This window comes from Rhinichthys klamathensis, unplaced genomic scaffold (genome assembly GCF_029890125.1).
Source record: "Rhinichthys klamathensis goyatoka isolate OS25496 unplaced genomic scaffold, OSU_Roscu_1.1 h1tg000682l_1, whole genome shotgun sequence".
Classification (NCBI taxonomy): domain Eukaryota; kingdom Metazoa; phylum Chordata; class Actinopteri; order Cypriniformes; family Leuciscidae; genus Rhinichthys; species Rhinichthys klamathensis.
In genome coordinates, this window is record NW_026607113.1 from 425,400 (window position 1) to 497,488 (window position 72,089).

Here is a 72,089-nt window from a genome sequence, read left to right on the forward strand (position 1 = left end):
GCTACAGAGGTTATTCTAATGCTGAAATTTGTAATTTATTTATAAACATACTATATAATGCTTAGACACCCTCGGTCTGTCTCGCACATTGTCGAGCGCACTCGCAGTGTTCGCTTAACTTTTGTCCAGTCCGGCGCCTCAAACACACACACACACACACACCAGAGAAAAAACTTTGCAGGTCCTATGGCTCAGAGAGAGCCTACTCGGATGAAAAACGCTTCAGTGAGCTCAATTATAGTAACGCCGCATTAAATTGTCAGTAAAGGTAACGCCGTTGTAACGGGGGAAACAGTAATTCGTTTGATTACTTACTGAAAAAGATAATGCCGTTATTAACACAGATTATTTATAACGCTGTTATTCCCATCACTGCTTATTACTAACCAGGGGTTTGTTTCCCAAAAGCATCGTTAGCAAACTATGGTCGCAAGTTCCAATGAACTCCATTGGTAACAACATCAAATCGGTTTAAAAATGTATGTATCCAATTCATTTAAAGGTTTTAAACTCGAGGTAAATTCTTTTTTAGGATTTTTTTTTTGTATGTGTGTGTGACTTGTATGCTGCAACCAAATTGTCTTCGGGAAATGAATAAAGATGAACTGAACTGAACAGAAACGACAGCCCCAGTTTGACTTTATTTCTGACATGAATCTACAGAAGCTCTTAGTAAGAAATAATAAAGAATTAGATGTTGATGTTTTTTTGAAAATGTCTGGTTACCATTATGGTAATCAGTGTTTGCTTTAGTTGCATGGGCAACTAATCTTTGATTTCTGTGTATAAGTTATTTTGCTCTAACGTGTTTATAAGACAATAGCAAGGAAGAGTCTCTGGAAGGGTGGTCTCGGCGAGAAGAGTCTCTGGAAGGGTGGTCTCGGTGGAACGAGACCCTGGAAGGGTGGTCTCGACGTCAAGAGACTCTGGAAGGGTGGTCTCGACGTCAAGAGACTCTGGAAGGGTGGTCTCGACGTGAAGAGACTGGAAGGGTGGTCTCGACAGGACGAGACTCTGGAAGGGTGGTCTCGGAGGGGCGAGTCCCTGGAAGGGTGGTCTCGACTGGAAGAGACTCTGGAAGGGTGGTCTCGACGGGAAGAGACTCTGGAAGGGTGGTCTCGGCGGTACGAGACTCTGGAAGGGTGGTCATGGAGGGGCGAGTCCCTGGAAGGGTGGTCTCGACTGGAAGAGACTCTGGAAGGGTGGTCTCGACGGGAAGAGACTCTGGAAGGGTGGTCTCGGCGGTACGAGACTCTGGAAGGGTGGTCTCGGCAGGAAGAGACTCTGGAAGGGTGGTCTCGATGGGAAGAGACTCTGGAAGGGTGGTCTCAGCAGGACGAGACTCTGGAAGGGTGGTCTCAGCAGGACGAGACTCTGGAAGGGTGGTCTCGGCGGGAAGAGACTCTGGAAGGGTGGTCTCGACGGGAAGAGACTCAAGGCTCTGGAAGGGTGGTCTCAGCAGGACGAGATTCTGGAAGGGTGGTCTCGGCGGGAGGAGACTCTGTAAGGGCGGTCTCGGCGGGACGAGACTCTGGAAGGGTGGTCTCGGCGGGAGGTGACTCTGGAAGGGTGGTCTCGACGGGAAGAGACCCTAGAAGGGTGGTCTCGACTGGACGAGACTCTGGATGGGTGGTCTCGGCGGGATGAGACTCTGGAAGAGACTCTGGAAGGGTGGTCTCGACGTCAAGAGACTCTGGAAGGGTGGTCTCGACGTCAAGAGACTCTGGAAGGGTGGTCTCGACGTCAAGAGACTGGAAGGGTGGTCTCGACAGGACGAGACTCTGGAAGGGTGGTCTCGGAGGGGCGAGTCCCTGGAAGGGTGGTCTCGACTGGAAGAGACTCTGGAAGGGTGGTTTTGGCTGGACGAGATTTTGGAAGGGTGGTCTCAGCAGGACGAGACTCTGGAAGGGTGGTCTCAGCAGGACGAGACTCTGGAAGGGTGGTCTCGACGGGAAGAGACTCAAGGCTCTGGAAGGGTGGTCTCAGCAGGACGAAATTCTGGAAGGGTGGTCTCGGCGGGAGGAGACTCTGGAAGGGCGGTCTCGGCGGGACGAGACTCTGGAAGGGTGGTCTCGGCGGGAAGTGACTCTGGAAGGGTGGTCTCGACGGGAAGAGACCCTAGAAGGGTGGTCTCGACTGGACGAGACTCTGGATGGGTGGTCTCGGCGGGATGAGACTCTGGAAGAGACTCTGGAAGGGTGGTCTCGACGTCAAGAGACTCTGGAAGGGTGGTCTCGACGTCAAGAGACTCTGGAAGGGTGGTCTCGACGTCAAGAGACTCTGGAAGGGTGGTCTCGACGTCAAGAGACTCTGGAAGGGTGGTCTCGACGTCAAGAGACTGGAAGGGTGGTCTCGACAGGACGAGACTCTGGAAGGGTGGTCTCGGAGGGGCGAGTCCCTGGAAGGGTGGTCTCGACTGGAAGAGACTCTGGAAGGGTGGTCTCGACGGGAAGAGACTCTGGAAGGGTGGTCTCGGCGGGACGAGACTCTGGAAGGGTGGTCTCGGCAGGAAGAGACTCTGGAAGGGTGGTCTCGATGGGAAGAGACTCTGGAAGGGTGGTCTCGGCGGGAAGAGACTCTGGAAGGGTGGTCTCGACGGGAAGAGACTCAAGGCTCTGGAAGGGTGGTCTCAGCAGGACGAGATTCTGGAAGGGTGGTCTCGGCGGGAGGAGACTCTGGAAGGGCGGTCTCGGCGGGACGAGACTCTGGAAGGGTGGTCTCGGCGGGAAGAGACTCTGGAAGAGACTCTGGAAGGGTGGTCTCGACGTCAAGAGACTCTGGAAGGGTGGTATCGACGGGAAGAGACTCTGGAAGGGTGGTCTCGATGGGAAGAGACTCTGGAGGGTGGTCTCGGCGGAACGAGACTCTGGAATGGTGGTCTCAGCGGGACGAGGCCCTGTAAGGGTTGTCTCGACGTCAAGAGACTCTGGAAGGGTGGTCTCGGCGGGACGAAACCCTGGAAGGGTGGTCTCGGCGGGACGAAACCCTGGAAGGGTGGTCTCGACGGGAAGAGTCTCTGGAAGGGTGGTCTCGGTGGAACGAGACCCTGGAAGGGTGGTCTCGACGTCAAGAGACTCTGGAAGGGTGGTCTCGACGTCAAGAGACTCTGGAAGGGTGGTCTCGACGTGAAGAGACTGGAAGGGTGGTCTCGACAGGATGAGACTCTGGAAGGGTGGTCTCGGAGGGGCGAGTCCCTGGAAGTGTGGTCTCGACGGGAAGAAGCTCTGTAAGGGTGGTCTCGGCGGGACGAGACCCTGGAAGGGTGGTCTCGGCGGGACGAGACTCTAGAAGGGTGGTCTCGGCGGGACGAGACTCTAGAAGGGTGGTCTCGGCGGGACGAGACCCTGGAAGGGTGGTCTCGGCGGGAAGAGACTCTGGAAGGGTGGTCTCGGCGGGAAGAGGCTCTGGAAGGGTGGTCTCGGCGGGAAGAGGCTCTGGAAGGGTGGTCTCGATGGGAAGAGACTCTGGAAGGGTGGTCTCGACGGGAAGAGACTCTGGAAGGGTGGTCTCTGCGGGAAGAGGCTCTGGAAGGGTGGTCTCGGCGGGAAGAGGCTCTGGAAGGGTGGTCTCGGTGGGAAGAGGCTCTGGAAGGGTGGTCTCGGCGGGACGAGCCCTGGAAGGGTGGTCTCTGCGGGACGAGACCCTGGAAGGGTGGTCTCGACGAGAAGAGGCTCTGGAAGGGTGGTCTTGGCGGGACGAGACTCTGGAAGGGTGGTCTCGGCGTGACGAGACTCTGGAAGGGCAGCGGGGACGGAAAGATATGCAGACGGTGTGGCGAGGAAGATGGTTGGTGATGGTGGTTGAGTGGCGATGTCATCATCAGCCTCACCCACGGTGAAGGGTGAACCGCTCAACAACAGCACATGATCCAGGTATTGTGCGAATGTTTTGCGGCTGAAGCTGGTTGGTGCAGAGGATCATCCAGTCCAAGCCCGAACACGTTTTTTAGGACATCATCTGTCCAGCTTACCTGGTGTGAAATTTCTAGGAAATCTTTCACATATACTTTGATCGGACGGCCATCCTGGAAACCGTTTATCAGATGATTAGTTGGGTTTAGATGGATGCGGGAAACGCCCATACTTTATGTTTAAGGTCGGTTCTTCTGTCACAACTGATGTGGTAGTTCTCAGAATGAAGACGAGGAAGATTAAATGCTAACTTTCTTTAATAAACACGAAGATAATACATAGAGGAAGGCAGCGAGAACGATCACACAAACTACTCACATATAGACGAGAACCGACAATGAACTGGATGAAGGACCACCACCTTCAACTAAACCTTGCGAAGACAGAGCTACTTGCGGTCCCAGCCAACCCAACATTTCATCACAACTTCTCCATTCAGCTAGGCTCGTCATCCATAACTCCATCAAGGTCAGCCAGGAATCTTGGAGTTGTAATTGATGATCAATTGAACTTCACAGACCACATTGCTAGAACTGCCCGGTCATGCAGATTTGCCTTGCACAACATTAGGAGGATCAGGCCCTTCCTAACAGAGCATGCTACACAACTCCTTGTCCAAGCGCTTGTTCTATCCAGACTGGACTATTGTAATGCTCTCCTAGCAGGTCTTCCAGCTTGCTCTGTCAAACCTCTGCAACTGATCCAGATGCTGCAGCCAGAGTGGTCTTTAAAGAGCCGAAGTGAGCACACGTCACTCCTCTGCTCACAAAATTGCACTGGTTGCCAGTTGCCGCTCGCATCAAATTCAAGTCACTGACATTTGCCTATACGGAACAACCACTGGCTCTGCTCCCTTTTACCTACTTCTGACTTATGTGCCATCTAGAAACTTGTACTCTGCAAGTGAATGTCGTCTTGTGGTACCATCTCAAAGAGGCACAAAATCTCTTTCTCTGACCTTTACCATGTCTGTTCCCTGCTGGTGGAATGATCTGCCCAACTCAACCAGAGCTGGGAGTCAGTAGCCACTTTCAAGAAACTGCTGAAGACGCATTTTTTGGCAGCACTTGATCCAGTAATACTAACACTTTCTCTTCTATTCTTTTTTTTATTTTTATTTTTTATTAATAAATAAATAAATTACATGGACTGCGTTAGATTAAACTGAGAGGGGTCATAGCACTTGCATATTGTTGTCCTACTGTTAGTTTAACTGCTTCTGTTGTTCTCAATTGTAAGTCGCTTTGGATAAAAGCGTCTGCTAAATGAAAAAATTTAAATGAACTGAAAGAAACAGGGGGTATACAGTAAATACACAGGGAACTTAACAACAGACAGCTGAGCGTAATCAGTAACCAAGGAGACTAACTAGCAGGTGATCAAGACTGAACTGAAGCACATGAAACCAACACACAGAAATTAAATGAACACAAGACACAACATAATACTGACTGACAACTTATTGATTTAATCATCTTATCTAGTGTCTAATCTGTTAAGCCCCTTTCACACAGCGCGTTGATCCCGGGAAATTGCCGGGAAATTGCCAGAACGTCTTCTGTGTGAACGCAAACACGACCCGGGATTGATGCTGGGATCGATGCCGGGTTGGGGACCTAGTAACATTGCCGGGATCAGTCCTGGAACGCGCGCTGTGTGAACAAAAGCCGTAACCAATGCCGTGTCGTAATGATGACGCTGAAGTGAAGTGAAAGCAGGCTAGTGAAACGGTACGTAATGCGCTAGTTTATGATCGAATCAGAGAAACAAAATGCACAAGCGTGGTTTCTCCAGAGAGAAATCGCAGCTCATAAGCAAACTATACACACTGCTGAGACATTACATGTCACATCGATGTCAGGTGTCTTTACGGGATTTTTACGGGTTGTGTGTGAACGCACTCTCTGATTCCGGAATGAACCAAAATCAACGAACCCGGGTCAAATCCCGGGTCGCTTTATTCGTGTATTTTCCAGAATCTCTGTGTGAAGGGGCTTTATTGAGAGTGTAATGTTGTTAATGCACTTTAACTTTACATAACCACAATTGGGACATCGCCACAATCAATTAGGAAGAATTTTCAAACACACTGTATAGACAAAAAGATTTGAAATAAGGTGTCAGCCAATCATAACAATGGTGATAAAATTATTCATGCTGCAATGCATGCTGGGATTCATGGGTGAGTTTTGTCCTGTGCTGGTACCCATCATAGACATAATAAATACATAGACGCCCTATTGGCCGCTGCAGGTTACGTCAACGGCGCCGCCATTTTGGGGATGGCAACTTTCCCTAACCTCTCATACCGGGAATTGAGAAAAATGCCTGTTTTGTGCGCTGCTTGGGGCTGTACACATCGCCACACAATTGAAAACAGCTTTCGAGGAATTACCTTTCACAAGCAAGACTGAACGTTTGTTTTTGGTTGTATTTGGTCATGATTTAATTAGTAATAGTAACGTTCAGAGGTTAAATTTAAAAATACTACTGTTATTGTGTCACGAAATGTAGTTTTAATAGTTTTTCAGTCGACAATGTAGTTGTTTAAAGCTCAAATATGTGGTTTGTTTATAAAGATAGCGTCTATTTAAAAATTTGATCTGACGTTTTCGGAGTTGTAAGATGCGCTCAGCGCTCGTCTACCCCGCCTGGAACAGCCGTACCTCGGCCAGTGCTTCTGAAGTTTTGCCGCTGACTCGGAGGTCTGTAGTCTAGTGGTTAAACATGAGATATAATTCGTCTTGTGTATATCTAACGGGCGATCTTTGGTCTCATTAATCTATAAATGGTTCCCTGGTAAATCGTTTTGGCTGAGGGCAAAGTGAAGTTTCATAACTTTATATTTAGGCTATTTAACGTTGTATCCTGCTGTATGTTTGACTGAAGCTACTTCTGTTATAATGGCTATTACTGATCTATAAAACTGAAATTTAACAAAAAGAGTTAAATATTAAAATGTCACTATTTAACTTATTTTTTATTGTGTATATTCTGTAATTGATATTTCTTATTCTATTGCTATATTCTATAGTATTATTAATAAACTATATGCTATTATCAATATTTTTATGATTGTATTATTGTACTTATGATATTATATAATTATACTATTCATTATACTATTTATTTGCTGTATACTATTTGTTTATTTTATTGACTATTTACTATTACTTCTCACTTTATGTTATATTTACTATTTGCATATAGTTGCAGCCTACCATAACATATGTATTATCATAAAGGATCCATCAGTTATCTTTGTTATTGCTAAAATCTGGTCAATCACCGAAAATGCTTTTTCCACAATAAGAAAAATTATATCTCAGTATGGGGGTCTTCACCATTCTTATCCAAGAATAAAAAGCCAAATACATGACAAGCCTGAGCTTTGACCATTCTTTATTAAAAAAGTCTAACTATCGAGATTTTAAATAACTAGAGATGGAACTTTTTGTACATCACATACAAACCACTGAAATCGGTTGATAAATGTAAAAACAGTTTGTTTTTATCCAGAAAAAACGCAGCTCACCCGTTTACTTACATTTGATTACAGTGCAGTCTTGCCCTCCGCAAAATGGCGGACCCGTTGACGTATCGCAGCAACGCTCCAAAGCGGCCAATAGGGCGTCTATCTATTTATTATGTCTATGGTACCCATCATGTATTGTGACATGAAACTTTTAATGTCACCATAGTTGAGATTAATATGCTTATTCTTGATGTCTGTGTGTGTCTGAATTTTAGAGCAGTTCAAAATGCTTTGTGCACAATGTGATTTTATAAACCTACATAACTGATTACATCAATTTTACTGGTTCTCATGCTGTAAAAACCACATGTCTATCAAAAATATAAATTCAACACATCATATAAACTAGATTCTGGAAAGATCAGTGAATCTGGCCACTCAATGTTGATTATATCACAGTCAACACATGACCAACATCACCTGACTGTATTTTCTCTTGGTTTTTCTTGACAAATGTGCTTTAAAAACACAAAATCAGCCAAAGACAAAGTGATGTTGAAAAGTCAAGGGTCAAGAGCCCAACAAAAGCAAACTCTGTTCACCATAATGGTGACTTCAAACAAATCCATTATATTTTTAAATAAAACGTCAGCATCTAAACCTCTGATTATTCTCAATGAGAACTTATTTAGATGTCTCACATAAATAAAGTCAAAGTAATAATATTGTGGCTGTTTGTGGAGTTGTTTAATTGTCCTCTGCTGAGATCTTGAGAAATTGAATGCATTTTATCTTCAGTCAGTTGTAGTTATATTGCAGTAGGCTACTTTATTAAAAAACAAAAAAATGTTACCCATATGCATTGTTTTCTATGGTATATTACTGTTTTAATGGAAAACGGTGAGTTACTGGTAATTTACTGATAACTTGGCCGTTTTTTACAATACAGTTTTACAGTGTATTAAACTTCTTGGGTGGCCAATTAAAATTCACACTCATCGAAAATTGAAAGTAAGTCAGTTCTTCAATTCTGCATTTTGCACAACCCTTGTATAGGCTACTGTATCATTTCTGACAACTAAGTTCACTAAATGACATGTTCATATTCGGAGGTCATGGGAGGGAGCCACTTACAGGAGTCATTTTAAAAATCAATTAATTTATATTTTACATTTTAAAGGTAGGTTCTCTTTGGAGGTGCGCATTTGTCTGCAGGTGTGATTTGTACAATAGTTTGCATTATAGGGAGTTGGGCTATTTAAAAAAAAAAAAAAAACGCATCAGTTCCACACGAATCACATAAATCACCTTAATGTCACAAACTTTATTTAATACTGTAAACTCACATTAGAGCATTATGCCTTTCAGTGAAGAAACTGTCTGACAATGCCATGCTCAGATATCGGCTATAACCTTTTCAGTTTGGTTATGTTTTGCTATCTGCGCAATATGCTCATTTGTATTACTGACGGGCGTCTAAACACGTTTTGCAGAGAAAAGCACAAATGCACTGCACAAAACACCAAGCAGCAGCTTCAGCCCAGACACATGCGCGCATTGCTCAGCGCTGGAATCCCAGAGAAGGGTCTGGCTGCAGACTTGCACTCTCAGACTTGCACGCTCAGACACGAGCGCTTCCGCTGCAAGTGACGTCACTTGCAGTCGACACCTGCTCTCCGCTACCGGCTGTGGCGTCACTTGCAATCCCTTGTTCTCCGTGTTATTTCACAGAGTCGATTGATGCCAGATTTGAAGATAGCCAGCAAGTGGTGTTTGGATCAATCTAGTGCACTGTATGGTTCTGTTCATTTGCCCAAAGTAGAGTGTATGGAGGAAGAAGACGTTGCGGAAGCCATTGAGAGATTAGAGAAGGCTGAGTTTCCACAGGACAGAATCGATGCTCTGGAACCCTTTTGCTTCATCTTTACTGTAATGAATGACATGCAAATGTTTCTTGAACATGTAGTCGATGTCATGAAATTAAAGGTAAACTGTCGAACTACACTAGAGCAAAGTGAATAATGTGCTAATGTGTTTTTATATATGTTGTATATTGTCTATTTCTACCTTGTATTTGTCTGTTTTGCACATTAACTGTGTGTAATAACTGTAAATTGACATTTACAATAAAAAGAAAAAAAATGCATCATCTTGATGTTTTACATCTACAAACTGTTCCCACAAAGTTAGGAGCATGAAATTGTCCAAAATGTCTTGAAAATAATTAAATATATAATAATAGTAAAAATAATTTCTTTCTTTCTCAAAACTGAGTTTTGATTTCTAAGTGATCAATTTATGTACAAGTGTTTTCCCACATGATTGGCTGTAGGTCATCAGTAAATTAATGTGGCATTTAAATGCCAGTGTTTCCCAAATGAAACACAAGAGCTGTTAGTTTTGAATGATGTGTGTAATGTAGAGAAATGTGTTTAGAGTTTTGCAAATAGTTTGTTTTTCAAATGCAAACTGAGTGCAAAGCATATAATGTCCTTGTATTTTTGCAGGCTTGGTCTAAAGATTGGGTACATGAGTGAATGGTTTCACTGAGTGAGCCTCAAATTCCACTTGTAGTGTTTTAGCAATTTGAAAAAAACTGTCAACAAAATGACAAATGACACCTTAACACGACCAAAATGAGCGTGTCTACGCGTTCAAAAGAAACACGTAAAAAATTGCCGCGGACAAACACTTCGTGTTGACGCGGTCAAATTTCACGCGTTTCGTTTAAAGACTATTACGATCGCGTTACGTAGAGATCAGGCGTCGATTGCAAGTGACGTCACTTGCAGAGGAAGCGCTCGTGTCTGAGAGTGCAAGTGACGTCACTTGCAGAGGAAGCGCTCGTGTCTGAGCGTGCAAGTCCGAGAGTGCAAGTGACGTCACTTGTCTGCAGCCAGACGCTATTGGAATCCCAACACGTAGTTATCCTTATATGGACATTTTCCTGTTTGACAGTGTTACGTCACTGCGTGACGCGTGAGCAGGTGCAGATGCTGAGACTGGCGTGGATAGAGACGCACATTAAAATGCACTTGATTATATGCGATCGCAAATAATATAATCATCAATATAATAATTACAACTAGAAAGTTGGTTCAATGTCTTTTTTTGCCTTTCTTTCACTCCCTCATTTTCGCATTAGCTACTCAAGAGTTTTTGTAGCTGAATTACATGACAACAGTAGGCTACTGTAGTGTCGAATATGAGCATCAGTTTGCATGAAATAATTGCGTTTTAAAATAAGTCATACATTATTCAAAAGGACTTTATGCATATCAGGGTCCATCAGAATTTTATGAATGAATATGTGGGCAAGCACCACGTCTCGTCCTCTCAGGGGTTCGCCATCGATTCAGCGCGCGCAGCTTCACTACAGTAACATCTGTTCCAATCGGCATTTTACTTGGATATGGATTAAAGAATAACAATTCATGTAAAACGCTCACAGAAAACTATTTTTCTTTGCATGTCGTTTAGAGCAGCTCCCCAAACGCGGAATGGTACGGCCCGATTCATTCATAAAATTCAGGCGGACTATAAATAAGAGCTCGCGGAGCTGAGTGTCACTGACCAGGTTTATAAACCTGGAGAGAGCGACTGCAACATCACGAAGCGAGGGATTCGGACCAGAAGAGCTGGAATCCTGTCAATAGTTGTGTCTGTTTGCGCTGGAGAAATGTTCCTGAGCAAAGCTAATTCTGATCCGGATTCCTCGTCCTCTTCTGCCGGGGACGCGCGCGCGCACAGACCGATGGACAGCAGCAGCACACAGGTATGATGCTTTCACTTTCATCCATACATCATCATAACATCCACGCCATGATCGATGCATGTGGTTCAATATCTAATACATAATACAAATGCATTATTGGAGACTATATTGTTTCTTATTTAAACATTTAAGGCTATTATTCTGAAGTGTTATTAAATATTTTTTTTAAATTAAATAGGCTATAGCACACTATTGCAATGTTGGTGCTTCATCTGTTTATCAGATGTTGAATGTGATGTTGTGTTGCGCATCCTTTGCAATGCAGTGAAACATGGTAAAGCATTGTAAAGATGCAGCTGTTCATTGAAAAAATAAATCCAGCGAGGAGAGCCCACAGCAGCTCTGCGTAAGCATTGACGTCAGAGACAATGCAAAAGTTAAATATTGATCAGGAGGCTATTTTTAGATGCTCGAGTGTATTTAAAGAAAGAGTCATAAGTGCAAACTTTTTTCTTTTCTTTTTTTAAGTCATGCATTAATAAGAGACCTGGTATAAATAAGTGTTGTGTTGTTTATGTAGCTATAAGATATGTTTCCGTCGCATCATCGCAGGGCTCGTGCGTGGATGCTGAGTCTCCGGGCTCGTTCGTTCCGACGGTCACCGCGATCTCCAGCACGCCAGACCTGCAGTGGATGGTCCAGCCCACGGTCATCACGTCTGGGTCTCCGTCTCTGGGAAGAGCCGAAAGCAACGAGCCGGCAAAGAGCAAGACCGCTGGGAGCAAGGGGAAATGCGCTGGCAGAAAGAGCAAGAGCGAGCAGGTATTTCTGCGTGCACTGCATGTCTGGCACGCGTGCTGGTCTGTGGCTGTGAAGCATGTGCCTGCATGGGATGGGATTGATGGGGATGCAGCTCTAGCTCTGGCGTGTTGCCTAGACCAGCAGCATCCAATTTATATTCAGGTCACAGCGAGTCTGCAACAATAGACTATTTTTAGACGCATTGCAGAGAAAGACGCTTTTGCCATTGCGTGAATAATTGGCGATAGAAGTCAAGCATTTTAGCGAGGCGCGCACTGATTCTTCGAGATGACAAGTGCAATTCATCTTGCTTTGACTAGCTCTCTCCGGAGGAAGAGGAGAAGAAGAGGATCAGGAGAGAGAGGAATAAAATGGCTGCAGCGAAGTGTCGCAATAGACGGAGAGAACTCACCGACACCCTGCAGGCAGTGAGTACAGACACCACACCACAACATGACCGAACAGCTACAGTTCATCCAAACACACGAACACTCTTCTGTCTCTGTTTACTCACCCACTATTGAAAAAATGAACACATACGACGCTGTTTTGCGCCACAAAATGTTACATTGTAGGCCCAATGTTGCTATTCTGAATGTTCTCTGAACGTTCGAAACTTATTTTTCTTCCCGGTTATTCGAACGTTACGGAAACATTCCATTTGATCATTTTGCAAACATTCTGGGAACGTTACTTTGGAATGTTCTGAAACAGTTAACATCTAGCAAATGACAGATATAGGCTAATAAACCTTCCATAAACCAGGATATGTATAAATAATGTTTTAGTGCCTTTACGTTTTGAGAACATACTTGACCCTGATGAACATTCTATGAATGTCACTGGAAGAACGTTTGTTCGTAACTTTGCGGGACCAGAACATTAAAGTTCTGAGAACGTTCCTGATGGGATTGTCCAAGGCTTCTGAAGACATATGATGTACATACCAAGAACAGACCCAAATTTAAGGTTAAGTATGAAATTGAAAATAATTATTGTTTTCAGACATTCGCCCAAACTCTTGTCATTGGTTGAGTCACAGATGTTGTGTGGTTCAAACAAACAGAGCAATATTTACGGGCTTATCCACCTTTATTTTTAATGTAAGAGCTTAACTTGAATGTGTGAGGCATCCAGTGTCGTCCACATGGTCAAGATTTTCACATGTGGGCGAAACGCTTCCCCATGCAGGCTTTGCATCAGGGTTCGAGTTGGTCACACTAACTTACTCCGTTGATCAATTGAAAGATGCTTGGTCTGTGTGAGCAGTGCTTCATAAACGCCACACTATTGACCCTTGGACCCATGGACCCTTTTTTCATTTGCTATTGGGGCAAATGGGAACGCAAAAATTATATTTGCTGTCGTCTCCCATTCACCACTCTAGACATTTACCCAACTATGACGATTTCACCTTCTGAGAAAGCCGGAAATGTGAATTTTTGCCCACCAAATTGTGCTGACAATTCGTTAATGTGAACACACCCCTTAAATGTTAACTTGGATTAAACTGCTTGATTCATAAACATTTATTTTACAATCTCTTTATGAAGGTTTTGAAGCATCAGAGTTTTGGGTGAACAGACTTTCAATCTCTCAGATTTCATTAATATCTTCATTTGTGTTCCAAAGATGAACGAAAGTCGTACAGGTTTGGAATGACATGATGGTTAATAATTAATGACAGTGATTTTTGAGTGATTTTAAAGATCACTTTAAGCCATAAAGGTTTGGAACGACATGAAGGCGAGTGACTTATTTTTGGGTGAACAGCTCCTTTAAATCTGTCCGTTTGTGGATGAATAATCCAGTTTTGTTTTCTCCAGGAAACAGACCAGCTAGAAGAGGACAAAGCGGCCCTCCAGACTGAGATCGAGAACCTCCTGAAGGAAAAGGAGAGGCTTGAATACGTTCTCGCCACTCATAAACCTCTCTGCCAACTGCCTGAAGAGCTGGACTGCCTGTTTCCAGAGTCTCCTCAGCCACTTCCAACTCCCGAAACGGCCAGCAAACTCCCAGAGGAAAGTCCGCAAGACGCCTCCTCCCTGCAGGACTTGGAGATCCCAACAGTGCCGTCCACCGCGATTTCTGGGAACTCCAACATCTTGTTGTGCTCCAGCGCCGAGGTCAGTTTGTGTGACCTCGAACCTTCTCTGGACGTCAGGGATGAGTTCCTCTCCTCCGTCGACGAGGACCGGGTCTCGGCTCGCTCCGTCCCCGACATTGACCTGACCGGCTCGCTGGGCATCACAGACTGGGAAACCCTATACAAGTCTGTGGCCAATGACCTCGAACCTTTGAGCACCCCTGTGGTGACCTCTTCCACACCTTCTTGCAGCAACTATCTGTCTGTGTTCACCTTCGCCTGCCCCGAGCTGGACTCCCTGGCCGAGGGACTGGACGGTTGCAAAGGTGGCGTGACCAAAGCAGAATCTGGCGTCGATATCCTCAACTCTCCAACCCTTCTCGCCTTATAAATGCAAGTGTAGATGATGTAATGTCACGATATTGTTCTTAATATCTATTGGATATCGCAGTGTTATGACGTCCAGATGTGTGATGTTGGTGTGAAGCCTGTGGAAGTTTGTTTCCGCCACGGAATAAAAAATGTAAAAGGTAATTGCGACTTTTTATCCCACAATCAGGGTTGCAAGGTCTGCACAACAAAACCTGCCCAATTGCAAATCAAATCTAGCCTAATCATGGCCAAAACAAGCGGCCAATCATGTTCCAGAGGGGTTTCCCGGTAATATTTGTGCGGTCTTTAAAAACTGGGCGGCAACAGTGTAAAAGTAGCCCACAATTCGGACACTTTTTTACTCACAATTGCGAGTTTACAATGCTTTCAAATTGTGAAATATAAACTCGCAATTGCGAGTTTTATTGTCCAAATGGCGAGATACAAACTCGCATTTCTGAGAAATAGCCACAATTCTGAGAAATACAGTAAAGTTATAAACCCGCAATTGGGAGTCATAAAGTCTGAATTTGCGTAAATATAAACTCACAATTCTGAAAAAGGAAAAATGACCTTATATCTTGCGATTCTGACTTTATATAACACCCAATTGCAAATTTATAACTCACATTTCCAAGGAAATAAAGTTGCCAGTTATAAAGTCAGAATTGTTAGTTTATATCTTGCGATTCAGTTTTAATTTCTCAGAATTGCGACTTTATATCTCACAATTCAGAAATTTTTACTATTAAATTTAGTTTTTACTAGTTAATTGGTCAATTCTGAGAAGAAAAGTCCCCTTAAAACTCTGACTTTATAACTTGCAATTGCGGGTTTATGTCTATGATTCTGACTTAATATCTCACAATTCTCAGAAATAAAGTCAATTGTGAGTTATAAAAGTCAGAATTGTGAGTTTATATCTTGCAATTCAGACGTTAGTTCTCACAACTGTGAGTTTGTTTCTCAGTTCTGAGAAGAAAAGTCCAAATTGCGAGATGAGAAATCATCAATTGAGACATTTTTACTATTAAATTTAGTTTTTACTAGTTAATTGATCAATTCTGAGAAGAAAAGTCCCCTTAAAACTCTGACTTTATAACTTGCAATTGCGGGTTTATATCTATGATTCTGACTTTATATAACACTCAATTGCGACTTTATATATATCTAGCAATTCTGAGAAATAAAGTCAATTGTGAGTCAGAATTATGAGTTTAAATCTTGCAATTCAGACGTTAGTACTCACAACTGTGAGTTTGTTTCTCAGTTCTGAGAAGAAAAGTCCAAATTGCGAGATGTAAACTCACAATAGCGAGATTAAAAACGTCACATTTGTGAGATTTAAAAAGTCGCAATTACTTTTTTTTTTTTTATTCCTTTGCGGAAACACGCTCCCATTTAAGCCAGCTGTTCCATGTACAATGTGAGGGTCGGGGTATTACTTTCTTCCAGATACATTTGATGTAGCCCAAATACAAGAGCATGGACAATTATCTTATTCGAGCAGATATGAACTATGTTCTGGTTTGAAAAGCATGCACAAGATATCATGAATATATATAAATATATATAACATATATAGTATATATGTATCAGTTCCATATTTGTTTGATCTGGTGCTAAGTTCTGTGGAATTGACTGCAGTTTTGTGTTTGTTTTCTATGGCAATAGATTATCGACTCGTGTTGTGCTTTAATATACAGTCATCATCAGAGTTATCACATACCTCAGTGTCATCATTCGACTGTGTTTTCACATCGTTCTTAAATGTTTAGAGTTTTCCATGAAAACATCCAGTGCTATATCGATGGAGATGTATTTTATGATAATTTATTTTTCTACATTTTAAATTTGACTTCTTTGTCAAATGAAAAGAAAAGAAAGAGCATTGATTGCTGAATAAATATTCACGATATACAATCATGCACTGGTGTTCTTGTGTCCTTTGTTTCTAAATAAATTGCTGATAGAAAGTACAGCTTAATATTTGACATGTGACATTTGCAAAAACAGATTTTTATACATTTTCATAAATCGTGTTTTTTTTTATTGTGCATATTTCAAGTAATATCAATCAAACTACAGTTGGGTTTTTTTTTTTTAAGTAATTATAACTTACTAAATTAAAGGTCATTGATAGTCTGTTTTTTTTATATATTAAAAGTTTGTTTTTTAGCAAAAGCAGATAACTCCACATTTCATGTTTCAGAGTGAAACAAAACCAAGTGATTGCATTTAAGTGCAATATTTAAAGCTGCAGTCCGTAGCTTTTTTTGGGTTAAAAAATTATCCAAAATACATATTTGAGAAAATACATAATCAGCCAGTGTTCACGAGCATGCATCATTACGTCACATCTGTACACACACATCTGTACACACACATTTGCCAAAAGATTTATCTGAGATAATTAATGAAACACAAACAGGCTTAAACGATGCCTAAACGACATATAAGCATATCAGGCTAAAGATCTCATAGATTATGCACATCATATTAATTCGGATGCAATAATATTGTTTCTAGACTTTTATAAAGCGTTCCACACCATTGAGCACAATTTTCTATTTTCGACACTAGAGTTATTTGGCTTTGGAGAGAAATTCACCAAAGTGGTTAATATGTTATACAAGGATATTAATAGCTCGGTTCTTTTACAATTTGATACCTCTAATAGATTTCCTATTAATAGGGGAGTGAGGCAAGGTTGTGGAATCTCCCCTTTTTTGTTTGTGTGAGTTGTGGAATTACTCTCTCTGAGTATTCGTAACCATCCTGATATTAAAGGGGTGTCCATTTTTGACCGTGAGATAAAAATGGACACAACCCTGTTCTTAGAGAACACAAATCAGGTTGGCAAGGCTCTTGAAACAATTATTGCCTTTTCAATGGCTTCTGGTCTTAATTTAAATATTCCCAAATGTGAAATTCTTTGTTTATTCGACACTATGGAAACCTCTGTGGAAAATATACCCATTAAAGATAATGTGAAATATCTTGGAATCCATATCTCCAAAAGATTATCTTTTAGACAAGATATGAATTTTCTCCCTAAAATCAAAAAAGCTAAACATATATTTAACAGTTGGCTTCAAAGAGATTTGTCTTTCCTTGGTAGAGTTCTTTTAATTAAAGCTGAAGGTCTAGCTCGACTTATATATCCATCATTTTCGTTATTTGTCCATGATAATACCTGTATACAAATCAATAGTTTATTGTTTAAGTTTTTTTGGAAAAACAAACATCAACATCTGAAGAAACAGGTTTTATGTGGTAAAAAAGAGATTGGAGGTTTTGATATGTTGGATTTTTTTTATACTTACTGGGTAAAGAATTGTGTCAATTCACCAGAGTCTATTTGGTATTTTATCCCACATAATATAAGTTTTTGTTAACTTGTAATTTCTCCCCTTCTAAGATCCCTATAAAACTTTCTAAATTCCACGAACGGGCTCTTCTAGCATGGAAACTTTGCTTTGTCCACAACTTCTCCCCACATAAAGAAAAGCTATGGAACAATGAAAATATTCTTGCCAAGAACAAGTCGATGTTTCTTAAGAATTGGCATGAAAAAGGTATTGATTATCTTTGTGATATGTTAGATTCAAAAGGGAATGTTTATGCTTATTATGATTTCATGTCTAAATATAATTTCCCGGTTATTCATAAGGAATTTCTTACCATGGTAAAAGCTATACCAAATGGTCTTGTTCATTTAATGAAATGTCATTTATCATTTGAAGAGATTGTAAAGAGTGAAAAGAAATGTCTGATTGAAGGCAAAAGTATTTACGATCCAAAATGTAGCAATAAAACTATAAGAAATGTGTTTCAGTCAAGAAAACGAATTACCCCGCGAGGGTATAATTTTTTGGGGGGGGATTCCTTGATAGAAAAGATTAATTAATAATTTAACAATTAAAAGCATGGCTCTTACCTTATAAATATTAAGAACTACACATACTGTCAAAACTCCTAGCTTTGAAACTAAAATTGGAAATTGATTTAACATTGGGTGATGTAATTTGTTATTTTTCGCATTATAATCATAAAATAGAATATATAGGAAATATTTTTATTTTTATTGGCAAAATATTTCATTCATAAATGCAAATATTGTTTAAGAGTACCCAAATTAAATATTTTTTTCTGTGACTTCAATTATTTTATTAAGACACTAAAAAGAATTAATAACAAAAAAAGTGCCAAATTTGTGAAAATGTATGATAATATGTTGAGTGATGTAATTTAATTTACTTTTTTTTCTCTACTGTACTTCATATTCAAATTGATTGTACTGTCTCATTTACTCATGCTGTCATCTGTTGTTATCTGATCGTTCTTATGTCAATAAAAAAAAAAATCTGTACACACACACATATATATATATATATATATATATATATATATACGGTAGTCATATTATTTTTATTTATTATCGTAATCATAAACACACTAGTTTGTAGTGCAAATAAGTTTATTGTTAAGCTGGTCGCACACCAGATGAAAAACATCACACTGCGAACATAAATTCCTTACTTCTGTGTTGAAAAATTGGGTCTTTTCCTCAAGAAAACTGGATTTAAAACCAGAATCTGAACTCATATATTGAAACAAATTAGGTTAAACTTTTCAGGAGGATTAGCAACGCACAGCTAACAATTTTTGGTTGCCATAATGTTCCCAGAACACACATCCTAACGCTCTCTGTTGGTTAGCCAGAATGTTTTATTTATGTAAACAAAACGTTCCCTGTTAGTTTGGTTTTCCTAACATTCCCAGTATCAGTCTTTTTAAATTCAAGAAAACTGAAACAAATTAGGTAAAAAATGATGCTATGTTTAGGGTTATGGGTTGTTTAGGAGGAGAAGTAGCCTATAAAGTAAAGTGCTAGTAGGGGAGACCGGGGACAGTTGCAACATGTCATTTTCTCCAATCAGAAACAAGAGTGATGACACTCACACTGCTCATGCTCAATTGGATGCCCAAATCAAGGAGATTCCTGCGCTCCTCCAGGATCTATTGAAGAAAAACTGTTTTAAAGTATGAAAGTATTTCTTTTCTTGAGCTTTGTTTTTGTTAAACTGTTGTCACTGTTTTTGTGATTCAGCTCAAACTTATGGTTTAAATGAGTGATGTTAACTTTAAGCTAGAATGGTTATGTATCAAGGTCAATTGTTTAGCTAGCACATGAGGTTTTATCATGGCTGACAGGTACAATGCATAAATATAAAAACAGACCATGCAGTATTTAAAAAAAAAAAAAAAATCATAAGTTTTTACTTAAATATAATATAGATCATCAAGTTGGAGCAAGGACAGGAGGTTTCTGTTCATGTGTGTGTGCACGTGCCTGTGACCATGCATAACATATTGTTAAAATGAAAAATTATAATATAAAATATAGTTTTAAAAAAAATGTTTTACATGAAAATAGGCTAAATAAAAGTTATTTGCCTCACAAATTGTTCCATTCTTCCTATGTCACTAAAAGCCTACTGTATTTTATATCAATTTGAATATTTGACATCTGCACATAACAAGGCCTATACTCATCTAGACAAATCTATAATTGTAATCTAATCAAAGCTGATGAATAAATAACATTATAACACTGTAATATTCTTATAACTTACATTTTTGATAATAATAATTTTGCTAACACTGGCATATATTGTAATATATTGTATTTGTAACATGTTGCAACAAATCCGCAAACAATGTTGCAACTGTCCCCGGGCCCGGGACTCCTTACATTCAAATGCAAATTGTGAAAAAAGTATATTCTGTAAAATTATCTTTAAATGGTTTAGACTATTAACATACAGATGTAAGTTTATTGTATAAACATGTGGTTTGTCTAATCTGAGTAACAGAGCCAAATGCAAAAAGTGTTGCAACTGTCCCCGGTCTCCCCTAATAAAAGGAAAAGATATGGTCCTATTTATTTGCAGTCCTGAAACTGCAGCCTCCAGGATTGCAGGGTCAAGCTATACTGCAGTTTAAAACTAGTTATATTCATATATCCATTAAAAAAGAGGAGGACCCTTTTTTGATGCGTTAGCTATACTGGTGAACGGACTCCTGCTTGATGTAAAGCGCTGACGGGGAACGGAATGTTTGTTTTCTGGTTTCTAAGGGGTGGAGCGAGTCTCTGCTCCTCACTTCTCCACTTCTCCATGAGTGTTTTCCCTGCAGTTCATTTCTCATCCTCCCTGCTGACGTCTGACTTCCGCATTCCTCGCTCTTCCCGATCAGGGATCAGCGCTCGCGACTCGAGCTGATGCAACGATTCCCGCTCTTCAAGATCTACTCGCGACCTCCAGCTGACGTCACAAAGGGACTCCACTCGCTCACCCCGAGACCGAAGTCAGGTAAGAGGCCAACTTTGACAACTTTTGCACGGCTTCGAGTCCTAGGCTCTGCATTTCTCCTCGGCGGTGTCTCAAAGCGCAGAGAGACGCCTAGCGGAGCGCGTTTTTGCGCATCGGACGCGCGCAGGAGCATTCATGGACATCGTGCGCGCGCTCCGATTCAGTGATGCGCAAAAATGCTGTCTATCTAGGGAACTCGCTAGGCTTTGACACACAGACCGAGTGTATGTAAGGCAAGCACAGAATGTGCATTGCAACATCAGCAACGTGCGTATTTATTTAAAATAACAACAATAGATTGTGTTGCATTCAACGCATGCATGCGTTCTGCAACCTAAATACCTCTTTATTTCCAAGTTTGAACGCATTTCTCTCAGGCATGTCCATCTCTAGTTGTAGCCTACATAGGGAATGTTCACTGATGATGGGACAGACAGACAGACTCAACACTGAAGTTCGTGTTACATAAGAGAAACTTCCGCTTTGAGATAATTTTGAGTCACTGTAGGGCGGGCGTGGTGCAAATGCACATTCATATTTTCATCATTGTTAGCCTACCTTATTATTTCATTGTATTGTCCGGTGTCACACACAATACACTAAGCTTGTAATCAGTGAAACGGATGCATGTGTGCTAATGGGCAGCAATACACTATTTTTTTTAGATTCAAAATGTATAAATGTGGGTTCAAGTCCAGTTTTACAGTTGGATATATCCATCACCCGAATGTGGTATTAGTGTCTTCGCCTCAGTTTATTTTGTTTATTTAAAACATGATCTTAAAAACTTAAGAGCTGCAAATATTTGCATGTTACATCACAGTAAAGTTAAATGAACTGTGGTGATCATCAGCATTTTCAGCTGTTCAGAAAAGGGTTTCACTTCCACTCAAAAAGAAGTGGGCGATAAAATCTGGAAGCAATGTGTGAAACTGTTTCTCATTGCATAACAGTGCTATTATAACTGCATGCATAATGCAACGAAATGACACTGACCTTTACAGATGTATGAACGTTGATTATGACACACGGCTATACGCGCAATGCTGTGATTAACAGTAACTCCATGCAAATATATGTCACTGTCAATAAACACGGTGATATCAATGTGCATTATGACGCTCTCAGGCAATAACAACTGTGTAAAATGATGTATTGAAATTCTCTAACATTATAAAATGTGTTTAGCGTTCTAGTGTTAAACCTGCATGTTGTGACATGCTGCTATATGAAATGACTATAAACTATTAATTTATGAAACAGCACATGAGCTCAACGCAGAAAACACTTCTTTCCATGCACAAATACAGTGTTTTAAGATTGATCTAAAACACAGTTTAACGCACGTCTTTAAAACACTATTTAAACTTTAAATTGATGATTAAAAAAGTGTTGCTGAGTGTCAGTTCGGAAGTGTCGTTTTAGGATGAAATTTCAGTGACTTTTATAATTAGAAGCAGGAAAAAATCACTCTCTAAATCTTTGCCTTGTTGGACTAAACGAAACCTCATGGTTCATTTAAACGCTGTTAAACACGACTCACATGTTTTACAATCAGATGTTAATATGTTGATGCTAACAATACGATACTGCAGCAATACACACACAGACAGCACACACACACATATTTGTAAAATAGGTTTTTATTAGACTGAACTGCTGAATAATCTGTAGAGACGCTGCACGACTAATCGTTATTAAAAGATGGCGATCTCGATTCAAACACACAAAATGACAACGATATTTGTCTCTGTCTATTAAACTTGTAAAAAGTACGATCACAGCAAACATTCAGATCTGCGTTCTGACCCAGAGAGAGCCGTTGTCATGTAGGCCTATAGATATGAAACTGATGTATTTTCAACACACACAGTGTGATTATTTCTGTGTTACAATAAATCAGATTGTCACAGAAGTAGCTGGCTGAAAGTTTACAGTTCGGATATAAACACTGATGTCTATGGTACGAGTAAATCACCTTTTGAAAGTAACTTGACGCTTCAAATAAAGATTGTATCATTACATTGTTACACCAGTAGGTGGCGACTAGTGACTGTTAGAAAATGTCATTCAATCATTCAGTCAAAAGATTCTTTTAAAAAACGCTAATTCATCCAGAAATGAAACAAAGAAGTCTTTAGTTGGACTTGAAACGATCGTTGTATGACATTAAAGACCCTGAGCGATTAGAGAGTATTAGACGGCTCTGTATGCTTTCAGATCGCTACTCTAATGAAAGAGTGAGTCATTAAATCATTCATTCAAACAGATTTAAAAATAATAATAATTCATTTAAATCAATTAAAGCCCCCCTGTGGTGAAAGTCCAGCTTTTAATGTAGTTTATGTGTGTATGTGGTGTTTTTAATATGCTTTAAGACACACCATGTGTAAGTTCATAAGTCGACAGCATTGCTGAGTATTTTCTGCTTTAAACTGCAGTGAACCAAAGACAGTCTCAAAAACAAATCGCTGGTGTTTCTGACGTCACAAACGACCTTGTAACCAATCAGATCAACCTGTGATCGTCAACCAGTGGATCTCTGAGCTGAGTGAGTGAGTGGAGGCGGGGCTCATTTGCATATTCATAGAACCGCGTATACTAAATGAGGCAAGGGTGTCGAGTTACATTCAAGATATTTTAAGGCATGGAGAATTTTTTTTTCAAGGAAAAAATTTCATTTTGGTGATCAAAGATGAGTTTAAAGGATAAAATGATTGACTACATGGGGACTTTAAGCATTTTTAAATAGATTGTAGCAATTGTTATTTTGTTTAGTTGTTTGTTCAGAATCATAATCTCAGTTTGAAACAAAAAAATTGTGATTCTCAATTTATCCAGATTTGTGCAGCTATAATTTATAGCCTTATTAAATATTAACTCTTAAAAGTCACTTTTATTTAAGGTTTTTATAGACTTAGTTACTCGCTGAACACAATTTCTCGATTTGTACGGATGTGTTGTTGTGCTTGGTTGTGCTGAATTGAACATGTGGACAATAGATTGATTATTGTATTTATTTTGCTTGTTGTCCATATAATACTTGGACAAACAACATAATCAAGTGTGGCATGTTTCATCATTCTCTGTAGCGTGCACAGCATTACTTGGATGTTTACTGAAGAACGGGGCAATCAATCAATTAGAGCAACACTTTATCTGTAATAATGGATCAAAATATTAATATAACATGTGGTAGCGGTCACAGCGGAGAGAGCGTCGGTTTGCACGGTCTGAACTAAAGCGCTCTATAGAACTTTCCAGTGAAAATCTAAACAAAGAGAACAGTGTTTTATTCTGTTTATTTTTCCAAATCCTTCATGCTGTCATTCCCTCAATACATACTTGTCTCGACTGGTCGGTATGAAGTTTTATTTGGAAGTGTGTTAAAAGTTTCAAAAGATTTTTTTTTTTTACTGCGGAAATCATTTTTCCATTGGGGCTTTTAGTAAGATGCTTGTGTTGATTTGAGTCTGTGGTTCTGTCGACAGAAAAGCCTCACACACCTTCTGAACATGAAACACGCTTGATCACATTTGAAAATGTTCCTGATTAATATATTGCAGACGGGATTTAGTTAAGCATCGGGTTATTCAGTATATGACTATACGGGAATATAAGCTTGCTGTATTTTGTGAGTATTTTTTCTTTGAGGTTGTTAGGTTTTTTGAGTGTTCTTTGTTGTTCCTAGATGGGAACTTTCCTGCAAATACTAAAGATCCCTCTATGTCTATCTGATATTGTGTTACATGGATTTTTTTTTTTTTTTTTACCAAATCAACAAAATGTTCAAAATGTCATTTTTTTTCTTGGTAATGTGAACGTTTAGGGAACATTCCGTTTCATCATTCTTATGGAATGTTGAATGTTCTCTGGACGTTCGGAAACCAGTTGTAACATTTAAAAACATTAGACAAACGTCCAACTAAAATGTTTCTTAAAAAACCTTCCATGAACAATTTATAAATAATGTTTTTGTGCTAACGTTTTGAGAACATTATTAAAGACCAGATAACTTTGAACAAACGCTATTAATGTTACTGGAAGTACGTTTGTTCATAACTGTGAGAGAACCTTGTCACATCTTATTAATTATTGGCAAGAAACGTGTGCAACATACCCTAATAATAGTAAACAGAACACTCTTTATCAACAGAAAGTCAATTCAAAGAGACAGTCAATCAAATGTAAAACAACACTGCGTAGCCTTCACTGTATGAAGTGTAGATTTATCCTAATAAATCTACTAAAGAGCAGTGATTGATTTTTTTTCTTTGTCTTTTGTTGTTTGATTAAGATTAATGACACAGACAGCAGCAGGTTTATTAGGCTACTGTCACTTTAAGACCGAATCCCTATATACTGTTACACATGCGACTTATTTCCCAACTGTTTATGTTACCTCATAACCGACAGTGTTTAGTAACTCTATTTTATCATCGACTACATCCTGCAGTTTAGCAACAGACTGTATTTTACCACAATCAAATTGTCAAACAATCAATCTAGCTGATTTGGATGTCAAGCTTGGGCTTTTAGGAGGAATGAAAGCGCAGATCTGTGAAGGAAAGAAATGCACTAAAATCGCACAGCTCTAGTTTCTTGCTGTCATTGTTGTGGAGTTGTTGTCGTTGCAATGTCTCCACTCCACAAATACGTTGCAAAAATAACGGCTTTATTCAACTATTCATTTCCTTCTCTGTACGGCCGTGATATTTCACGTAGTGAAACTACGCAAGATTTCTAGGTTGCACGTCACACGCAGGCTCACTATTGGCCGACGCTGGTCATGTGATGCGTGACTACAACCTAGAAGCTTTGCGTAGTTACACTACGTGAAATATCACAGCCGTATAGAGAAGGAAATGAATAGTTGAATAAAGTCGTTATTTTTGTTTGTTTTTTGCGCACAAAAAGTATTCTGGTCGCTTGATAAACTTAAGGTTGAGCCACTGTCGTCACTCGGACTATTTTAACGATGTCTTTCATAACTTTTGGGCCGGCCAGTTTCAATCCCTTAAGAAGCCTATGGAGGAGTGATCCAGCTCTCAGATATAATCAATAATATCTTAATTTGTGTTCTGAAGATGAACGAAAGTCTTACGGGGGTTGAACAACATGAGGGAGAGTAATTACTGACAGAGTTTACATTTTGGGGTGAACTATCCCTTTAAGGTGTTTGTTTAAATGACTAACGTTCAGTATGAGCAATGATAGCTTGCCTGAGCAAAGACTAATGAAACTTCCCGAGTCATAACGCGTGTGTGTGTGCCATGCAGAGGTTCACATGTGGCAGTGATTTCTGGTGTCAAAGTGAGGGCGTTTCTTCAAGAGGCTCATTCATGCCGGTCACTTTCTGTACAGTTCATCTCTCTGTAAGAATGGAAAGACTTGAGAGTGTTTTCTTTAAAATAGTTCTTCCTAAGCTATAGAAAGCACATCTGAAGGGTTTTTTACTTGAGGCCGATGACATTGTCCTGTTGCTCTGCGGCCACATTCCTCTCGGCTGACATGGAGAACTCAGATTGGGACGGAGGAAACTCGGGCAGCGGGCGGATCTTGGCTCGGTTCTCACTTCTTCTCTCCGCGGCTTTAAGGAGAATGTGTCTGGGTCTAGTTTTGTGCCTCTCGTAAAAAAAAAAGGGGGGAAAAGAGCAGCTTATCTTGCAAAGGGTCTGTAAGTGGACGTATTATATACACATGTCAGATATTGAATATCTAATGGGCAGAATAGACAGTGCATGGGCACAATGGACATGTGTTCAAAACAATAATTGGAGACTTGTGTGTATGTAACATTTCTGTTGGTTGGTTAAAGTACCCCTAATGTGATATTTAAAAGGTTCCTGATCTCAAGGTTAAATTTTCTTTCTGACTGTGTCTGAAACAATTCTATCAAGGATTCAGCCTCTTTAAGCCCCTCCTTTCTGAGAGTCTGCTCTGCTCTGATTGGTCAGACGGCCCAGTCTGTTGTGATTGGTCTACTCTGTTCTGATTGGTCAGACGGCCCAGTCTGTTGTGATTGGTCTTCTCTGCTCTGATTGGTCAGATGGCTCAGTCTGTTGTGATTGGTCTACTCTGTTTCTGATTGGTCAGACGGCCCAGTCTGTTGTGATTGGTCTACTCTGTTCTGATTGGTCAGACGGCCCAGTCTGTTGTGATTGGTCTTCTCTGCTCTGATTGGTCAGATGGCTCAGTCTGTTGTGATTGGTCTACTCTGTTTCTGATTGGTCAGATGGCCCAGTCTGTTGTGATTGGTCTACTCTGTTTCTGATTGGTCAGATGGCCCAGTCTGTTGTGATTGGTCTACTCTGCTCTGATTGGTCAGATGGCCAAGTCTGTTGTGATTGGTCTACTCTGTTTCTGATTGGCCAGATGGCCCAGTCTGTTGTGATTGGTCTACTCTGTTTCTGATTGGTCAGATGGCCCAGTCTGTTGTGATTGGTCTACTCTGTTTCTGATTGGTCAGATGGCCCAGTCTGTTGTGATTGGTCTACTCTGTTTCTGATTGGTCAGATGGCCCAGTCTGTTGTCTACTCTGTTTCTGATTGGTCAGATGGCCCAGTCTGTTGTGATTGGTCTACTCTGTTTCTGATTGGTCAGATGGCCCAGTCTGTTGTGATTGGTCTACTCTGTTTCTGATTGGTCAGATGGCCCAGTCTGTTGTGATTGGTCTACTCTGTTCCTGATTGGTCAGATGGCCCAGTCTGTTGTGATTGGTCAGATGGCCCAGTCTGTTGTGATTGGTCTACTCTGTTTTTGATTGGTCAGATGACCCAGTCTGTTGTGATTGGTCTACTCTGTTTCTGATTGGTCAGATGGCCCAGTCTGTTGTGATTGGTCTTCTCTGCTCTGATTGGTCAACCGCTTACAGCGCATGTCGGAAACGAAACACTCTATACTTATCTTGATTTCAGCTCTTCCTCAGCACTTATATACAGAGTGATACGAACTGTAACGGTGGCGTGGGTTTTACCGTATCAATCTCATCAAAGTGGATTTGCTTTGGCAGCAGAAAACAGCATCTTCTTGACATGAACAACACAAACCGAACTCTTCCAGTCTCAGATACAACTACAGTGTTTGAGGGCGGAGCTAAGAGACGCTGTTCAGCCAATGAAGACCATAAGCCGGCATTATGCGAATTAGTTACAAACCTATGTAGGTTCGAGCCGGAAGTGAGTCTCTGGAATTACTGACGACTCGTTTCTGGCTGTTCAGAATTTCTTTAAAGAGACAATAAATCCATTTATCTGCACATTGATGTTTGAAACTTTGCAGAACTTTTACATTCACAAACAGCGGTATTACACTGTGCATGAAAGGTCATACTTGAAAATAGGGGCACTTTAAAAAACATTATTTTATTGTTCAGTTCTTTTTTTATTGTCAGTAAAGGTCTAAATGATGGATTCCAGTGACAGATTGAGCATCTGGACAAAACCTGCTGCTGCTTTGTTGGTATTTCTGCACAGGTGGACTTTTATTTTGTAAAGATATAACCTTAAATCATTGATTTGGGACATTATAAAATATAACATATTTTGCATTACTTTTGGTTTACTTTTCCCTTTGAAGTCTTATATAATTGTAGTTGATGTGTCAATTCCTCAATAATAATGGCTACGCTCACACTGTCAGTTTTTGGGATTGACAGCTGCATTAACTTACAGGTGTGAGTCTCGAAATGTCCCATTCAAACAGCAACTTACAGTAACCTCTCGAACCACTGATCCCTTAATTTTTGTATAACCAAGAAAAAAATGTTTTAAAATATTTAAAAAACTTAAAATGATCACAGAACATTCCGAAATAACGTTTTTATAACTTAATGGGAACGTCAGCAAAAAGAATATTAGATTTTTTGTTTTTGTTAGGTATGACTAGTGCTACACATCTTGGTAATCTTTGTAATAGACACAACTAATCCAAATTAAATTTACATTTGTGACAGTATCATGATCTTATGGTCTGATGTGCTGAATATCAGTCGAGCAGGACACGATTTGAGGATAAAGATCTGTTTATGTCTGTAATTTCCACAGGATATAGATTGTCAGCTCATCACACAATATATTTCTGTATTTAATTTTTAACAAAAATTTAATAAACAGGATAATATAATTGGAGGAAATTCATTTGAATACAATATACAATGATTACTATAATAATAATAAGGCTTAATAATATAAGCCTCTAATAATATATTGATAAAATTTATAAATCCATTAATCATCACTCTGGCTTTTATAATACATATTCTAACATGTCGTGTCTGTCAGCTCATGAACATAACTTGCTTTCGTTTTTAATAAGTAGGAAGTATTCCTGACTCTAAATACCCAATTACAATTGGATGGGTAACATTCACTCTTTTGTTCACTTCACGAGAATTTAACATGAAAAAATGAGTCATGATCAATTTCCACAGAATGTAATCTGAACAAATATGTGTTATTAAAATAGACAATATAATAAAAGTGTGTGTAGGCTGAATAACTGCAGTCCTGCAGGCCTATTTTCTATTTAGTATTTTAAAGTTTAGTATAGTATTTATAGTGAATATTCGTCATGCTATATTTGTGATTATTTTGATGCCAATATATAATTACACCATTACTACTGTTCGTATTCAAGTGCTGAAAAAGAGCACTTCAGGAAGAGATTCCAATATGCTAATGGTCATGTGGTTTACGACACGATCTGTAAGCGGTCGACCAATCACAACAGACTGGGCCATCTAACCAATCAGAGCAGAGTAGACCAATCACAACAGACTGGGTCATTGACCAATCAGAGCAGAGTAGACCAATCACAACAGACTGGGCCATCTGACCAATCAGAGCAGAGTAGACCAATCACAACAGACTGGGTCATTGACCAATCAGAGAAGAGTAGGCCAATCACAACAGACTGGGTCATTGACCAATCAGAGCAGAGTAGACCAATCACAACACACTGGGCCATCTGACCAATCAGAGCAGAGTAGACCAATCACAACAGACTAGGTCATTGACCAATCAGAGCAGAGTAGACCAATCACAACCGACTGGGCCATCTGACCAATCAGAACAGAGTAGACCAATCACAACAGACTGGGTCATTGACCAATCAGAGCAGAGTAGACCAATCACAACAGACTGGGCCATCTGACCAATCAGAACAGAGTAGACCAATCACAACAGACTGGGTTATTGACCAATCAGAGCAGAGTAGACCAATCACAACAGACTGGGTTATTGACCAATCAGAGCAGAGTAGACCAATCACAACAGACTGGGCCATCTGACCAATCAGAACAGAGTAGACCAATCACAACAGACTGGGTTATTGACCAATCAGAGCAGAGTAGACCAATCACAACAGACTGGGCCATCTGACCAATCAGAACAGAGTAGACCAATCACAACAGACTGGGTTATTGACCAATCAGAGCAGAGTAGACCAATCACAACAGACTGGGCCATCTGACCAATCAGAGAAGAGTAGGCCAATCACAACAGACTGAGCCATCTGACCAATCAGAGCAGAGTAGGCCAATCACAACAGACTGGGTCATCTGACCAATCAGAGCAGAGTAGACCAATCACAACAGACTGGGTCATTGACCAATCAGACCAGAGTAGACCAATCACAACAGACTGGGTCATCTGACCAATCAGAGCAGAGTAGACCAATCACAACAGACTGGGCCATCTGACCAATCAGACCAGAGTAGACCAATCACAACAGACTGGGTCATCTGACCAATCAGAGCAGAGTAGACCAATCACAACAGACTGGGTCATCTGACCAATCAGAAACAGTAGACCAATCACAACAGACTGGGCCATCTGACCAATCAGAGCAGAGTAGACCAATCACAACAGACTGGGTTATTGACCAATCAGAGCAGAGTAGACCAATCACAACAGACTGGGCCATCTGACCAATCAGAGCAGAGTAGACCAATCAAAACAGACTGGGTCATTGACCAATCAGAGCAGAGTAGAACAATCACAACAGACTGTGTCATTGACCAATCAGAGCAGAGTAGACCAATCACAACAGACTGACCCTTCTGACCAATCAGAGCAGAGTAGACCAATCACAACAGACTGACCCTTCTGACCAATCAGAGCAGAGTAGACCAATCACAACAGACTGAGTCATCTGACCAATCAGAGCAGAGTAGACCAATCACAACAGACTGGGCCATCTGACCAATCAGAGCAGAGTAGACCAATCACAACAGACTGGGTCATTGACCAATCAGAGCAGAGTAGAACAATCACAACAGACTGTGTCATTGACCAATCAGAGCAGAGTAGACCAATCACAACAGACTGAGCCATATGACCAATCAGAGCAGAGTAGACCAATCAATCACAACAGACTGAGCCGTCTGACCAATCAGAGCAGAGTAGACCAATCACAACAGACTGGGTCATTGACCAATCAGAGCAGAGTAGACCAATCACAACAGACTGACCCTTCTGACCAATCAGAGCAGAGTAGACCAATCACAACAGACTGGGTCATTGACCAATCAGAGCAGAGTAGAACAATCACAACAGACTGTGTCATTGACCAATCAGAGCAGAGTAGAACAATCACAACAGACTGTGTCATTGACCAATCAGAGCAGAGTAGACCAATCACAACAGACTGAGCCATATGACCAGTCAGAGCAGAGTAGACCAATCAATCACAACAGACTGACCCTTCTGACCAATCAGAGCAGTGTAGACCAATCACAACAGACTGGGCCATCTGGCCAATCAGAACAGAGTAGACCAATCACAACAGACTGGGTCATTGACCAATCAGAGCAGAGTAGACCAATCACAACAGACTGGGCCATCTGACCAATCAGAACAGAGTAGACCAATCACAACAGACTGGGTCATTGACCAATCAGAGCAGAGTAGACCAATCACAACAGACTGGGCCATCTGACCAATCAGAGCAGAGTAGACCAATCACAACAGACTGGGCCATCTGACCAATCAGAGCAGAGTAGACCAATCACAACAGACTGGGCCATTTGACCAATCAGAGCAGAGTAGACCAATCACAACAGACTGACCCTTCTGACCAATCAGAGCAGAGTAGACCAATCACAACAGACTGGGTCATTGACCAATCAGAGCAGAGTAGACTCTCGAAAAGGCGGGGCTTAGAGAGATTGAGTTTTGTACTAATCCTTTCAGACACTGAGAAAAGAGCTGATGCTGCAGGAGACCCCAAAACAAAATTAGAAACCTTTAAAATGGCATAATGGGGCACTTTAATAGGCCTTGGTGGTGTCTTAAACGACTGATATTCAAGTGATAACTGGACTTCAATAGATGGCTCATTAGTCTGACATGCAGAAGTGTGTTGTGTTTCCTCCAGCTGTGGTCAGGGGTGTTGGTGACGTGATGCCCGGACAGATCCCGGACCCCTCGGTGACGGCGGGCGCACTGCCCAGTCTGGGCCCTCTGGTGGGCATCTCTGCCACCACACTCACCCAACACCTGAAGTACGCCGACCTCTACAACCTCGGGGCCATGCTGTCGCCTCTACATCTACTGGGAAAACTGGGCAAGCGGCCGCTCCCCATTAAAGCTGAGGTGAGCTTCTTCATGCTTTAATCTGAGGGCATCTGAAGGAAACAGCACTTTATTTACTTGAACTATATAAACTGCAGGGAAACTAAAAAGTGGAGCTGTAAACTGCTTTGCTAAAAATCAAAATTGACAATTATTTTTTTTATTTTTATTTTTTATATTGCAGTGTTTATTATAAACACATCATTGTTTTAAATACATGTCTCGTAATCTTTAATCAGAATAACCTCCCTCTTGCAGAGACATCTCTTCTCTTCTCTGATGACGTGTCTTTGGCATCACATTTGTCTCTAGACTACATGTAAACATCATGCATATGAGCTGAAGAAAATTATTTTTCCAAGTTGTAAAAAAAAAAAAAAAAAAATGATTGGAGAAAATCTCATTTCAGTCTTTCTACTTACTTGCCATTGATTTGTAATTATTTGTATATTTGACAAGCAATTTCTAATTCAAAACTGTTTAAAAGTAAACCCAGCACCAATTTTTTGTTCCAGTGTATCAGCCAATCAGAAAGCTTGAAGGTGCAGCTCTATCTTTACAGGTGTGTGAGTTTGGAGCAGCACTGCCTGTTTGTATCTGGGAAGATCGAGCAGATCTGTGTGTTTGTGCAGTCAGTGTTTAAACATATCGGTGGTGGTGTTTTCTGTGTACGTATCAAACTGCAGTGACTCCATCTAGTGGACAGACGGTCACTGCTTCAATTAAACAAACTTTTTTTTTGCATTTTTTTGCATTTTTATTAGATAATTTTTTTTGTGTGATTTCAGCACACACAAAAAAATTATCTAATAAAAATGCAAAAAATAAAAGCAAAAATGCCATCTAGCCCAACTATATCAGGCTATTTTTGCAGTGACAGGTACAAAACCCTCTACACTGATGATATATAGACTAGACCAGAGATGGTATCAGGTGAACACAGTAAAACATGTTCACAAGCATGTACTTAAAGCTGCACTCACAGTAAACTGAATTAAAGTACTAAAGGGTGGTAAATTGGTTCACATAAATATTTATTTTATTATAAATACTGTACTGTAAATATTTTTTTTATTGAGATATAAATATTTTATATCGGACTATTTATTACATTTCCTGCCTTTTCATTGCGTTTGATATTGGTGATGTTAGTAGCGTGTTTTTAAAAGCATAGCTCTATAAAGAACAGCTATACGTGTTCATGTGAGCAGATGTTGCTGACTGAACAGCTGCTTCTGTTAATGCAGACTGACTGAATGTTATTTATTAAAGAAGTTTCTATTATACCCTTATACATGACTTGTGCGTTATTTTTACTATTTAACGACAAGCATTTCATAATCGCCATCGGTTCAGGCTCAGATTATGTGATCAGCAAGACTAATGTTTTTTATGACTAGTTATACTATATAACGTTTTTATGCTATACTATAGCTTTCATTCAGCAAAAGTCTGTTGATATTACAATTAATTATTGCGTTGCACAATTTGATGGCAAACTGGAAGATTTTTCACTCTAGCCTGTAGAATACTATGATTTTTCTTTTTGTTTTCAAGGTCTGTCCCTTTTTCCTTCTTCTTGGATTTAAATAACATGTTTATATAAATCCCAACCAGAAATTAATGATTATCAACAGCACTTTGGAACATTAACGAAACACTTTCTATGCATGGATGTCACCTAGTGGTCAAAAATGATAAAGCTCTTAAAAATTGTCAATTTATAGTTTGCAACTATATTTGTACTCTTTTAATACTCTTTTCTTTTTTTTCTTTTTTATATTGCATCCAACTTCCTTGAATTTAAAGGTGAATATTGAATGTTTTAAACAGGTTGCCTAAACAAATGACCTACTTTAATGGCAGATTGTAGTAAATTTAGCAGACTCATTAAAAGCCTTCATTTTTGCTGTTGCCAGAAAGATGAAGAGGAAGACCGGAGGAAAAGAAGGCGAGAGAAAAACAAAGTGGCAGCAGCAAGATGTCGAAACAAAAAGAAAGAGAGAACGGAGTATCTCCAAAGGGTAAGTGGTTCATGTAAAAGAGTCAACATGCAGCGCCGAAGTATTAAAGGGATACTTCACCCAAAAATGAAAATTAGCCCATGATTTACTCACCCTGAAGTCATCCTAGGTGTATATGACACTCTTCTTTTAGACAAACACAATCAGAGTTTAAATATCCTGGCTCTTCCAAGCTGTTTTCTGTTTTGAAGTCCATAAAAGTGCATCTGTCCATCATAAAAGTGCATCTGTTCATCATAAAAGTGTAAAAGAGGATCTATCCATCATAAAAGTGCATCTATTCATCATAAAAGTGCATCTATGCATCATAAAAGTGACTCTGTCCATCATAAAAGTGCATCTATCCATCATAAAAGTGCATCTGTCCATCATACAAGTGCATCTGTCCATCATAAAAGTGCATCTATCCATGATAAAAGTGCATCTATCCATCATAAAAGTGCATCTGTCCATGATAAAAGTGCATCTATCCATCATAAAAGTGCATCTATCCATCATAAAAGTGCATCTGTCCATCATACAAGTGCATCTGTCCATCATAAAAGTGCATCTATCCATCATAAAAGTGCATCTATCCATCATAAAAGTGCATCTGTCCATGATAAAAGAGCATGATCCATGATAAAAGTGCATCTATCCATCATAAAAGTCCATCTATCCATCATAAAAGTACATCTATCCATCATAAAAGTGCATCTATCCATCATAAAAGTGCATCTATCCATGATAAAAGTGCATCTATCCAACATAAAAAAGCATATATCCATGATAAAAGTGCATCTATACATCATAAAAGTGCATCTATCCATCATAAAAGTGCATCTATCCATGATAAAAGTGCATCTATCATCATAAAAGTGCATCTATCCATCATAAAAGTGCATCTATCCATCATAAAAGTGCATCTATTCATGATAAAAGTGCATCTATCCATCACAAAAGTGCATCTATCCATGATAAAAGTGCATCTGTCCATGATAAAAGAGCATCTGTTCATGATAAAAGAGCATCTATCCATGATAAAAGTGCATCTATCATCATAAAAGTGCATCTATCCATCATAAAAGAGCATCTATCCATCATAAAAGTGCATCTATCCATGATAAAAGTGCATCTATCCATCATAAAAGTGCATCTATTCATGATAAAAGTGCATCTATCCATGATAAAAGTGCATCTGTCCATCATAAAAGTGCATCCATCTATGATAAAAGTGCATCTATCCATGATAAAAGTGCATCTGTCCATGATAAAAGAGCATCTGTCCATCATAAAAGTGCATCTATCCATGATAAAAGTGCATCTATCCATCATAAAAGTGCATCTATCCATCATAAAAGAGCATCTATCCATCATAAAAGTGCATCTATCCATCATAAAAGTGCATCTATTCATGATAAAAGTGCATCTATCCATCATAAAAGTGCATCTATCCATCATAAAAGTGCATCTATCCATCATAAAAGTGCATCTATCCATCATAAAAGTGCATCTATCCATCATAAAAGAGCATCTATCCATCATAAAAGTGCATCTATCCATCATAAAAGAGCATCTATCCATCATAAAAGTGCATCTATCCATCATAAAAGTGCATCTATCCATCATAAAAGTGCATCTATTCATGATAAAAGTGCATCTATCCATGATAAAAGTGCATCTGTCCATCATAAAAGTGCATCTATCCATGATAAAAGTGCATCTATCCATGATAAAAGTGCATCTGTCCATGATAAAAGAGCATCTGTCCATCATAAAAGAGCATCTGTCCATGATAAAAGTGCATCTATCCATCATAAAAGTGCATCTATCCATGATAAAAGTGCATCTATCCATGATAAAAGTGCATCTGTCCATGATAAAAGAGCATCTGTCCATCATAAAAGTGCATCTATCCATGATAAAAGTGCATCTATCCATCATAAAAGTGCATCTATCCATCATAAAAGAGCATCTATCCATCATAAAAGTGCATCTATCCATGATAAAAGTGCATCTGTCCATGATAAAAGAGCATCTGTCCATGATAAAAGTGCATCTATCCATCATAAAAGTGCATCTATCCATCATAAAAGTGCATCTATCCATGATAAAAGTGCATCTATCCATCATAAAAGTGCATCTATTCATGATAAAAGTGCATCTATCCATGATAAAAGTGCATCTGTCCATGATAAAAGAGCATCTGTCCATCATAAAAGTGCATCTATCCATGATAAAAGTGCATCTATCCATCATAAAAGTGCATCTATTCATGATAAAAGTGCATCTTTCCATCATAAAAGTGCATCAATCCATTAAAAAAGTGCATCTATCCATCATAAAAGTGCATCTATCCATGATAAAAGTGCATCTGTCCATGATAAAAGTGCATCTATTCATGATAAAAGTGCATCTATCATCATAAAAGTGCATCTATCCATCATAAAAGAGCATCTATCCATCATAAAAGTGCATCTATCCATGATAAAAGTGCATCTGTCCATGATAAAAGAGCATCTGTCCATGATAAAAGTGCATCTATCCATCATAAAAGTGCATCTATCCATCATAAAAGTGCATCTATCCATGATAAAAGTGCATCTATCCATCATAAAAGTGCATCTATTCATGATAAAAGTGCATCTATCCATGATAAAAGTGCATCTGTCCATGATAAAAGAGCATCTGTCCATCATAAAAGTGCATCTATCCATGATAAAAGTGCATCTATCCATCATAAAAGTGCATCTATTCATGATAAAAGTGCATCTATCCATCATAAAAGTGCATCTATCCATCATAAAAGTGCATCCATCCATGATAAAAGTGCATCTATCCATCATAAAAGTGCATCTATTCATGATAAAAGTGCATCTATCATCATAAAAGTGCATCTATCCATCATAAAAGAGCATCTATCCATCATAAAAGTGCATCTATCCATGATAAAAGTGCATCTATCCATCATAAAAGTGCATCTATTCATGATAAAAGTGCATCTATCATCATAAAAGTGCATCTATCCATCATAAAAGAGCATCTATCCATCATAAAAGTGCATCTATCCATCATAAAAGTGCATCTATTCATGATAAAAGTGCATCTATCATCATAAAAGTGCATCTATCCATCATAAAAGAGCATCTGTCCATCATAAAAGTGCATCTATCCATGATAAAAGTGCATCTGTCCATGATAAAAGAGCATCTGTCCATGATAAAAGTGCATCTATCCATCATAAAAGTGCATCTATCCATCATAAAAGTGCATCTATCCATGATAAAAGTGCATCTATCCATCATAAAAGTGCATCTATTCATGATAAAAGTGCATCTATCCATGATAAAAGTGCATCTGTCCATGATAAAAGAGCATCTGTCCATCATAAAAGTGCATCTATCCATGATAAAAGTGCATCTATCCATCATAAAAGTGCATCTATTCATGATAAAAGTGCATCTATCCATCATAAAAGTGCATCTATCCATCATAAAAGTGCATCTATCCATGATAAAAGTGCATCTATCATCATAAAAGTGCATCTATCCATCATAAAAGTGCATCTATCCATCATAAAAGTGCATCTATCCATCATAAAAGTGCATCTATTCATGATAAAAGTGCATCTATCCATCACAAAAGTGCATCTATCCATGATAAAAGTGCATCTGTCCATGATAAAAGAGCATCTGTCCATGATAAAAGTGCATCTATCATCATAAAAGTGCATCTATCCATCATAAAAGTGCATCTATCCATGATAAAAGTGCATCTATCCATCATAAAAGTGCATCTATTCATGATAAAAGTGCATCTATCCATGATAAAAGTGCATCTGTCCATGATAAAAGAGCATCTGTCCATGATAAAAGAGCATCTGTCCATGATAAAAGAGCATCTATCCATCATAAAAGTGCATCTATCCATCATAAAAGAGCATCTATCCATCATAAAAGTGCATCTATCCATGATAAAAGTGCATCTATCCATCATAAAAGTGCATCTATCCATCATAAAGGTGCATCTATCCATGATAAAAGTGCATCTGTCCATGATAAAAGAGCATCTGTCCATCATAAAAGAGCATCTATCCATCATAAAAGTGCATCTATCCATGATAAAAGTGCATCTATCCATGATAAAAGTGCATCTATCCATGATAAAAGTGCATCTATCCATCATAAAAGTGCATCTATCCATGATAAAAGTGAATCTATCCGTCATAAAAGTGCATCTATCCGTCATAAAAGTGCATCTATCCATCATAAAAGTGCATCTATCCATCATAAAAGTGCATCTATCCATCATAAAAGTGCATCTATTCATGATAAAAGTGCATCTATCCAATCCATGATAAAAGTGCATCTGTCCATGATAAAAGAGCATCTGTCCATGATAAAAGAGCATCTATCCATGATAAAAGTGCATCTATCATCATAAAAGTGCCTCTATCCATCATAAAAGAGCATCTATCCATCATAAAAGTGTGTCTATCCATGATAAAAGTGCATCTATCCATCATAAAAGTGCATCTATTCATGATAAAAGTGCATCTATCCATGATAAAAGTGCATCTGTCCATGATAAAAGAGCATCTGTCCATGATAAAAGAGCATCTGTCCATAATAAAAGAGCATCTATCCATGATAAAAGTGCATCTATCATCATAAAAGTGCATCTATCCATCATAAAAGAGCATCTATCCATCATAAAAGTGCATCTATCCATGATAAAAGTGCATCTATCCATCATAAAAGTGCATCTATCCATCATAAAGGTGCATCTATCCATGATAAAAGTGCATCTGTCCATGATAAAAGAGCATCTGTCCATCATAAAAGAGCATCTATCCATCATAAAAGTGCATCTATCCATGATAAAAGTGCATCTATCCATCATACAAGTGCATCTATCCATCATAAAAGTGCATCTATCCATGATAAAAGTGCATCTATCCAACATAAAAAAGCATATATCCATGATAAAAGTGCATCTATCCATCATAAAAGTGCATCTATCCATCATAAAAGTGCATCTATCCATGATAAAAGTGCATCTATCCATCATAAAAGTGCATCTATCCATCATAAAAGTGCATCTATCCATCATAAAAGTGCATCTATTCATGATAAAAGTGCATCTATCCATCACAAAAGTGCATCTATCCATGATAAAAGAGCATCTGTCCATCATAAAAGAGCATCTATCCATCATAAAAGTGCATCTATCCATGATAAAAGTGCATCTATCCATGATAAAAGTGCATCTATCCATCATAAAAGTGCATCTATCCATCATAAAAGTGAATCTATCCGTCATAAAAGTGCATCTATCCGTCATAAAAGTGCATCTATCCATCATAAAAGTGCATCTATCCATCATAAAAGTGCATTTGTCCATGATAAAAGTGCATCTATCCATCATAAAAGTGAATCTATCCGTCATAAAAGTGCATCTATCCATCATAAAAGTGCATCTATCCATCATAAAAGTGCATCTATCCATCATAAAAGTGCATTTGTCCATCATAAAAGAGCATCTGTCCATCATAAAAGAGCATCTGTCCATCATAAAAGTGCATCTGTCCATGATAAAAGTGCATCTATCCATGATAAAAGTGCATGATCCATGATAAAAGTGCATCTGTCCATGATAAAAGAGCATGATCCATGATAAAAGTGCATCTATCCATCATAAAAGTGCATCTGTCCATGATAAAAGAGCATGATCCATGATAAAAGTGCATCTATCCATCATAAAAGTCCATCTATCCATCATAAAAGTACATCTATCCATCATAAAAGTGCATCTATCCATCATAAAAGTGCATCTATCCATGATAAAAGTGCATCTATCCAACATAAAAAAGCATATATCCATGATAAAAGTGCATCTATCCATCATAAAAGTGCATCTATCCATCATAAAAGTGCATCTATCCATGATAAAAGTGCATCTATCATCATAAAAGTGCATCTATCCATCATAAAAGTGCATCTATCCATCACAAAAGTGCATCTATCCATGATAAAAGTGCATCTGTCCATGATAAAAGAGCATCTATCCATGATAAAAGTGCATCTATCCATGATAAAAGTGCATCTATCCATCATAAAAGTGCATTTGTCCATGATAAAAGTGCATCTATCCGTCATAAAAGTGCATCTATCCATCATAAAAGTGCATCTATCCATGATAAAAGTGCATCTATCCATGATAAAAGTGCATCTATCCATCATAAAAGTGCATCTATCCATCATAAAAGTGCATCTATCCATGATAAAAGTGCATCTATCCATGATAAAAGTGCATCTATCCATCATAAAAGTGCATCTATCCATCATAAAAGTGCATATATCCATGATAAAAGTGCATCTATCCATGATAAAAGTGCATCTATCCATGATTAAAGTGCATCTATCCATGATAAAAGTGCATCTATCCATCATAAAAGTGCATTTGTCCATCATAAAAGTGCATCTAACCATGATAAAAGTGCATCTATCCATCATAAAAGTGCATCTATCCATCATAAAAGTGCATCTATCCATGATAAAAGTGCATTTATCCATGATAAAAGTGCATCTATCCATCATAAAAGTGCATCTATCCATCATAAAAGTGCATCTATCCATGATAAAAGTGCATCTATCCATGATAAAAGTGCATCTATCCATGATAAAAGTGCATCTATCCATCATAAAATTGCATCTATCCATGATAAAAGTGCATCTATCCATGATAAAAGTGCATCTATCCATGATTAAAGTGCATCTATCCATGATAAAAGTGCATCTATTCATCATAAAAGTGCATCTATCCATGATAAAAGTGCATCTATCCATGATTAAAGTGCATCTATCCATGATAAAAGTGCATCTATCCATGATTAAAGTGCATCTATCCATGATAAAAGTGCATCTATCCATCATAAAAGTGCATTTGTCCATCATAAAAGTGCATCTATCCATGATAAAAGTGCATCTATCCATCATAAAAGTGCATCTATCCATCATAAAAGTGCATCTATCCATGATAAAAGTGCATCTATCCATGATAAAAGTGCATCTATCCATGATAAAAGTGCATCTATCCATCATAAAAGTGCATCTATTCATCATAAAAGTGCATCTATCCATGATAAAAGTGCATCTATCCATCATAAAAGTGCATCTTAGAGAGAATGGAAAGATGCACTTTTATGATGGATAAATGCACTTTTATGATGGATAGATGCACTTTTATGATGGATAGATGCACTTTTATGATGGATAGATGCACTTTTATGATGGATATATGCACTTTTATGATGGATAGATGCACTTTTATGATGGATAGATGCACTTTTATCATGGATAGATGCACTTTTATGATGGATAGATGCACTTTTATGACGGATAGATGCACTTTTATCATGGACAAATGCACTTTTATGATGGATAGATGCACTTTTATCATGGATAGATGCACTTTAATCATGGATAGATGCACTTTTATCATGGATAGATGCACTTTTATCATGGATAGATGCACTTTTATGATGAATAGGTGCACTATTATGATGGATAGATGCACTTTTATGATGGATAGATGCACTTTTATCATGGATAGATGCACTTTTATCATGGATAGATGCACTTTTATGATGAATAGGTGCACTATTATGATGGATAGATGCACTTTTATGGACTTCAAAACAGAAACGGCCATTCACTGCCATTATTAAACTTGGAAGAGCCAGGACATTTTTAATATAACTCTGATTGTATTCGTCTGAAAGAAGAATGTCATACACACCTAGGATGGCTTGAGGATGAGTAAATCATGGGGTAATTTTCATTTTCGGGTGAACTATCCCTTTAACGTGCCCTCAACTCTTCCGTTGAAGGAATCTGAACGTCTAGAGATGATGAACTCGGAGCTGAAGTCACAGATCGAGGAGCTGAAGCACGAACGACAGCAGCTCATACTGATGCTCAATCGCCATCGGCCCACATGCATCGTGAGGACAGACAGCATCAAGAGCCCTGAGAAAGAGGCCGAATGAGAAGGATCACACATTCCCATGTTACTGTTTACAGGTTAGCTCTTCTGCTAACTGAAGCACTTGGCTCAAAGCACTTGGACATTTTAAGGAAGAGAAAATGGCGTTCGTTCTCTGACCTTCGAAGTTGGAGGGGTGCGAATAAACAAAGCAACAAGAGAAACACACTGATGGCCTCAGTATCGGGCTGTGTGTTAGTTACAAAACTTTTATGGGATTGTTTTTCTCCTGTAAAACTTTTTTTTTTTTGTCATAAAGTGCCTTGTTTGTTTTAGTCCATTTAGGAAAGAATTGCCTAAGGTTTGTTATGAATTCATGAAAACACTCATCGCACGCATGTTGTGGCCTCGCCATGTAAACTGGACGATTCTTCATGGACTATCTCACCATTTGCTGCCTTCAGTTGGGTTTTTTGTTTTTCTGACGCAGGCGTCATGTATGCACATATGTATGAACTGTTTACATCTTGCCAATTTATTATAGTTATCTACTATATATATATATATGATTTTTATACTTCCTGTACATGGACTTATCACTAGACGTGATACATTTTATGCAACAAACAATTTCATAACCTCTATTTCTGTGACTTATTCAATTTGTTGTACAGCTGTGAAAACTGCAAGCAATTATTAAACAAGTGTTTTCCAAATGTTATTTTGCCATTATCAAAATTGTTTTTGAGTTGGACAACCTGCAGCCATTTTGCAATGTCATTTTTAGTCAGAGTACATACATAAAATAAAACACAAAAACCTACAGGTAGTCCAACTCAGAATCATAACATACACAATGTTTGATTGGAACTCTTTGGTCTCTGATTTATGTGTCAATGACCATCCGTGGTGAACGATGGTTTTTGCTGCTTCCAACTCTCTACAGAAGTTCTCAGTGACAGTCGTCACTAGTTCTTGCTTTCTCACTGTTTCTCAGCAGCTTACATCCGGACTCTCCATGCCAATTGCTACAACAAGACACAGGTGTTTGTCATTTGCACTTGTCCTACTTACTCACCGCTCGTCTCCCAACTCTCTCTCCCGTCGCAGACCTCGCTGAACTACGCCCCCCACGCCACATACCCCCACCGCCCGACTCAGGCCGGGGAGCCATCTAAAACTAAAACTATTGGGATGGACTATGCCCCTTCACTCTCTTCCATTGGTGAAAAGTGAAGCCGCCAAAGTCCTAAGATGGCGCTGACATCTTGTGCAGATTTGGCTCATCAGCTGTTCAACCAAGGGGGTAATCCACCAGCCGGAAACTGAAGTCTCCCCGGGGGCCGCCATTGGCTAACAAGCCTTCACCTGCTGTTAGCATCCCATTGACTCCCATTCATTTTTGCGTCACTTTGACAGCGAATAACTTTACATCTGAGGCGTTTAAAGACTCCATTTGTCCATTGTTTATTTCTAAAGAAACACGACAATGTATAAAAGGCTCCATTACCTTGTATCTTACGTTATGGCCCCGTAGAAGCAGTTTTTGTAAAAATAGGCTAACGGTTGCGTCATAACACGCGACTCTGTCACACAGTAGAGAAATTACCGTATAGACAGAAGTAGAAGCTCGCGCACAATCGGGGGGACGTGGAGGCATAAAGTCGAGGGAGAAGCCCATAGAGTGTCATAAAGTTGCTCCTGCTGCTAGCTCATGGACAGCTAATACTCACGATCTCCGGCTCTGCAAGATTCGGAAGGGAATGATTCAGATTCCTCTTGGCACAGCTACTAGAAGACGTACAAGTTTCTCACGTCACATCTACGTCGTCCAGCTCAGTTTGAGCCTGCGCAGTTCGCTTGGCAATCAGGAAGTGAGTGCTTCTAATTGACTTCACTTTTCTCCGTTGAAGTCTATGGGGTCGCTGTGTCCATTTCTTTTACCTTCTATGTGTTCAACTCCCCTTGCTGCTAATGGCTACGCTCAAAACAAGGCGCCCTATTTTAAGCAGATTCAGTTCGCTCCTAATTGCTTGCTGTTCGCTTCTCTGCAACCCGCCACCTCCCCAGCTCCTCCTTGTCGTGTATACGTGGCATTTGCTATTCTGTCATCGTTGCTGCTCTGTTCATAGGGGGAATAGTTCAGCTCTCCCAGTCCTAAAAACTGTGTGAGTGTCCCCTAATGCTGCTGCTGTCCTCTGACTCTCTGCTATTTCATGGTGCTCATGAAAGGTCAGAGGACTCCCTGAACAGAGCCATACCGCCAAAATTTTATTCACAATTTATCAACTTAAATTGCAATTTATCAATAAAATGTCCTAAATTATTTATTGTCATATGTTCTTGACTTAAATGGACCTGACAGAACTACCTAAAATGACAGAAAACACCTTTGAAATTTTTTTATTTGAAGTGTAATTTGATTGCTTAGTTTCCATCGCGTCCAGTAGACTTCATGGGGAGGCGGAGTTAATAACCTATACTGGGACCAACCACCGGGGGGTGATCGAGACGCTTTGGCTTCACTTTATGATGTTTTAGTAACAAGGTTCGGGAGGAACACGTTCTAATGATCAAACAATCAAGTCATTCCAACCAGCTGTCAGCAATCAGTAATCAACAGGTCCACTCAATCAGCATGAGTAAGGCCTATAAATATACGCAGTCGACTCACCTATATTCCTCAACAGTTTTCAGCATCCCTCTACCACCCCATCTCCTCACACTTGCCTGGTTACTTTCCTAACCAGAGATACGGGGGGGGGGGGTACTCTGGGTTCGGGCCCAATTTCCGAGCTCAGAGCCCTCCCCCCGGACGGCACTCCAAATACGCATAACCGTTTACTCTCTGATCATTCGTAAGTGTGAACTCGTGAATCGGCACTAGTGCGGCACGCTTGGGCTCGCTCAATTGCTTGTGGATTCTTCTATTACTCCCATATCTAGCATCGCCTCTAATTCAGTCTGAACTACTTTTACTGTGTTCAGGTAATCGATACAGCCGGCTGCGCACTACCACCCCTGCCTCGGTCTCAATATGGGGCTGAGTGAGAATCGTTCGACCAGGCAGGGGTGAGAACACGTCTGCAAATTCTGCCTGCAACCTGGCTATATCAGTGAGCTGCGAGGGCGAGAGGTGATCTCCTCCCGGTCCAGAGCGAGAGATTGCACTTTGGTGTTCACTTCTGGCCAGAGATCTTCCTCTCCGCTGACTGCCGTCGCTAACATCACTGACTCAACCTTTAAAGGATGCTGAGGTGGTAAATCTGACATGCCCTGCTCCTGTCTGTTTGAATTACCTCATAATGTGTGACCTCAAAGGGTCCTTGCCACTTAGAGAGTAATTTAGAATTAGAAGTAGGGAGCAATACAAGTACTTTATCTTCTGGTGCAAATTCACATAGCCTGGTCCCCCTGTTGTAAAGCCGGCTCTGTCTGTCCTGGGCCTGTAACAAATTCTCCATAGAGAGCCGCCCCAAAGTGTGCAGTTTTATTCTCAGGTCCAGCACATACTGAATTTAATTTCTGCTATCTGAAGGTCCGTCCTCCCAAGTTACTCTCAGGACGTCCAACACCCCATGGGGCTGACGTCCATAAAGAAGCTCGAAGGGGGGAAACCATGTGGAGACTTGCGGGACCTCACGCACAGAAAACAAGAGGGGTTAATTTTTTTGCCGTCTTCGTGAACGAACTTCCAAATCATGGTTTTTAACGTGCCATTAAATCGTTCCACCTGTGTGTTTGTAGGTGATAGACACTGGTGCGAATCGATTTAATGCCCAATAATACAGTTTGCGTAAGGTTCGTGACATGAATGCCTTGCCTTGGTCAGTGAGAATCTCCTTCGGGATCTCCTCGGGGGTATTGTGTTGCATAGTCCACCAGCTCCAATGCAAAGTGATGCCCACGTGCAGATCGTTCTAATGGCCCGGTGTGATCCATACCAATCCTCTCGAAGGGGACCTGCATTAGAGGAAGAGGTCGCAAAGGTGCTATTGGGGAGGCCGGTGGAGTTACCAGCTGACATTCACGACAAGCCGTGCACCATCTGGACACATTCTCGTGAATACCCGGCCAAAAAAATCAGGTCATGAGATGATTTAGTGTCGATGCCTGTCCTAAATGTCCGGCCATAGGATTACAGTGAGCCGCCTGGAAAAGCATTTCCCGACAGCTTTTGGGTACTAATAATTGGGTTGTATCTTGTTTTGTCTGAGTGTCTTGTGTCACTCGATACAACCTATCTTTTACAATAGCAAAATAGGGATAGGAGAGTGAACGAGCAGGCTGGAGAGGTTGACCGTCGATAGAACGGACCTGTTCAAAAGCATGTTTTAATGTCTCATCCTGAGACTGTTCTAGGGTAAAATCATCGCGCTCTGTGAGGATCAGCCTCTCAATAACGCTCTGTTCCCCTGGTGGTCCAATTTGTTCCCAAAATTAGCGGATGTCCCCCGTGCACCTGAACCATGTGGCTCTCATCCAATGCCTCGGGCTGAATCAGGCTTTGATGGATCGAGGCTTGGTTACATCCTGAATCCACCAATGCCTGATAAGTACCCCCCTCCTTTATACTCACAGGTTCAATCCAGCTTGATTGGAGTCAGCCTGCGGGACGTCTGGGACCCGGATCAGTGTCTCCACCTCCATCACTGGACACCTAACACTAAAATGTCCCAAAACCCTGCAACGCCAACAGACCGCCCCGCCCCATTAGTGGCAGGAAGTGGGTCAAGGGATTGGCATGGAGAGAGCGGGGGGGAAAGGAGCTGATGTGGGCGCAGTCCCAGGGCAGAGCTCTCAGGATAATGGGGAACTCTGATGCCTGTCCACCCCACCCCCAGGGCAGAACTCGAGGAAGGACTTGGGAACGGGTCCTACAGAAAGGGACAGGATGAGAAAAGGTAGAGGGAGAGGGAGAAATCAAAGGGGAAGAGAGAGAGAGAGACAGCTGGTAGGTGTTCGCCAACCCCGGGGCATGCCACCATCTGATCCTCCCCTAGTTGGATGGCCAGGTTCCCCCGGCCAACAGCCATCTGTGGTCCGCATCCCGGAGCTGCTGAGCCATCACGAAGGGTCGGCCCCCCTCACCCAGGTCTAGCGACCTGAAGTCGACCCGTCGGTCTATGACAGTGGTTCTCAACCCTGTCCTGGCGTACCCCCAACACTACACGTTTTCCTTGTCTCCCTAATCAAACACACCTGATTCAACTCATCAGCTCATTAACCCATGTGATAATGAGCTGATGAGTTGAATCAGGTGTGTTTGATTAGGGAGACAAGGAAAACGTGTAGTGTTGGGGGTACGCCAGGACAGGGTTGAGAACCACTGGTCTATGAGCTGAGGTCGACCCGCTGAAGAATGGCTCGTTTTAGGTCTTCGTAGACTCTGAGGTTCTGGACCATCTTTCGAACCTGACGGGGTTTGCATGACGGCAGCGTTATTATTCTTTCTTCCTGGCTTCCGGCACCAGTGTAACTATGTACAGAGGAAGGAAGGAAGTCAGGGTCAGCTTACCGAGACTCATCCTGTTTATTTCAAACAAAAAGGAACATAACCAAACTTGTGCTCTCTGCGCTCTCAACAGCTTCTCAGTGACAGTCCTCAACAGTTCTTGCTTTCCAGCTTTCATCGGCGGTCACAGCACAAGCTCTCAGATTCATCTCTCACCTCTCGCTTACTGTTTCCTAGCAGCGTAAATCCGGTCTCTCCACGGCAATTACTGCAACAAGATACAGGTGTTTCTCATTTGCAGTGTTCTGATTGGTCAGATGGCCCAGTCTGTCATGATTGGTCTACTCTGATACTCTGATCTGATTGGTCAGATGGTCAGATTGGTTTAATTTAAACTTAAAAAGCCTTGTGATAAACAAAGTATTAAAGGCAACATTTAAGCTATAATTTCAATTTAATTAAATGAGCGAAGCTAAAACAAATGTCCTAAATTTAATGTTTTGTAATAATATATATATATATATATATATATATATATATTATATATATTTAATAATTGCTTATATAAAGAAATAAGGAAAATAAAGTTAAACAGAGTCACAATCTGTCTGCAATATTTAGGAGAACAAATAAATTGTTAAATATACTTAAAATATATACAATAAAAAACTCGAGCTTTAAATTTATACTTTTTGTTTATTATTGAACTACATACCTTTGTTCTGCACCAGCATCTCATTGTCTCGTTAAATCACTGTATAGTGATAATTTACAGCAATCAAAACTCATCTGTAAACGACAGTGATCTGTGGCTCGTTGTATTGTGTTATGAAACATTTCACCATCAGCAAACTCACAAAAGTTTTTGTAACTTAAAATCAGTACAACTGTGATCAAGCATAACTCAAAAATAATCCAAAACTACTTAGTAAAACTAAATGGACATATCAAAATAAATTAAAAAGAAATACTGACAAAGCCTTGTGATAAAGTTTAGTGCAACCGTTAAACTATATAAACACATAACAAAATAATGTGTAGGCTACACTTGATTACCAATTTGTTGTAATTTGTCATTCAGGAGGATTTTTAAATATTTTAGAAAGAAGTCTATTGGAATATTGTGAAATATTATTAGAATTTAAATAAACTGTTTTCTATGAGAATATATAGTAAACTGTAATGTGATCAAAGTCTTCAGTGTCACATGATCCTTCAGAAATCTTGAATATTGCTTCTATGTACACATTCCGGAGCAGAAGGAGGCGGTAATGCACATACAAACTGGATGGCAATTGATGTAAGATTAAGAAGAAGAAGAAGAAAATGAACGGCTCTAAGTTTGTATTCTTTCATCAACAAACTCTTCTCCTGCATTTCTTGCTGTAACTGCTGTGAAAATGGCTGAACGAGATCAGAAGAGGTGAGGCTTGTGTTATTAATATTTCCTTTAGAGAATGTTTTTCGCATTTTGAGAAGTAACTTATCCAAGATAAACGATTAAATGGATCAAAATGAAAAAGTTTTCGTTATTAACTCACCCTCGTGTTGTTCCAAACCTGTATGAGTTTCCTTCTTCTGATGAACATAAAAGAAGATATTTTGAAGACTGTTGTAGGTAACCAGAGAGTTTCTACTCCCCACTGACTTCCCACTCTAAAAAACGTTGGGTTATTTTGTGTACCCAATAGCTGGGTTAAATATATTGGGTCGTTCTGTTGGGTTATTCGGAACATTTATTTGGTTGTTTCTATAACAACGCAGCCCGTTGGGTTAAAATTCAAATTTCAACGGTTGACCACCACAGCTGACAGAAGATACACGGGTGAGTTAATATTACACTATACAGTATGCATATTGTAGCCTACGTTATTTTTATTTTTTCGTTATAACGTGACTTTAAGCTCTTACATAGTATTATTGCCGTTTTTCCGGTCTTAATGTCCAGCCAATTATTTCCATGTTTATATCTCCCCTGTAGCCTATGACTGCTTTTTGTCCGCTATCTGCGACTAACGACACCAATATCGCCATATAGCCAGCCAATTTCTTAGTACTACTCGGTTGTGATACTCTTCCTTACTTTCTATGGTCTTTCCAATACTTTTTGGGAAAGTTATTCATATTTTCAGATATTAACCGACGCGCTCGGCTTCAAGACCCAGCGGAAGCCGAGTAGCCCCAGAGTGCAGTCTGGACGATGGGGCGGGGCGACACTTTTAGGTGGGGCGACACGTGTCGCTCCGCCCACACCCGATTTTATTGGTTTATAATACAGCAATCTTATTGGCATAGACGCTTGAGGCACGAGCATGCGCATTCCTTAATGTACGAGTTTATGAATTATCTATGACGGTGTTTGGGCGTACTATATTAAGTGATAACCATAGCGATTTCAGTAACGATCAATTGGATAATGTTTTGATGAACTTACGAATCAAGTTAGATGAAGTTACATCGTTTCAAAGCAGCTTTACAAAAAGTCATATTGTAAGCTTTAATATTGAGCAGTTTTATGGCTTGGCGATATCACAAAATATGTTGCTGATAAATAATACACTGTTTGAGATTTAGCCTAGCTATACTATATTAATTTACCCTGCAGATAAGTCAGTGCCACTTTTGGTGGGCAATGAGCATGACTACATGAAATTACTGGCAGATCAAAGGAGAGATCATTTCTATGTGGGCTGATTAAGACAATATTTTTCCGCATGTCATGCAGAGCTCCTTAATTTTACATCATTCGTTTATGCTTCTTCGTTTTTCCATTAGGATCAGTGAATAAACACAAACTCGGGATTTTACACAAATTATGATTCCCTGTATTTCAGTAAAACAAAGGATAAATCCGAAAGTGTGTTTTATTTTATTTTAAAGCAAAACCACGGTGACAAATAAGACAGGCTACCAAATAGCAAGCCCTGGCCATTGGGTTATGTGCGTACAATGGGAATAAAATCCGTGCAGTGCTGCAATGTGAAAAAAAAAAAATAAAAAAAATGTTTTTTTTTGTGTGTTTTTTTTCTTTCTAAAACAGATGTTATGTTGATCTATAGCAAATATTATAATGTAGGCTATGTGCTCAAGAGCGTATTTAAGCAATTGGCCTACATGTTCATATCACTTCTCTGCTGGGTGTTTTATTTATTTTATTACAACCTATTATAATTGCACAGATTTATAGCAGTGTTTTTTTTTTTATGGTTATGCAGCCTATATGTGAGTGTTAATATTTGTAACCATTTTTATCCAGTAGCCTATGAACATGAACACGCAATGCGATGGTGGATGAATAAACAATTGGATTTTTAATATACCTGATGTCACAGTCACAGATAGACAGTCGTAGCCTACATAACCGGTTGACACTTATTAGAAAACATGAATCTTTAAAAAATATAACATAGGGCTTTACAGAAACAATAGGCCCTCATATTGTATGAAGGTAATCAACCAGGAAACGTGTTTGCCATTAAACATTTTATTTGCACTTTGTATCAAATAATGCAAGCATTGGACAATCTCGTTAAAAAATGACAACAAAAAACGGTCATGCTTTAGAATTTAAAATCAGCTGCTTACATTCTTACAGTCAATTATCATCATTTGCGTAAAATCCCGAGTTTGTGCTGATCCACCGATCCTGATAGAAATATGAAGAAGCCAAGTGAATGACGCACTAATCTAATGTAAAACATCTCCCTGAAGTACAAGTAACGTCACCAAGCGTTCGTTTTTAAACAATAACTTAATCTATACTGTGTCTTAACTAAGTATAATAAAGTATTAGCCAATAGATATTAACAAAAATTACCATGGTAAACTGATAATAAGATACGATTAAAGTTAGCATTTAATATTTCTTTGATGCGGCCAAATCATTCACAAAATCGTACATAAAGGAATGCGCATGCTCAGACCTGAATCGTTTACACCAATAAGATTGCGGTATTATAAACCAATTAAAATGGGGGTGGGCGGAGCGACACGTGTCGCCCCGCCTAAAAGTGTCGCCCCGCCCCATCGTCCAGACTGCACTCTGGGGTACTACCGGAAGCCTGGTCCATCCATCCAGTGTCGCAGTCACTTACAGGAAGAAGGTATGCTGTGTTATAGGTCTACATTGTAGCGCAAATGTTTACTTGAGCTATCCCAACTACAGTGTGAATTTAAAATACTACAAAGTGTTAAACTAGGGTGACCATACGTCCTCTTTTCCCGGACATGTCCTTTTTTCGGACCTAAAGAAAATGCGTCCGGACGGGACGCAATTCATTGTGTTCTTTTTTTTATTGCTTTAAAAAAAAGTGTTATCTAGACAACTCTATAAAGATTAAAAGTTATAAAAGATAACTATGACTCAATAAGATAGTAAGTTATTACAATAGTCGGTTGAGTTACATAACACTTTTCAGATCGCCACATGCCCATTAAATAAAATGACGGTTGGTTGAGACTTTATTCCTTTATAATAGGCTAACATTACTTATTACTTATTAAATGACACATAGCAGTAAAAGGACATTTTAAATGCAGGTCATTTACCACAATACATGGCCATTGCAGAAGCTCATACTGTAAAATTACAGCTCCTGTGATTTTACAGTGAATTTATAGTAGGTTGGTGACAATTCGGCTTTATTTTTGTAACTTATATGTTTTTTTTACACAGGATTCTATGGATTCATAAGGGAAAAGCTTCAGAAGTGGAACCTTGAAACATTAATCGACAGATTTGCAGGTGAGAGATAATGTAGCAAGTCTGAAAAAGGAAACCCTGTCTCAGTTGCTTACCCTCCTCACAATTAAAAAATGTCATCACTAATATAGTGAAACCTTTTTAATTTGACTTAATGAAAAGCAGAACTTATGCCTATTTTTTGTATTAGTTTTTTTACAACAATAAATCCAGAAATCAGAACATTTTCATACAGAAAGGAAAGCCTTGAGTCACAAATGCATTTTGGGACATGCTTTCTCTCACTCACACACACACACACACACACACACACACACACACACACACACACACACACACACACACACACACACACACACACACACACACACACACACACACAGACAGGTGTGACTGCAAGAGTGCATTTGTATAGAACAGCCACAAATGCATATAAAGGGGTGAGACCTAACAGCCACACAAACACAAATCCAGGTGCACACACATACACAACTTAATTTCTGCTTATTGATTGGTGTTGGTTTTATATACACATTTTTTATATATTTTTTAATTTAAAATTAATTATCTTTTGCAAGACCGAAAAGAGAGCCTTGGATCTTCTTCCTATTCAGACTAACATTTCTTCTGGTGAGAAAATCCTGCACAACAGCTCTGTACTTTCATGTCAAGTTATAATATTTTGTCTATAATATAATGCACTTGTTTAAAGATTAATCCATTGTTCTTTCTGTTTTATGTAAAGACACTCTTGGAGATGTTGCTTTAAAAACCCTGCCAGCTATCCTTCCTCCATTGCCACACAAAACAGGCTGCAAGATGGTTCGGCCCTCTTACCATGAGGCAAAACAAGCATTTGTTGATTTACAGCCTGTAGGTAATAATTTATGACAACACATTTGGGGTAATATTTGATCCATTTGTGCATATTTACCATTTAAAATTTATATTTAAAGGTTGGAACAAACATCATCCAGTATTTGGAGGAGGAGGAGCAACGGAGGCAATTCCCTCATGTCCTGCAGCTTGGGGATAAATTCAACTGCTCACAAGCCTTCGTCATTGTGGGAGGAACGGCACTAGAGCAAGACAGCCTTTTACAAGCTGTGGATACATGCTTTAAATTATTTTATGTTTTAGACATTGAGTATCCAAAGCCTGCGGCAGCTGTTTGGCAGTTTCTACAACACACAATATTTCACGAGTTCACACTTACATACAATTAAAGGGAATAAAGTATAATGCGTATTTGTCGTGCTGTCCGGGGGGAGGGCTCCGAGCTCCGAATTCGGCCCGAACCCAGAGTACTCCCCCCGTATGTAAAGTGGTTTAGGACTAGAAGGGGTGGTGGAGGGACGCTGCTAAACTGTCAGAGAAATGAGGTGAGACTGCTGAGTCTATATATACACGTTTTTAATCATGATTGCTGAGTGCTCTCCACCCGTGTTAATTATCTGAACGTGCTTCTCCCGAACTTTGTTAATAAAACATCATATTCTGTGCCAGGAGGAGTTCCATCAACTCATTGTTGCCTACTTTGGCAGTTTATAATTGGATAAGCTGGACAAGCTTTGGTTTGTTTTGTTTGTGTATTTGTATTCCATGTTTCTTAGAACTTAAAACATAATTGTAATTGTAATTAAATTAATTTTAGCATTCTGTGGCTGGAGCTGTTCCCTCAACACACTGTCGCCTTATGAGGCAGTTTATAATTGCATTACTTCTATTTATTTATTTATTGAAAGAATTTCTTATTTTAAGGAAGTAAATTAAAGCAATTGCAAACAATAACTTAATGAAAATGTTTACAACTTGTAATGTTTACAACTGTTTATTTGTGTTTTTGTGATCCATGTTTCTTAGAACTTAAAACATAACTCTAAATTAATTAATTTTAACATTAATATTCTGTGCCTGGAGGTGTTCCCTTCAACACGTTGCCTTATGAGGCAGTTTATAATTGCATTACTTTTTTTTTTTTTTTTTATTGAAACAATTGCAACAATAACTTTTGAATGCAATGTCTAATTGAATGTAAATAAAGCATTTTTAATATAAGTTGTGAGTGAGTGAGTTATTTTCATGGAAATAATAGTAATTATAATTAATATTAATAATAGGTTGATTAAAGCATTTTGGCCAAATAACCCAACAGATTCGTTTTTGTAACCCAATTTATTGGGTAATACTAGTTACCTTATTTATTGGGTTAAAATAACCCAACAATAGGTCGGTGCTATATCAACCCACCATTGGGTTAGCTGTTGGGTCGTTTTTAACCCAACTTTTTTAAGTGAGTGGAAGTCAATGGGTGCCATCAACTGGTTACCAACAATGTTTTATAATATCTTCTTTTGTGTTCAGCAGAAAAAAGAAACTCATTCCCGGTTTAGAACAAATACAGGGTGAGAAAGTGACGACAACATTTTCATTTTTGTGTGAAATATCCATTTAAGGTCAGAGCAGAGGTTATGTTGGTTGCATCTGAATTAGGGTTTTAGTTGTATCTGATGTTATACTGTATGTAGAGTTTAAGATAAACCAATTTTGATCAAAATCAAATCAAAAACATAGGTTAACAACAATATTTTAAATCAAAGCAATTTAGATTTTAAAGTTTCAAAAGTCTAAACCACGGTTTGTGAGTTTCCTTCTAATGTTGAACTTAAAAGAAGATATTTTGAAGAATGTCTACTCCCCATTGACTTCCATAGTATTATCACTACTATGGTAGTAAATGGGTGCCATCAACTGTCTGGTTACCAACAATTTTTTTAAATATCTTCTTTTGTGTTCAACAGAAAAAAGAAAGTCATACAGGTTTGGAACAACTTTATTTGAAAAATAATTTTCACTTTTGGGTGAACTATCCCTTTAAGGTCAGAGGTTATGTTGTTTGCATCTGAATTAGGGTTTAATCTGACATTATATGTAGTTTAAGACAAACCAAGTTTGATAAATCTAATTAAAAACTAGGTTAACACTGTTTTAAATCAAAGTAATTTGTTTTTTAAAGTTTCTGAATTAGGGTTTTATCTGACGCTATATGTAGAGTTTAAGACAAACCAATTTTGATCAAAATCAAATTAAAAACCTAGGTTAACAATGTTTTAGATCAAAGCAATTGATTTTTTAAAATTTTAAAAGTCAAAACCATGGTTCATTTGGGGTTTTAACTATATTAACCATGGGTTTTTGGTTTTATTCAGACCATGGCAAATTTTCATAAGTGTGGGGTTTTACTAATTGACCATAGTCTGTGCACTTTCACACCCATTAACAATAGGGGTGTCACAATATATCGCACTACAAAAATGCATCAATATGTATCGTGGATAGTGACAGTATTGTGTATTAATCAATTTTAGTGTCAGTACTACAATAAACTACTATAGCCTATATAATGTTGAAAATTATGTATAATAATGCAATGGGGAAATATATGTGGGTTTTGATGATGCCAAATGTCTGTCGGATGTTACCAGTAAAAATTGGCCTACATTTTTTTAAATGTATCTAGCCAGTGAAAGAGCAAGCAAGCATAGAATATGCAAGCATATTCATCTACAATAATTCTGTATTTTCAGCTTCAGAATCATGAATATTGATATTCTGGTGTCTCTATTGTCCTGTGCTTTGGGTTTCAGCACTGAGTCCAAGCCTATTCATTTACACACACACAATGTAATATCAAATTTAGCATTTTTGTTAACCTTTTACCTCATGTCTTGGGAGTATCACAATAATATCATATCGTGAGTTCAGTGTCATTCATGATATCGAATCGTGACATGAGGGTGTCGTTACACCCCTTAACAATCATTCCAGCCAGTCACAGTATATATGCTAATAGCTCTGTTCTGCTGCTTCCCATTTTCATTCTTTCGATCACATTTCTTTATATCATATCTTTTTTCTCGAAGATCTGCTGAGCGTAATATCGTGCACTGTCTGCGGTGCTACAAGCCTCAGGATAGCATCTCCGCTCACCTGGCCAGAGTGTGCATGAGGAACGGCAGCACACCTGAGGAGCGGGTGGAGGAGGTCCAGAAGGCCAAGGCTTCCAGTCGAGAGTGGATCCGGCACAGCAGGACCTGGGATTACAGGGACCTCCGCGAGATCCTGCCCGACACACAATCCCGGGACCTCATGGTGGAGGAGCTTCTGCGCCGGGGCTTCTTCATCACGAACCAGCCTCCGGAGTCCCACGCGGCCCTGGATCCTGAGAGCGACTCGGACACGACCGGTGGAGATCCTCCTTCAACCAAAATCTCCTCCGTGAGGATGAAGATGAAGGAGGCGGGTCTGCATGGCAAGTTCCCGGCTCACGCCACGCTCCTGGTGGACTTTAAGAAGCACCTGATGAAGTCACTCAAGGTCTCTCAATGGCAAACAAAGGTGAGATCTATTCAGATCTCACCTTTCACATGTCACACGGGTATATTTGTGGCAATAGCCAACAATACATCGATTTTTCTTTTATGCCAAAAATCATTAGGATATTAAGTAAAGATCCTGTTCCATGAAGATATTTTCTCTATGTATTTTTGTGAGTGAATGCTGCACAATCGTGAACATAAATGCACAACTTTAAAGGCGATTTTCTCAATGTTACGATTTTTTTTTGCACCCTCAGATTCCAGATTTTCAATATCTCGGCCATATATTGTGCTATCCTAACAAACCATACATCAATAGGAAGCTTATTTATTGAACGTTCAGGTGATGTATAAATCTCAATATCAAAAAATTGACCCATGTGACTGGTTTTGTGGACCATGGTCACAAATGACGATAAAAAAAAAACTATTGCGAAATGACGGCTTTTCCATTAACCGATGCGACTAAAATGTTATTTTCAGGTGTCAGGATCGAATGTGGACATGCAAACTTGTGGATTATAATGTGTTTTGGCATCGGAACTGTGACAAATAAAGGGATAACTGCCGTACTGGACTGGAAGCGTCTTGTTTGGATCTCACGTGTCAGTAATAATCCTACAACACCTCTAAGTTACAAGAAGGTCATTGTGGCTACAAGTTTAATAAAGGACTCTGTCTTGTTTTCTGTCCAAACACACCGCACCATCTATGTCAGGTGACCTGTAAATGCGCAAAAACTGTGTCCAGTTTTTCCTTTTTCGAACTGCCTGAAAGACCACCTCATGTGAGCGTAAACTTTTTTGCGATATATGGGAGGTTTTTTTTTGCAAAATTGACGTGTTTCCATCGGGCGTATTTTCAATTCGCAATTTGAAGGGTAATGGATCGCGGCTAATGTTCCTTAGCTCTTCTTTCTTTTAATGATCTGAATGCTGAACTGCTTTCTCAGGTTGACCACGTGTCCCGTTTCCTCCGGTACGTGCAGCCCACGGCGAGCGAGCCGTCTCTGGACTTCTTGTCAAAGAGCACAGAGACCCGGGACTTCCTGACGGCCCTGCGGCGCACCGACATGAGCACGGCCTCCATCCATTATTACGTCAAGAGCGTTACACTGTTCGTGGAGTACTTGACGACACGGCGGGATCTGTGCAGAGCCGACCCAGAGCTCCGGGCCAAATGCCAGAGTTACACTGACATGCTGACGACTGTGGAGAAATCTGTATCCAAGAAGACGCACGACAAGACCTGCGATAAGAGGTTAATGGTTCATTTTGCATTGTTTTTTTTATTTTTTTATTTTTAGATCAGGGGTTTTCAAAGTCTAAAGGGCCTTTCACACAGGACGCGGAATGCGCTGCGCTATTGCCCTTCATATACAATGTGATTTGCGCTGCGCTATGCCAGAGCAAAGTAGGCGGAGTTTTCAAAAACTTTAAAGGAATACTCCACCGTTTTTTCATATTAAACTATGTTATTCCCTTAACTAAGACGAGTTGATACATGCCTCTCTCGTCTCAGTGCGTGCACTCAATTGCTCTCTCTTGCGGCGAAACTTTGTTAGCACTTAGCTTAGCCCAGTTCATTCATTAGGATCCAAGGATATTACTGCGCCGAGTCCATAGATATATAGGCCTATGCGCCGAGTTGAAGTGCTCCCAAACACTTGCTGTGGTATTCCGCCATACATTATAGTTACCCACTTTACACGCTTAGAAAAGCGCAACGTTTTATTTTATGTCACCATTCTTGGTCGAGTTACACTACTCGTGTAACTGTATTTAAATAGGGAAAACGTGGAGGTGTTTGGTCGCTTCTCTGCTTGGATCCTAATGAATGAACTGGGCTAAGCTAAGCGCTTACAAAGTGTCTCGCGCGCCAGAGCGATTGAGTGCACGCACTGAGACCATAGACAGTATAAGAAATGGACAGAGCATCTCATTGGAACTCAGTTGAGGCAGTTGAAGGCCATTTTTAGCGATTTTTGAGCACTTCCGTTCCTGACGCGCAGACTCAAACCGACTCAAACTAAGCTTGATGACGTGAGCAACCTGTCTGACAGACGTAAATATTCTAGTGGATGTGCCAAGAGGAATCTGAATCATTTCCTTCTGAATCTTGCAGAGCCGGAGATCGTGAGTATTAGCTGTCCATGAGCTAGCAGGAGCAACTTTACAACTCTCTATGGGCTTCTCCCTTGACTTTATGCCTCCACGTCCCCCCGATTGCGCGCGAGTTTCTACTTCTGTCTATACGGTAATTTTCTCTAGTGTGCGCCAGAGAGTCGCGTGTTATGACACAATCGTTCGCCTATTTTTTTTAAAACGGCTTCTACGGGGCCATAACGTAAGATACAAGGTAATGGCGCCTTTTATACATTGTCGTGTTTCTTTAGAAATAAATAATGGACAAATGGAGTCTTTAAACGCCTCAGATGTAAAGTTATTCGCTGTCAAAGTGACGCCAAAATGAATGGGAGTCAATGGAAATGCTAACGCAAGTGAAGTTCTGCTACAAGATGGCGGCACCCGGCCGGCTTCAACTTCCGGTCGATGGATTACCCCCTTGACTGAGACGAGAAAGGCATGTATCAACTCGTCTTAGTTAAGGGAATAACATAGTTTAATATGAAACAACGGTGGAGTATCCCTTTAAGTGGGAGTTCTATACGGACTCAGACTCAACAATGTGTGTGAACATAGATAGACTGAAACGTAAGTAACGCGTGTGAAGTAGAAGACAATAATGAGGTTAGCGCCACCCGCAGCTTAGGAGTAGGTTGTACGCATATGTCGGAGCAGATCCTGAAAATAGACAGGCGAACAGACAAGCGGCAAAATAAACACATTAATCGATACTCTTGCGGACGCATCGAATCGTCGGCTGTATAATCGATGGATCGATACGAATCGATTAATATTTACACCCCTAGACAACTATCTACCTTACTACATTCATAAAAAAAAAAAGTTCACCAAAGCATTCTATACCCTATAATATACATGCTATATCCTATAATGATAATACTAAAAACAGATACACCAACAAAATTAACTAAAGCATTGATACAACCCCTATTTTAATAATACTAAGAACATGAATGGTTATGGTTGCTTCCTCACATAATCCCAAGGATGGTGTCTTTAATTAGCTCTCTTGTTTATGTTTAATCAAGTCACAGACGGTTCGGTGGAAGAGCTCCCAGCATTAAAGATTGCCAGAGGATCTTGAGAGTTGCGAAGTCCGACTTTCTCCGCATCCACGGGGATCTGCTGAAGGGCACGGCGGTGTCGAACTCAGAGAAGACGCTGTACCGCTTTTACTGCGAGGCGCTCTTGGTCTTCCGGCACATGCAGTCTCCAGGAGCCGTGACAGGATTGACCGTGAGTTCATCTACTTTAACCCTTGTGCGTCAATTAAAAAAAGTTACACATAGGTCCATAGAGGACAAAAATGGTTTGGTTTTATTTCAGTCCTTCCAGAAAAACACCATTATGCGATCGCATGATTCAGTGCATAATCAGCTAAAGTCTGCATATTTATGCGGGGGCATTTTTTCAAATACGCCGCACTTTCGCCGGATAAATTGCCGATTTCCGTGCAAAATATGCGGGGCTTGCATGATTTTATAATCCTCGCATTTTCGTTGCAAAAAAGTTACATATATCTGAGCAGAAAGTTGACAAATGTTGCGTTTGCTTCACACGAGAGCCGCCGTTTCCCCCTATTGCCATGGGAACGTTATGAAGTGACGTAATTACGCGACGCGAACATCATCGTAAAGCTGTAAAACAGGAGCACACTCTATTTTTTTTATTTTTTATTTATTCATTTTTACAGAAGTTGTAGCATATTCCTTTTGTAAAGCTACAGAACTTGTTTGACTCATCAATGTTTTGTAAGTTTGATGTGTTTATTAAGGTCTGAAATAAAACAAGATGAGAACTGAAATATTCCAGCTCTTTCTGTGATGTATATGCTTGCTTATCATAGGAAGTAATAATGACTCTTTACATTAAGGCCTAGTGAGAACAGGGCGTTGGGGAATCACTTTTATTCTCTTTTTCATCAAACCGCAGTTTTTGCAAGTTCCCGCAGTTTCATCGCATAAAATTGCATAAATATCCCGCATATTCCATCGCATTTTTTAAGAAAACGGACCGCATAATCAAGGATCTTTGCCCGCAACAATCACAAAAAACTCAGCATTTTTCTGGAAGGACTGTCATTTTAAGGAAGACCCTTGGCAGATTATTGTTGTTGAAGTAAAGTATAAGTTATAAGTTTATGAACAATATTTTATATAAAATATATATTTTATGAAACATGTTGAACTCTAAAACTGCTAGAAAATCAAAGAAGAATAAATCTAAAGAAGTTGCGCTCCAAATTTGAGGTTGAGATCCCAAAAATGAGCTTTCAGTGAGAGTGTTTGGGCGCAGTCAGTGCCACATTAGATGCCAGCAAAACTGATGCACACAGTGGCTGGATTTGTGATTTGCAGTATAGTTTCTCTCTTTCAAGTATTACAAGCACATAAATGCACGCACACACACACACATTTTTTTTTATTACTCGCATACAAACCACACTCCAACACAATTATCGTTGCATAATTTATCCAGTTGGCTCGATAATAAGCTGAAGCAGAAAACAGGAATAATGCGAGTATTTGCTTTATAGGCCAAACCTGAGAAATGGCACCATCTGGGAAAATGTTCAAGCCTTGCTAACAGAATGAAAGCCTATTAACTAATATTGCATAATTTAAAGGGATAGTTCACTTTGAAATTAATTTTTGGTATGTTTTAGCTTACCTCAAGGGCATCCAAGATGTAGGTGTCTTTGTTTCCGCAGTAGTTTCAATTTTGATATTTTTAGGTCAAACCGTTCTTGTCTGTCAGTCATATAATGCAGGTCTATGGTCACCACCTCAAAGAGCATGCACAGAGAAGTCCAAATTAAACATGATTTAATGACTCGTAAATGTAAGTACACATTGATGGCCTAAGACACGAAACGAGCGGTTTGTGTGAGAAAACGAACAGTATTTATATCGTTTTTACCTCTTGTAACCACAGCCACGTCCAAGTGATCTGAGGGCGCCGGCGCTTCGGTCTTTTCCGGAAAGCGCCGGAAGTGATCTCTCGCGCGTGTACGTCACTCATTGTTTACACACAGATTTCGGAAGTGTTACCTTTCACTGTGAAGATCTAAACATATTTAGATATACAGGAAATCGCAATGGAAGACGATTTCGATATATCAACAGACAACGTTGAATTTTTTTTTTTTTTTTTTGGAAGAGATCACTTCCAGCGCTTGCCGGAAAAGGCCGAAGCGCCGGCGCCCTCACATCACTTGGACCTGGCTGTGTTTACAAGAGGTAAAAACGATATAAATACTGTTCGTTTTCTCACACAAACCGCTCGTTTCATGTCTTAGGCCATCAATGTGTACTTACATTTACGAGTCATTAAATCATGTTTAATTTGGACTTCTCTGTGCATGCTCTTTGAGGTGGTGACCATAGACCTGCATTATATGACTGACAGACAAGAACGGTTTGACCTAAAAATATCAAAATTGAAACTACTGCGGAAACAAAGACACCTACATCTTGGATGCCCTTGAGGTAAGCTAAAACATACCAAAAATTAATTTCAAAGTGAACTATCACTTTAGTTGTTAAATGGCCCTGGGATTAAAAATTGCAGTTTCAATGGGGACATTTTTTTTTTCCTGAGGAACTATTTTGTGTACCTAGTGTGAGAGATTTATTAAAGGAAATGGGGGTGAAATAGTAAAGTTCCAATAAAAATACACACCTGTGCCAAAATGTTTACAGTTGGCATTTACACAGGCAAAATGATCAAAAAAACTAAAAATAAGGCTGCATAAGGGTTAATGAGTGTGTACTCATGATATGCTGAACACGTATGCAATAGTAAACTAAAGCTTTTCAATGTTTCCCAGGTTGAGGACTGGGTGGAGCGGATCGCACACGATGGCCGGGTGGTGATCGGCTTAAGGAAGGAGAAAACTGCTAGCATGCGAATAGCCTTGACGCAAGAGGAGGAAGCTGTAAGTTTTAGCGTGATACAAACAGCAGGCATTCAATACATTACATTATTATGCATGCATTACATTCAATAACTCTGGTGTTTCTCCAGTGTTTTCAGCTGTACTACAAGCAGATCAGGCCTGGGAACATCAGGCTCGAAAACTTCTGCCAGGGTTTTTTCTTGTTTTCGTCTGGCGAGGCTGTTGACAATGTGTCACGTGACATGAACCGCCTCCATGAATTGTACGTACCTACAGAGATCCACGTGTAAATGGAGACACTTTACTATATCCCGTCAGTCACGGTTAGAGTTGAGTTTTAACGATTTCGATTCTGCTTATCGATTCTTAATTTCGATTCCAATAAGGTAAAAAAAATACTCGGATATCATTCACATTTAGTCTTATTGCAAAACATTTAGTAGCTGTGGCTGAATATCTTGAACAAAAATTAACAGGATAAAAATACCATAGCAAAAACAACTAGGCTAACTAATATAAATTTCAAGGATTATTAAAGGCAAGTAAACACTCGGTAATTAAAAAATAACTAATAAAATACTAGCAATCGCAACACATTGTTACAACTGAACAAAGATACGATTGAAATAATCAGTGTTCAGGTAAACTGTAATCAAATGTAAAATAACACTGCACTTTATAAATAAAATGTACATTATATAGTTACAAAAGTTATTCAATCAAGAATGAGTGAATTTTCTCTTTATCTTTTGTTGTTTGATTAGTGTTATAGAGATGGCAGCTGCTGTCACTTTAGGGCCAAAGTGTTCCTTTAAAATTCACATTACAATGTAAATATGTAACTTTTTTACTCTACTAAAGCATTAAAATACCATAATATGTTTGCATATATTTAGGAAACATGCTAAGTTCACACACTCTTTTCTCTGAAAAACACTTCTACAGCCAGTTGTTTTACTTATTATTTTACACGTTCCTTGTTGTCAGTCGGTTGTTGTTTTGGTCTGTGTGACTCCGCCCACTCCCAGTTCAGCCAATAGTATTTCGACACCTGGGTTGCCAGTTGCCAGGAAACACAGCGTATCGTAGCCTTGGAAACGAGCAAACAAAAACTGGGTCAGAGATTGCAGGTTCCACACAACCTAAAAAGCCTCGATATCCATCTAAAAATCTCTATGAACGAGAGCATAATTAAAACGTGGATAAATCAGTTTACCGTGTGTAAGTCTCCTCAGCTTTCGTTTACAATTTCGCTTGTTCCTGTCGTGTGTTCTCAAACTGGAGCGTCGAGTCCGAGAAGGCGGGAAACAACAATCCCTCCTTTTGGTTTTGGACTGCAATACCTATTTCCACCACTAGCTGTCATTCATACAGACTGCACCTTTAATGTTTTAAAGTTATATCGAAACGCTCACAAAGGAATCGATAAGAGGAATTGAAATTTACATTTTATAACAAGTATCCGATTCCTGACCAAGTATTAAATTCCAATCTATTTTCGATTCCCGACCCTAGTCACAGTCATATCACAGTTAACGTTTGATGTGATCTTTTCTTCCGGCAGGTATAAACTGGCCTGTGTAACGAGTCAGGACGTGCGCAGGGCTGTTGGGTCGGCTTCACGAAGCCTCCCGGTGCACAAACAGGAGGCTGTAAACCTTTACCTGGCCCGTGACACTGGTGCGGTCCAGCGGCCTCAGGACATCGTGGACGCCGCTGTGCTCCTCGACTCCTTGTCCGGGTCAGTCTCTTCACTCAACAAGGACTCAACACATCACCTGGGCCGGTTGCATAAGACGCTAAGACTAGTCTTACAAGTTAGACATACATTTTTTTTCTTTAAACCTGCAGTCCGTAACTTTTTTGGGTAAAAAATGATCTAAAATAAATTTGAGCAAGTACATAACCAGCCAGTTTTCAAAACTATTTGCTTACCTAAGCTCGATTCAAACCGGTAAGCTTGTAATAATGTTTTTAATTCGCCTTTGGCTAAGCCCCGCCCCCCTTAGTTACTGTTGCTACGTCCGACAAACAAACTTCATCTGGGCTCTGGTATCAACATGCCTTATGCTGTGACAGCTCTTCCTGCTGAAATTTTATCAAACTTTTATAAAGCAGCAAATAAAGTGTCCGATAGAAGTAGGCAAAAGCGGCTGCAATATACGTCCGAAGGCTATATTCACGACATATACGAAGGAATAACTAGGCATGCAAATAGAGGCAAAAGCATATCGGTCACAGTCAAAAAATGACCCACCGCATATCCTACTAATGGAGACGGAGGCTGGGACTCACAATATCAAGGAGCAACACTGTTCATGCAAAGCTGGGTAGGTCTCTATTCACTTCTATAATCGTTATTACAACGCAAACGGACTACGCGAGTATAACGTTGTATTTATTAGCAGCGTGTGCTAGACGACACTTATCAGGATTTGACTTTGGTTTTGGGAAGGGAAAAAACCGGACACCCCCTCCAACCTCTCTGGGAAACGCGTATCTGTGTTACAAATGCCCCAGGCACAACGTTTAACCATATTTTTGATAAAACTACGACGGTAATAGCCTGCCGAGACCAAAAATATGAGACGCCTGTGTTAAAGTCAATGGAGCGCTGTGAAAAAGTGTCGGACCTCTGTGGGAGCTCGTTCTTGGCTGCGCTGTGATTGGTCAATCTACATTCTAGGGTGTGGCTTAGCCAAAGGCGAATTCCAGTGGTACTGGTGGATTTCTGTGGGAGATTCGAGCATGTCTTTGCGTCATTACGTCACATCTGTACACACACATCTGTACACACACATCTGTACACATAAAGAAGAGTCTCGGCTAGTAGGCTATGAGTGTGAGGATGCTGGAGGTGGAGATTTATAGCCTTTTCTCACAGCACTGGATATAATTAAACGACAATCACCAGTGACAACAGATTCACCCGCTGTAAAATGCGAAAGACTTTGTTCGGACTTCGGAGTGACTACAGAAAAAAAGAGACTGCAACCGACCCATGCGAAAACAAGGATAATATCTGAAGGGCATTACATGTAGTCATGCAATGCTGACGTTGTTAACATGAACAATTTGAGAACAAAGTATAATTTGCACGGTTTGAAGTGATATGATAAGTGATTGTTAGATTTGATCAGCGCAATTTACTGCAATGCTTTTTTTCCCTTAGTTGGTCAGAACAAAAGTGGATGTTACTTACTTGTTCAGATTACATTTTTCGGTGGAAATTATTATGTTGGTCATACTTCCAAAAAGAATAATCTGTGATTGTGAATGCCAGTATCCACACCGGCGGCGACTGACAGCTGCACACTCTCCTCAAAACATCAATTCATCCGCGCTGTGCCGTGCCGAGGCACAACTCACGTAAAGTTGATAATTCTGCGAATGACTGCAATTGCAGATTTCGAACAGAGATGGCGACAAAGAGGAAAAACTATGGACTGCAGCTTTAAAGGGATAGTTCAACCAAAGATACAAATTAACCCATGATTTACTGACATCAAGTCATCCTAGGTGTGTATGACATTCTTCTTTCAGACGAACACAATCAGAGTTATATTAAAACCTGTCCTGGCCCTTCCAAGCTTTATAATGGCAGTTAATGGCTGTTTATGTTTTGAAGTCCATAAAAGGGCATCTATCCATCATAAAAGAGCATCTATCCATCATAAAAGTGCATCTATCCATCATAAAAGTGCATCTGTCCATCATAAAAGTGCATCTATCCATCATAAAAGTGCATCTGTCCATCATAAAAGTGCATCTATCCATCATAAAAGTGCATCTATCCATCATAAGTGCATCTGTCCATCATAAAAGTGCATCTGTCCATCATAAAAGTGCATCTGTCCATCATAAAAGTGCATCTATCCATCATAAGTGCATCTGTCCATCATAAAAGTGCATCTGTCCATCATAAAAGTGCATCTGTCCATCATAAAAGTGCATCTATCCATCATAAAAGTGCATCTATCCATCATAAGTGCATCTGTCCATCATAAAAGTGCATCTGTCCATCATAAAAGTGCATCTGTCCATCATAAAAGTGCATCTATCCATCATAAAAGTGCATCTATCCATCATAAAAGTGCATCTGTCCATCATAAAAGTGCATCTATCCATCATAAAAGTGCATCTGTCCATCATAAAAGTGCATCTATCCATCATAAAAGTGCATCTGTCCATCATAAAAGTGTATCTATCCATCATAAAAGTGCATCTGTCCATCATAAAAGTGCATCTGTCCATCATAAAAGTGCATCTGTCCATCATAAAAGTGCATCTGTCCATCATAAAAGTGCATCTATCCATCATAAAAGTGCATCTGTCCATCATAAAAGTGCATCTATCCATCATAAAAGTGCATCTATCCATCATAAAAGTGCATCTATCCATCATAAAAGTGCATCTATCCATCATAAAAGTGCATCTGTCCATCATAAAAGTGCATCTATCCATCATAAAAGTGCATCTGTCCATCATAAAAGTGCATCTATCCATCATAAAAGTGCATCTGTCCATCATAAAAGTGCATCTGTCCATCATAAAAGTGCATCTATCCATCATAAAAGTGCATCTGTCCATCATAAAAGTGCATCTATCCATCATAAAAGTGCATCTGTCCATCATAAAAGTGCATCTATCCATCATAAAAGTGCATCTGTCCATCATAAAAGTGCATCTATCCATCATAAAAGTGCATCTGTCCATCATAAAAGTGCATCTGTCCATCATAAAAGTGCATCTGTCCATCATAAAAGTGCATCTATCCATCATAAAAGTGCATCTGTCCATCATAAAAGTGCATCTGTCCATCATAAAAGTGCATCTGTCCATCATAAAATGGATGCACTTTTATGATGGATGGATGCACTTTTATGGACTTCAAAACATAAAAAGCCATTCACTGCCATTTTAAAGCTTGGAAGAGCCAGGACATTTTTAATATAACTCTGATTGTGTTCATCTGACAGAAGAATGTCATATACAGCTAGCATGGCCTGAGGGTCAGTAAATCATGGGCTAATTTTCATTTTTGGGTGAAGTATCACCTTAAGACCGTTCATAGCTTTTTTAAATCGGTTACATCAAAACGTAGATTAGCCTAATTTGATACCGAAACTTAAAACGGACTTCCCCTGACTAACTGCTAGTGGGTCACACTAGAACTTAAGACACTGTCTTCACATAATGGCTATGTTTATACAACTGTTGGTTAGCATGTTGTCCTCATTTTCTTATGTTTATTCATCACTTATACAGCACTTCCCCGGGCGACGACACCTCATTAGCTGAACTGAGTTCTGCTGGATCCAGCATTGAGGAACACACTTCACGTAAAGACTTCTCTGCCTTCATAGCCAGATTCCCCGTTTCTCTGGAGGGTCAGCCACCCACGAAAAAGCAGCGGGTCGACTCAGGCTTTCCAGGAAACCGTGTGCTTTATGATAAGTGGCGAGGCTCCCAGTACAACCAGAGAGAGGAATATCTGCTGTGTGAGTCTCAACATACACCAATACAGCATTGACAGACACAAACTAGGCCATTAAAGGGATATTTCACTCAAAAATGAAAATTAGCCCATGATTTACTCAGCCTCAAGTCACCCTAGGTGTATGACATTCTTCTTTCAGACGAATACAATCAGAGTTATATAAAAAAATATCCTGGCTAATCCAAGATTTATAATGGCAGTGAATGGGAGCCCAAAATTTGAAGCCCAAAAAAGCTCATCCATCCATTATAAAAGAAATCCATACGACTACAGGGGTTGTTAAAGGCTTTCTGAAGCAAAGCCATGTGTGTTGAACAAGCCGTATGTGTAAGAAAAATATCTATTTTCATTACTTTATAAACTATAATCACTAGCTTCCGGGAGACGGCCATATGCATCTTTTTACTCCGGAAGTGACCTCTGACCCGACTCATGACCTCTGACTCGACACATGACCTCTGACCCGACTCATGACCTCTGACCCGACTCATGACCTCTTTCTCGACTAATGACCTCTGACCCGACTCATGACCTCTTTCTCGACTAATGACCTCTGACCCGACTCATGACCTCTGACTCGCCACATGACCTCTGACCCGACTAATGACCTCTGACCCGACTCATGACCTCTTTCTCGACTAATGACCTCTGACCCGACTCATGACCTCTGACCCGACTCATGACCTCTTTCTCGACTAATGACCTCTGACTCGACACATGACCTCTGACCCGACTAATGACCTCTGACCCGACTCATGACCTCTGACCCGACTCATGACTCTTTCTCGACTAATGACCTCTGACCCGACTCATGACCTCTTTCTCGACTAATGACCTCTGACCCGACATATGACCTCTGACTCGACACATGACCTTTGACCCGACTAATGACCTCTGACTCGACACATGACCTCTGACCCGACTAATGACCTCTGACCCGACTCATGACCTCTTTCTCGACTAATGACCTCTGACCCGACTCATGACCTCTGACCCGACTCATGACCTCTGACCCGACTCATGACCTCTTTCTCGACTAATGACCTCTGACTCGACACATGACCTTTGACCCGACTAATGACCTCTGACTCGACACATGACCTCTGACCCGACTAATGACCTCTGACCCGACTCATGACCTCTTTCTCGACTAATGACCTCTGACCCGACTAATGACCTCTTTCTCGACTAATGACCTCTGACCCGACTCATGACCTCTGACTCGACACATGACCTCTGACCCGACGCATGACATATTGATGAACTCTGAAGTGCAGAGGATGGAGCAAAACAAAACACCAGTCATGAATTAGACGAGTTAAGCGAGGATTTTTACAGAGAAATGTCTTGAGTTTGTTGCCCAGCCCTGCTTGTTTGAACTGCGCTACATCTACGTCACACATCGTCACGGGTTACTCTTGTGGTGTAAGTCCACTTGCGTACGGCCGTCTGTCAGAAGATAGTTATTTTAGTTGATAAAGTTTTAAATTGGATATTTTTCTTACACGAACACATCGCTTCTCTTGAGAAAGCCTTTATCAACCCATGGAGCCGTATGGAGCACTTTTATGATGGATGGATAGGGTTGGGAATCGAAAATCGATTCCAATTCTGGAATCGAATACTTAGTCAAGAATTGGATACTTGTTATAAAATTAATTTCGATTCCTCTTATTGATTCCTTTGTGAACATTTCAAATGACTTTAAACCATTCAAGCACTGTGTGAAATAACCCATTCATTCACTGTGACTCGCATGAGTAAAGTTATTTAACTCTTTCTTTCAGCACACTTCACACACCGCAAGGCTTCGGCTGCAAAGGTGGCGAGGCTGATCGCGCAGGAGGGGTGGAAGGGCAACTACCCGAAGCCCGAGGAGATCGAGAGGTTGTGGAAACCAGCTCCTCCAGAACGCATTGAGGCGGATCAGGTCATAATAAAGTGTGTGTCTGAGCAGGCCTGGACAGGGCTGGCCGTCAAGGACTTCGGTGACGAGCACGGTCTAGGTAAGAAGAGAGAAAATCACTTAAATGTACATTTTAGCAACTGTTACAGGGTGGCAGCGGGTCCTTAATGGCCCCCGAAATCAAAATGTAAGTTTTTTTAGCTTTTAGCATGAATATATTAGCCTTAAGGTTATGAATAAGCTGGTGTGTTCCAAAACAATGACAAAACTCGCATTTAGGAGATATAAGCATTCAGAACTTAGTTTATTACAATTTATTCACACCTCTATTATAGAATCCAGCGTATAATCAGCGCTCAGATTCGCTGTCACGTACGACTCGCAGTCTGTGAGGTAAACTAAACGCTATTGGCCCTTTGAAAAGGGGGAGGAGCCATGCAATATGTCCCACCTTAGCTTCAGTTTCAGTGGAAATTACGTCAACGCATCAAACAAAGCTGCGCGATCCAAGGCACTTCAGTGGGCCTTTTAAAGTCTTAAATAAAGTTTTCCTAATGAAAGGCCTTAAGTTTTAAAATGTCTTAAATTCAGATCCGGTGGGTATTCAATATTTTTGGTCACATTACCGCTAAAATTTCTCCAGTTTGACAAATCCAGTGTCCGTCAGATAACCAGTGAAGCATCGAAACGCGAGTGATTCTGAATTTATTACATAAACAGTGATTGATAATGGATAGTGTTTTCTGAGGCTCACACTGCGTGTGAAAGACTTTAGTGGAGAAATCAAAACACATGAGGTAATGGCACGCATAAAGAAACTCACAGAAGAAATGTACTGATGTACTGATGTTAAAATGTTGAGTTTTTTTATTTATAACATACGATATAGTTAACATAAGTGGACAAGGGACATTTTAGTTCAATAAACAAGTAGTTATTATTAAATTAGGCAAGGCAAGGCAAGTTTATTTGTATAGCACATTTCATACACAATGGTAATTCAAAGTGCTTTACATAAAAAAAAAAATCAAAAGAAATAGGAATAATTAAAACAGTTAAGAATAAAGAGATTAAAATAATCAAAAGAAATAAGAATAATTAAAACAGTTTAGAATAAAAAATAAAATAAAATACAGTAAAAACAGTCGGACGAACAGTGGCACAGTGAGGAGTCCATTACAATAATCCACCCTGCTGGTGATGAAAGCATGCACAAGTTTCTCTAAGTCTTGATTGGAAACAAAGCATCTAATTCTTGCAATATTTTTTTCAGATGATAGTATGCTGATTTAGTTATTGCTTTTACATTACTACTGAAACTAAGGTCTGACTCTAGAGACACACCAAGATTCCTGACTTGATTTTTAGTTGTTAGACCCCTAGCGTCAAGGTATGCATTCACCTTGAGAACTTCACCTTTGTTTCCAAACGCAATGACTTCAGTTTTGTCTTTGTTTAACTGAAGAAAGTTTTGGCACATCCAACCGTTGACTTCATCAATGCATTGGCACAGGGAGTCAATGGGGCTGTAGTCGTTAGGCGATAGGGCTAAGTAGAGCTGTGTGTCGTCTGCATAGCTGTGGTAAGAGATTCGGTTCTTTCTCATTATTTGGCTCATTGGGAGCATATACAGGTTGAATAGGAGTGGTGCAAGAATTGAGCCTTGAGGGACTCCGCATGTCATGGACGTCCACTCAGACTTATGGTCTCCTATACTCACATAATAACCTCTCCCTCCTAAGTATGACCTGAACCATTTTAGGACTATCCCAGAAAGCCCCACCCAGTTTTCCAGGCTGTCAA

General features: G+C 39.8%; 2 protein-coding genes across 2 annotated transcripts; both read left to right on the top strand.

The window, feature by feature from the left end:
• Positions 1-10,604: 10,604 nt before the first annotated feature.
• fosaa (v-fos FBJ murine osteosarcoma viral oncogene homolog Aa) lies at positions 10,605-14,566 on the top strand. Its single transcript, XM_056241906.1, has 4 exons — positions 10,605-11,161; positions 11,714-11,923; positions 12,223-12,330; positions 13,729-14,566. The coding sequence occupies exons 1-4, from the start codon at positions 11,066-11,068 to the stop codon at positions 14,377-14,379; spliced, it is 1,065 nt and encodes a 354-aa protein (XP_056097881.1). The 5' UTR covers positions 10,605-11,065; the 3' UTR covers positions 14,380-14,566.
• A 5,965-nt stretch (positions 14,567-20,531) lies between these two features.
• On the top strand, positions 20,532-43,020 carry jdp2a (Jun dimerization protein 2a). The gene is made up of 4 exons (XM_056241902.1): positions 20,532-20,737; positions 32,114-32,331; positions 34,230-34,334; positions 42,205-43,020. The coding sequence occupies exons 1-4, from the start codon at positions 20,647-20,649 to the stop codon at positions 42,361-42,363; spliced, it is 573 nt and encodes a 190-aa protein (XP_056097877.1). The 5' UTR covers positions 20,532-20,646; the 3' UTR covers positions 42,364-43,020.
• The last annotated feature ends 29,069 nt before the right edge of the window (positions 43,021-72,089 follow it).

Excerpts from the sequence above, each read along its gene's own strand:
- fosaa (XM_056241906.1), top strand. The coding sequence starts at position 11,066 with ATGTTCCTGAGCAAAGCTAATTCTGATCCGGATTCCTCGTCCTCTTCT. Across the intron at positions 11,924-12,222 it reads GAAAGAGCAAGAGCGAGCAG|CTCTCTCCGGAGGAAGAGGA; the intron begins GTATTTCTGCGT and ends TGCTTTGACTAG. Across the intron at positions 12,331-13,728 it reads TCACCGACACCCTGCAGGCA|GAAACAGACCAGCTAGAAGA; the intron begins GTGAGTACAGAC and ends TGTTTTCTCCAG.
- jdp2a (XM_056241902.1), top strand. The coding sequence starts at position 20,647 with ATGCAACGATTCCCGCTCTTCAAGATCTACTCGCGACCTCCAGCTGAC. Across the intron at positions 32,332-34,229 it reads CGCTCCCCATTAAAGCTGAG|AAAGATGAAGAGGAAGACCG; the intron begins GTGAGCTTCTTC and ends TGCTGTTGCCAG. Across the intron at positions 34,335-42,204 it reads GAACGGAGTATCTCCAAAGG|GAATCTGAACGTCTAGAGAT; the intron begins GTAAGTGGTTCA and ends CTTCCGTTGAAG.